The following is a 72,089-nucleotide window of genomic DNA, read 5'->3' as shown; positions in this document are numbered from 1 at the left end:
AAATTGAGTTTGGACTATCTTATGAAAAGATTGAAAAATGTGTTTGACTTGGGATTTCTTTGAAATTGGATAAGTCCATAAAAATTTGTTATAGTCATCAAGCAAATAGATAATAAAAATGACCAGAAGAACTAGTAATAGGAGAAGTCCATAAATCGCTATGGATAATATATCAAAAGGAAAAGTAGTTTGTGACATAGAATCATTAAACGGTAATTTAGAGAGTTTTCCAAGAGGACAGGAAGAACAATAAGAATTACAAGCCTTATTACAATCAATAAATTTTTTACTACTTAAAGATCTAAGAACGGCATCTCCAGGATGTCCTAAGCGCCTATGCTAAAGATCTGGTGAAAGAGCAGTAAAATTGGATTGATTGATGGAAGAGTTTGCTTGACTGTTTGAAAAAATGGGATAGAGGTCACTGGTACTTTCACATTCTATTAGATGATCCCTCGTTTGTAAGTTATACACAAAAAATCTGTAAGGATCAAAAGCAATGGAAACCTTATTATCCGTGGTAAATTTACAGACTGAGATCAAGTTCTTTATCAATTTGAGAGCATGCAAAACATTATTTAGAGTGAAGGGAGGGTATGGGTGATGTAAAGTAGTGCTACCATGACCAATAATCGGAATTAAATCACCACTACCAACAACAATGTTATTATTTTTAATGCTCGAATTGACATAAGAAGAGAGAATACCTTGATTGGCGGTCATATGAGTCGTAGCATCGGTGTCCATGTAGTAGTTGTTATCCGGTTTACCCAAATTAGCAAGCATGTGCATTGCCGCTTCAATGTCGTTGGAGACGGGATGACTGCACTATACGCCTGAGGGTGCTGGCCCAGAATACCAGGTCCACCTGACCTAGAATTGGTGGTGGGAGCAGAAGGCTTGGAAGCCCAAGATGAGGCTGGGTAAGGACACGGTGAACTGGGCCACTGTGTTGTCCACGGGTTCCATGTACCAGGCCAATTATATGGGCTTGCTGAAATGGCCATTGAGGCCCATTCACTGAACAGGACTACTATTGGGCCGGGCTGCCAAAATTGCGAGCAGGCTTATTTGAAATCTTATGCTTTTGCTTGCTGTTCTTAGAGTTGCATTGGTTCGTGAAGCAGAGGACTCCGATGGCTGATTACCACCAGTGGTGGAGACCAAGGCAGTAGCCGGCCGCTTAGAGGAGCCACCTTCCTCAGCCAGACGATTTTTAATTGTTCGCTCGGCTAATTTTAGACGAGATCGGCAGCTTTCAAAGGATGACAGAGGTTCTTGATTTTGGATAAAATCTAGCGTGCCTGCATAAGCCTCGGGAAGGCTGGCTGTCAGTTTGAGAATTAGATGGGTATCGGGAATCGGAGCATCAATATCCGCAAGACAATGGACAAGGGATTTGATTGATTACAATAGCCATCAATTGAAGAGAAATTCTCAAAATCAAGGTCAGCAAGTTCTTGTTCGAGATGAGAAGCCCGGGATGCTTTATTATCCTGGAACATAGACTCGAGGCGAGCCCAAGCACCTTGAGCGATGTCATCCTTAAGCAGGATAGCAGTGAGAAGATCATGAGAAATGGAACCGTATATCCAATTAAGGACCGCGACATCCAGTCGTTTCCAAAAAACCAAGTCTGCCTTCTTAGATTGTTCATATGCAGCGACAACCGTCATCTCCGTAGGAGGAATGAAGTGATATGTAAGGTCGTGAACCCGACATAGCACCTTGAAAAGAGCGGCCCAAGAGTGGTACATTCCGGCGGCCTCCAAAGTGATCGGAATGAGAGACTTCACGTTGGTGATAGCAAAAGCGGGATGATATTTGGGTGATTCGGCCATGGAATGTTGCAGCGGAAGGTTGAAAAGAAATTGGAGGAAGAGGAAGGAGATGGGCCGTGAGAAGAGGAGGAAGGAAAATTAGGATCCAAACCCTACTGATACCATGAAAGAATGTGATCATTGCCTTTGCATTGGTTAGTCTTGCGTATAAATATACATGTACAAGAGTTATCTAAGGAAACTAACTAGCTACAAATAAGGCTAGGATATACATAATTACCAAACTAATTATATACAAAGTCAACAACAGAATATATTTGCAGCATATATTCTAACACTACGAATATATTCACGTTAGATCAAAATCCACAAACACCTTTCATCATTATACACAATTGAAAATTTGATGAAAGGTGATAACATCAGTCCATTTATTGGAATTATTTACAAACTAAGCAAAAGAACAAGTACCCAAATGTTACATGAAATCCACCATAATGAAAGTAGTAACATTATAATAACATGTTAAGACGATTGTTCAAGAGGAGAAGATCGACAAAATTAATGATACAACAATTATAATGTGTGTTAGTTGCAACAATATTATTAACCAGGGCTGTAGAGGAATAATATGTGTTTGGTATGTGGTTTAAGCTCGAGAATATGTATTTAATGAAACCTTTAACTAACAACTTGCGCTTAAAATAATAACGTTGAAGGTACAAACTATGAAAAACCAAATCAGGGCAATCTAGCTTCATCATTTGTAACTAATCAACCTAGTTTATCTCTTGATTATTGTTAATAAGAACAAACTTTGGGAAGCCTTTGAATATATTTAATTTGGGTTTAAAGATAAGGTGGCGGGTACCATGCAAGGTTGTATTTAGTAACAGAAGAGACTAGGCCTCAATTGCCATAGTGTTACAATGGAGATGCCCGCCTCTGGCTATAAAGCGAAGATAAATAATAGGGTGGCTGATGGGTAGGAACCAAATCCGAGGGAAAAATTTTTGTTCAAAAGATTGTGCTATCAAGTAGAATTGAGTATTTTGCCGTCGTTACTCAAAGTACGTATTCACACTTGAAGAATGTTTAAGTATACAATTTAATTCTAGGAATAAATAAGAATGTAACTCTTAAGAATATTATCATTACTTAATCACACTATTAACATATTTACCAAACTCTTAAGAACATTATCATTACTTAATCACACTATTAACATATTTACCAATTTTATATAGTATACTTGCATTAACATGTTTTTATTGATTAAAACTTGTATACGCTAAAATCTATGCAGTTATTAGTCAAAACACCAATCTCTTCTATCATCTATGCAACAACGTATACGTGACGTTTAGTAGTAAGTCAATCTGAACCATCGAATGGTATAAAAGCTTGGTGCAGCAAGCATGGTGGTACTCCATGCAGTACTAATAATTGTATGTACAATGCAGTAAATTTAACCACTAGTTTTACGTTGAAATGTTAAAATTTGTCAACGCATGGGTATTCCAATTTTCATCAAATAATTACCTAGCCAATATTATTTCATGCACTTCTGATCATATCTTATAATTCAGTAATGTGTACATTTTATTTTAGTAGTCACACCTTTGTCCGCGTAAATTTAATGCACCTAATAACTAACTTCATTAACTTTATATCTTCTTTTTTCTTCTATATATACTTTACTCCTTTATTTCATTTTTGTCACACAATATTATTATTCACCACATTTCTTCTACACTACTCTAGGATAATATATAGTTTTTTCCCAATTGAATAACACTTTTGAGTTGTTTTGTCAATTGGGGAAATTTTAGCAATGGAGTTGAAGAAATTGTGGTCATTTTGTTTAGTAATATTTGTGGCAAATTTTATGGGGAGGGTAAATGGAGACCCTCAAGTGCCTTGTTACTTTGTATTTGGAGACTCATTGGTTGATAATGGCAATAACAATAATATTGCTTCTTTGGCTAGGGCTAACTACATGCCCTACGGTATTGATTTTCCTGCTGGACCGACCGGAAGGTTTAGTAACGGAAAAACTACAGTTGACGTTATTGGTAAGCATTTGATTCCCTTATCGAGTTAGATTTTGCTACATCTTTAAATTTACTGAATGTGAGTAAATAAATAACCACTATGTTAATTAAAATTATCCTGTCAAAAATATTGGAGATTCATAAAAGTATCAAAGTTTGAATTATAAAATTAAAATGTATAACCAATTCTAAGCTACTTAATTAGCTTACTTTGTCAATGTCTTTTATGACCTATTGTGGTTAAAATCATGAGGTATTGTTGATCAAGGCATTTGATGACACCAATGTTAAGTGAGATTTTAATAGTCTTAAATGTAATGCACCCTTGAGTTTTTTCTACATTTAAATTAGATCAAGCATGGAAGAATTTATGTACAACTAAATATGTATTATTACACGGTTGTATAATTTCTCAATATAAATTTAGAGTGAGTGATAACTATTAAGTGGGCCTTTCAATTTAACAACTTGTTTTAGCACATGCAAGGGTTCCACAGCCTTAAGGATGCTTGACTAATTAATACTACTCCGTAACATTTTAGGTGTCATTTTCTAACACTTTAATTTATAAATTCATTAGCAAATAATTTTTGAAAAATGATTTATGCCACCGGATTCCTGAGTCCTGATTGAGATATGATTTTACAAGACAAAATAAAAAAAGGGATATACTCCGTATATTTTAAATGATAAAAGTAAACAAATCAAGTAAGCATTAATAATAAACATTAATAATAACAGTGTTTGAGACGTGATTTGTAATAAATTTTTAAACAATATTCCACGGTGAGCTCCATGTCATTTTAGAAAATACGAATATATGATTTAATAAGTAATGTAAAAGTTCAAAATTAAACATTATCATTTGGATTTAAAACATACTCCGTATATACTACGTATTAATTAGTACGATAATGATTCCCTCAAAAAAAAAATGTATGATAATGAATTAATGATGATTATTGATGCAGCTGAGCAATTGGGATTTGATGATTATCCTCAACCATATGCCCAAGCTAATGGTCAGGATGTATTGAGAGGAGTTAATTATGCATCTGCTGCTGCTGGGATTAGAGATGAAACTGGCCAGCAATTGGTAAGTCTCTCATTTGGATTTTTTAGTCGTCATTAGAAGTAGTTTATCATAATTTCGACAAAAACATTAAGTACTAAGAACATATATATACTTCATATCTAGTTATTACGATAATATTACTAGCTTAAATTACACTATTATTAAGTATTTTATTATGTTCGAATAACATTTCTGTATATAATTTACACTTTTACCACATGAAGATTTATTTTTATTAGTTAGCTATTACTCATTGTTTTTCTATTGTTATTTTATTTTGTTGAGAGATTTAGAAGAAAATGAACAAATAAAGAGAGGTGAAGGTACTAGTAAGTTAAGGAGAAACATTATTGATTAGCAAGAAAACTTGTGATCTTATGATATTGCACTTTTATAAAAAGACGCTTATTCCCTTAATGTTAGGGCATATAGAAAATTGTAAACTGTCGGCAATGTAATTGAATATACTTGTCTGTCCAATACTCTTCAAAAGTGGTGGATAATATATAATAACTAATAATTTGAAAATATTGTCATTTAAAAAAATGTCTACAATACTTAATAGGAATTTTCAGTGACTTTTACGGTGGATACATTTTTAATTTAATGTTATATACTAATCAATCACTGAAATCTAGGGCTAACTATATTCAATATTCATATTCACAGAGATTGCTATATCTATCCAGTATCCACTTATCTAGTACTACGTAGACAGTCTATCCACGTGAAGTTCATAATTAAAAAAATTTATACGTGAAACAATTAATTTAATATAATGTGAAACTTTGATTTCTATCCTCAACTCCTATGTATAAATAATTATGGCATAGGAGTAATAATTTTCACTACTCTTGAAAAGTAATTCTTAACGCAATGGTAGATCTAAAAATAAAAATAAAAATATTATGTAGTAATTGACAATGTGCACAAATAAATGTATTGTCCATATGATATTTATAAATGCAAGTTGTACTTATATGAACGTTTCCGTATATTCTGTTCAAATTTAAATGTCACACATCTGTTAAATTATACACCATAAAGTTTTAATAAATGTTTTATGTATATCATATATGATCACTATTTCAAACGACGGATAAGTTTCCGACTAGTAATGTGTACTATGTGGAATGAAAAATTTGCAGGGAGGAAGGATAAGTTTCAGAGGACAAGTAGCAAACTACCAGAACACAGTATCACAAGTAGTACAAATACTAGGAGATGAAGATCAGGCAGCCAGTTATCTGAGCAGATGCATTTACTCAGTGGGACTTGGTAGCAACGATTATCTAAACAACTATTTCATGCCTAATTACTATCAAACTAGCCGCCAATACAACCCTCAACAGTATGCTGATGTTCTTATTCAAGAGTACTCTCAGCATATTAGGGTTAGTAATCTTCTTTTATTTCCCTTTTCTTGCATTCTCCATTTTATTTATTTATTTAATGTTTTAGATAATGCTATTATTAATAATAATTAATTGTTGATGTTTGAAAAATCGGGTTGAAAATGACAACATATATTTTCTCATGTGGGGGTCGTGAGTGGTAGAAGCGCCCTTACATTTATGATCACGTAAAATTCTCCTAATATTTATTTGTATTTTGTGCGGTCTTTGATTTTACAATCAAACTTCTTTAACTCTAAATAAATGAATTGTGAGTAGGGAGAAAAAAATAACTAATAAAAGGAGTAAATTGAATTTTGTTTTATTTTTTGCTAAAGCTTTGAAAAATAAATTTTAAACGATAAGTCTAATTTACTTCATGCACCTTTGTTTGGTTATTTTTAGAGGGTAGGCCTATCAATTATTGGCGTGACTTTTTTCACCAAAAATCATGACGTGACATGATAAATTAAATGCAAATCTTTTTGTTTAGATGGGAAATTAAATGCATGCAAAACTACTAGAATGAATTAGCAAACACAAGCACTACCAAAACAAAAAAGAAAAGGCTAGATAATATGAATGTCACGTGATCCTTACTTATAGTTTTGATTTGATATGAATTATGAACTAACAAATTTCTGATTAAGAATTTATTTGTTTTACAAACTTTATTTATATAATCCTCCCTCTTTGGGGTTTATTAAAAATATACTTTTTTTATATTTGAAAATTAAATTCAAATAAATTAAGTAATTTAACACAAGTCAAGACAAAGTTTAGATGAAATTAATTAGATGGAGATTGTATTGACACACTAATAATTTTCATACACTTAAAAATAATTAAGAAAATACGGAATACTTATAATTTAAGATAAAATTAGTTTTATTAAATAAATTGAGCCTAAAACTAAGCCTGTTCCAAATTTAAATGGGCCCCAATGTATTATGAAGTTTATGTTTTTTATTTGTTTGTGCTGAATAATAAAACCACAAAATGGAGTGAGTTGATCTTATATGCAGTCAATACTATTAAAAATAAAACCAAATAAATGTACCTAACTTTGTCATGACTATCAATACATACCTAAGATTTTTAATATTGCACTTTTTTTTTCCTAAATATAATCGAATTATAATTATTAGGGTATGGATGCAAGTAGATTAGCTAGTTTAGTCTAGTGGTTGAATACTAAAAAATGAAAAATGGAATTTGTTCTACATCATTGCTCTTGTAATTCTCTCTACATCATAATAGAGTGTACCAATTATAAGTTGGAAAAGATGTACATATAAAGTAAATAACTAAGTTATTACTAGGATTGTTTTGAAAATTTAGTTTTTATTTTTTTTATTTTTTTTTGGATGATCATAAAAATTAAAATATGAATTTATTGCAGTCACTATACAACTATGGGGCAAGGAAGTTTGCATTGATAGGAATAGGACAAATTGGGTGCAGCCCAAATGAGTTGGCCCAAAGAAGCCAAGATGGAAGTACATGTGATGAAACTATCAACTCAGCTAATCGGCTCTTCAATAATGGGCTTAGATCTTTGGTCCAACAACTCAACAATGAGCTCTCTGACGCTAGATTGGTTTACATCAATGTTTATGACATGTTCCAAAACTTGATTGACAACCCTTCTGCTTATGGTACGTTTTTTATTTTTATTACCTTCTTTAAATTCTCATTCTCTCTCGTCCCCTTGTCACTTTTTTAGTTGCAATAATGTTTTTTAAATAAGTCATTCTTCTTTAGGAAAAATATAAGTTTATCTCCTTAATAAATTAAATATGTTTATCAAATGACAAAACGGTAATTAAATCAACAATTTTTTTTATTATTTATTTTTTTAAATGGACCCTGCCATAGTTGATTTATTTACAAACTTGTTATGATAACTTGTAAATGCAAGGTAAAAAAGTTACCCCAAAAGAAACGTGTCAACTGAAAAAAAAATTTCTTAAAAAGGAATACGTGTCAACTAAAAAGAAACGGAGGCAGTATAATTTTAAAACAATCCAAAGTGTTATATTTGTATTAGATCAAATTACTTCCATTAATCCATTATAATATGTATTGATCAAGCGTTATTTAATTTTTGTTAATGCAGGGTTTAGAGTAACAAATGCAGGGTGTTGTGGAGTAGGAAGGAACAATGGTCAAATTACATGTTTGCCCTTACAAACACCATGCCCCAACAGAAATGAATATGTATTTTGGGATGCATTTCATCCAGGGGAGGCTGCTAATGTCATTATTGGAAGGAGGTCATACAGGGCACAAACATCATCTGATGCTTACCCCTTTGACATTGAGAGGCTAGCACAAATTTAATTAAATTATATCTACTAATTATAGTTATAATTATAATTAATCAAGCACAATGTGTTGTTATTATCAACAAAATTAAACAATATATTTGTACTTAGAGGAGGCTGAATTATATGTTTGAATTTCCAAATGGCTGAGGAGTACAAGGGTTCCTCGGTTGCTTCATCAAAGAAAAGTTTTCATTTGTGGTTATACTTTTTGTGTTTTTATTTGTTTCGATTTGTTATTTAAATGATCATATAATCTATAAAAATTTGTATTTATTAAGTTTTGTACAATACAAAACTTAATGGTTATAATCATGTAATTTATATCATTGAGCTTAATGTATCATGAAATGAAGGATTTTAAGTAAGTTTACTTTTTGGAGAAATATTATACTTCGTATATCAAGTGCATATTGATACAATCTAGTGTACGAACCTTTCTTTTGTTACAAGGTCTCTATTTTCTCCAAAAGAGAGGTCACCCCGGTTGATCAGTTTGAGCCCTTCACAAAACTTTGTTAATCAATGCAGACGTGGCTTGGGTATTTGTTTCTTTACTTATTTTTTTAATTTTCTTTTTTAAAAAATAAAACAAACCCTTCTGGCGTTCTCCACCATCAAGCCACCACCATCATCACAACCAGTGGCGGACCCAGGAATTTCCGACTGGTGAGTCACAATCGATAATCAAATATGTAAAAAAAAAATTTTACCAAACAACCAAATAATAGTACTAAAAAATACATCCAAATATTCAAACAATACAAAATACAACCAATAGGCAGCATCCTTTTCCACACTATACTCAAGCCAAGTCCAAGTACCAAACCACTTAGCACAAAAGCGACGGTTTTTGCCAAAATAGAAGTTTGAGGAAATACAAAGTCTTTGGGCTGACAAGGCTTTCTTTGAATGTAAATTCTTCTCACTAAATCTCTATCATCTTTATGAAATTCACTCATCTTTCTCCTCTTTCCTGGATCTTGTGGAAGATTAGCAAATTCATGTTCACTTAATCTTTCATCAAAGATTGGGGCATTAGGAGAACATTGGTCTTGTTCATTTTGAGGGGAATTTTAAGTTGAATAATGAGATGGAGATGAATGTTGTTCACTTTCTTGAGGTTGAGATATAGTTTGTTCATTTTGTGTTGGATGTGGAAGAGAAGTTGGAGTAGGATTCTTTTTAGCAAAAAAGCTAGTAATGTTTTGCATTTCATTTGGAATGCGTTTTCTCTTCATTCTGAAATTACAAGACTATAATTAACAGACTAATAACTAACAAGCTAATAAACACCCTAACTACTGTTCTCCGTGTAATAACAGTTTAAACAATTTACAGCAACAATCACAAGAAAAAACTTAAGAATGATTTAAGGTTTATGTAACCACAAGTCAGACACAATGTTTTACAATTCCTGAATCCGCCTAGTCTATACGGAACTTCCAGCCGAATATGCGACTAGCACCACTAACCAGTCCACATTGTAATCTAATTATAAATTTATAATCCTCCTTACACTAATAGTTGTCTTATACAATGTCCGGCATCACATAAAATAATAAGTTCAATTTAACAGTCAAAACACAAATAATGCAAATTCAATGAACATTCATCGTATATACTAATTTTAAGCAACAAGTAATGCAAATTTGATCAGAAATTCACACAAAAAAAAAGAATAAATTGATGATTACCTTGCCAGACGGCAGACGCTAATTGAGGCGAGTAGGCGGAGCAGCAGGGCCAGCAGCAGGGCCAGCACTGGAGGCGACGAGGCGTGAGCCGATGAGCGAAGAGGAAGCGTTAAATACAAATCAACCAAAGTTTAAACCAAAGTTTAATAAAATTAACTAATTAGACTGAATTAAATTGAAGATAAGAAATTAAAAATAAAAATTAGAAATCAACTTACTAGTGAATTAGCAATTGCGTCGAAGCGATTGCGAAGAGGCGAAGAGCAGTGACCACGGAGACGGAGCAGGAAAGCATCAAGCAGACAAGCAACAGAGGCAGAGCAGGCGACTGGAGGGTGGCTGGGTGGAGGCAGTCTGGTGAAGATGAAGCGAAGAGGAAGTCAAGAGGCGAAGAGGGAAGAGCAGCTGAGGAGGCAGTGGGCTAGGGCTTGAGGAAGTGTCGGGACCTGAAGTTAGATTTTTTTTTTATTTTTATTTTTTTTAAAAAAAAAACTTAAAATTTTTTTTGGGCCCTGGTGAGTCATTTGACCCACCAGGCACAAGGCTCAGTCCGCCACTGATCACAACCACTTCAACCACTCAAAAACCATCACAACTACCACCATCGCTCCGTCTTCCTGCCAATCTATTCGTCCTTATCTTCTTTCTCGTCATCCTCTTTTTCTTCCTTCCTTAACAATAATGGCCTCAAGCTTTCAACACCGCTTCACGATGGAACAAAACGACTCCCTAGTAACAAAGAATGTCAAGAATGGCCATATCAATCCTTTAGGAGAAGCATCTTCTTTGTGGTTGAAATTTTAACCACCATAGATACTGATGGCGTTGCTGTGAAGTTATGCTTGAGGTGGGATGGCTACTTGTAATGAAGGAGGAAGAAGGGAGGAAGTCTTGCCTGTAACTTGAATTATTTACAATACTACCCTATATGTAATATGAATAAGACAAAAACACCCCTGATTTCCCAGAGTTGTTTATTAGCCTGATAAACATGTATTTTCTCCTATTTTTGTTGATGTAATCAGAGGTACAAATTCAATATTTTTTTTTATCTATAAAGCTTTGTTTGATATATGAACCTTGGTAAAATAAAAACCTCAATTTAAGAGCAATAATTATCATTTTTGATGTGTAAAAATAAACAGAAGAGTTATCTTAACTTTCACTACATTGACAAGGCAAATGATGTGAAGAAGGCTGGTTTATCACAATCTAAAGATCGTTTTTATATACCATTTTGCCAATATCTAGGTGGTAATGTAACATAAAGTTTTTTTTTTCAAAATGTTTTAATCATTAATAAATATAATCATATAACTAATGTATAAAGATAAACTTTTAGCTAGATCACGACGTAGCGACACTTGGCTTTCCAACTTTTCGTCAATTGTCGCGCCACGTTGGAGCGATTTAAATAGACTTCATAAGATAAAAATAAAATTCATAAGATAAAAAAATAGAATTTTAGGATAAAATTTTAAGTTTAGAATTTTATTTTCGATAAAAGATCAATATTTCAGATAGTCAAATTGAATTATAATTTTATTTAAAAAAATTATTTGATTATAATTCTTAAAAATTATCATATAAGTTTAATTTTTTATGTCATAATATTTTGTTTGGAGCGAAGGAATAAGTTTAAAGTGTAAAAACATCTATTTATAATATATACTAATCGGTTAAAATAATATACTTCACAACTAATAGAATTTTATTACTACATAGACCTATCAGTTAGGGTTGAGTCATGATTCATCTCGGATTGGGTCACTTTAGGTTACGAGTTAAGAAATGTTCAACCCTTGCCCAAAGTTTTGGGTTCGGGTCAACCCAACGGGCTTTGAACATTTATCTTATTTAATTTATTCTTTGTTTATTTTTTAATGTATTAAATCGAACATTTCCACCAATATTAGTATTAGCCATTACATGCCTACTAGATAGCAAATCGTCACAAAAGTACATCAATAAACTAATTTTGTATCAATAGTATATTTTAAAATTTGACATATAGATTAAAAATTTTATCTTTAAATTCAATAAACAACCCGGGCATCGCACGAGCACAAAACTAGTTTTATATAAAGGAATTCGAGCTTCTTACGAGCAATCAAGTCGAGTAATGAGCTACTCGACTCGACTCATTAACATTTCAAGTCAATCTCGAGCTCCAATCAAAATTACTTGAGTCGAGTTTTCACCGAGTTAAAATCGGATAGCTCGCGAGTTGTCTTGTCTCATAAGAACCCTTAGCCCAGAAGAGGGGATGCCAACAATCATGCACGGGTACGCGCTGGGCTGCCGTCTCCCGTACCCAAAACGTATCGAAGACGGGTACGCGACGGGGACGGCTAGGATACGTCCCCAATCCGTCCCCATCAAAAGTGGTACGGCACGTCATTTAGGGGACAACTAGGGTCTTGATCGGAAACGTTTCGGGTACGGGAAATCCCAAATTCTGCCGTACCCAAGAAGCCCAGCCCAATTGTTTTAAATAAAAAACCCAAATTAGAACAAAACTTACCTTAGAGTCGATTTCCCCCAATTCTCACAAACCCTAAAATTTCAAACTCCTTCTTCCCTGTGCGATTTGATTGACGGTGGCGACCGGGGACTCACCTGGAGGCTACGACAGTCGACGATTGGTTCAAGGCGGCGTCGAAGACCCACCTTCTTCTTCGCCGGAGACCCACCTGCGAGGCTACAGTAAGTGTTTCTTTCATTCTTTTTCTGACTCTCTTCTTTCTTTCTTTCTTAATCTCTTCTTTCTTTCTTCTGTAAGTGTTTTGTTTTCTTTTTTAATTGTTTTTATGTGTTGTTGATATTATAGTGAAATGTAGTGACATTAATTGAGAATGTCAGTAGGTGATTATTTATTTATTTTATTTTATTACATTGTGCAGTACTGTAGTTGAATGGAGTCTCAAAATGTTGGTAGTCGTACGGGTAGTGGGTCTGTTAATACAAAATCAACTGACAATGCAGCTTCGTTGTGGAATTATGTTACAAAATTAGACAAAAAGGGGGCTTTGGGTGGAACATGGAGATTTCAATGTAATTTTTGTAATGAAATCAAATCATGAAGCTATTCTAGAGTTCGAACTCATTTACTTCAGATTAAAAATCAAGGCATTGCAATTTGTAAGAAAGTAACACAAGCTGATAAAATTGAAATGCAAAGAATAGATGATTTAGCCTCTAAGAAAAGAAAGCCAGCAGTATCACCTATTGCTAGAGCATTTGGTGTTGAAGCTAGGGACAAATTAAGTCAAGAAATTGCAAGAATGTTTTACACAAGAGGCTTACCATTTAATCTTGCTCGAATTCCACACTATATTCGGTCCTACACTTTTGCTGCTACCCATAATTTAGCTAGTTTTAAACCCTAAACTATGAACAATTGAGAACAACTTACCTTATGAATGAGATAAATAATGTTGAAAGGCAACTTTTGCCACTTAAAGCAACTTGGAAAGAAAAAGGTGTGACAATTGTATGTGATGGGTGGAGTGATCCAACAAGAAAGCCTCTCATTAACTTCATGGCTACTTCCGGAAGTGGTCCTATGTTTCTAAAAGCTGTGAAATGCTTTGGTGAAGTGAAGGATAAATATTTCATTGCTAATCTGATGAAAGAAGTCAGTCACAAAGTGGGTCACCAAAATGTTGTACAATTGATCTTACAAAGAAGACGACCCGGGGAAGGCAGCCAAGTTGAAGGAAGTAATTTTGTTGGATATGTAGTGGGATTAAACGTGGGCAACGGGTCGTGCCGTGCCGCCGCGGGCCGTGCCTAGCCGTGCTGCGGTTGGGGTCGTGTCATGCCGGCTCCGGGGCGGGCCTTTCCGTGTCTAATTTTGGCACACCCCAGCCCACGGCACAACACAGCCCGCGTGCCTGGCGAGCCGTGTCGTGCCGGGTCGCGGGCCAAACCGTGCCACTTTGATTTTTTTTATTTTTTATTTTTTTATTTATTTTTTAAATAATAAATGTAAATAAAAAAACGATATATATATTTTTAGTACAACTTAATTTTATATAAATAATGTGATTAATTTATGTTTATGTTAATGTTCATGTTAATATATTTTGTTTAGAACAACTTTATTTTAATTAAGGTTATATAAATTATCTATCTAATTATGTTTAAGTTTATATAAACAAATAAAAACAATTTTACTAATTTAGCAAAAAACAACAATGGATATAATAAAAAAAAAATTACGAGTGCGATAATCCGAAAACACAAAAAATTGAAGAATAACTTATTTTATTATATGCCGGGAGCCAGTACGATAAATCGATAATACAAATAATTAATGATAATTAAAAATCGTACAATATTTGGTGAATAACTTCATTTATTATACGGAATAAGAAGTTCGGTATTACAAAAATTGTACAATAATGTATAATAATGAGTAAATATGGGTCACGTGTCGTGCCGGGCCGTGCTCGGCCGTGCCACGTGCCGTGCCGACGGGTCGTGCCGGCGTGCTAGCCCACGTTCCAACCACCTTGCCGCCCGTCGTGCCGTGTGCCGTGCCAAAACTGGGTTTTTTGTTCACGACACGACCCACGGCCCACAGGTGGGTCGCCATGTCGTGCCGCGCCGGTGGTGGTACCATGCCGGCATCATGCCGGGCCCGTGCCGCCCGCGTGCAGGCACGACCCGTGCCCACCTTTAAGTGGGATACAATAGATTATGTCATTGATTTCACAAATCCTATCTATGACATGTTTAGATATTGTGACACCGATAAACCATGTCTCCACTTAGTATATGAGATGTGGGATTCTATGATTGAGAAGGTGAAGATTACAATTTTCAAGTATGACGAGTTACCACGTACGGGTACTAGTAAGTTTTTTTGATGTGGTATATGAAATCTTATTTGCTCGGTGGACAAAGAGCAACACTCCTCTTCACTGTCTAGCCCACTCTTTGATTCCAAGGTATATGTTCTCACACTTAACTATTTGAGTAACTACTAAATTTTTGTGATGTAAATATTTCCTATAACTTCCTTTCTTTTTGTTGAAGATTTTACAGCGATGAATGGCTAGTTAAGGATTCTTCTAGAGTTGCTCCTCATAGTGATGGCGAAATATCTCGTGAAAGAATGAGGTGCTTTCGTAGGTTATTTCCTCTCGGTGATGATATTAGCAAAGCAATGGATGAATACGCACTATTTTCTATGAAAATTGGGCCTTTTGAGGATCTAACCATTATGTCAAAGATGGCCACTATGGAACCTAAGAGTTGGTGGGCAAATTTTGGTGCAGAAACTCCTCTCCTTCAAACTTTAGCTTTTAAGTTACTTGGGCAGTCCTCTTCTTGTTGTGAGCGGAATTGGAGTACATACAACTTCATTCACTCACTTTGAAGGAACAAATTAAATCCTAGTCGTGCATGAGATTTGGTTTACATTCACTACAATCTTCGTCTTATATCAAGGAATAGTGCACAATATGAGGAAGAGTTTGCGGACCTCTCTCTTGATGAGCCGGATCAGGAAAGAAATTTGATCGCGGAAGATTAAATTTATCGCTTATATTTATGTTTTTAAGAATTTCAGCACTTTACGACATTAAATTCCGTAGTATTTCTTCTAAGTTGTGTTGTATGGATTTTTTTTTTAATGGATTTATATTTTGCTGAATTTTTTTTTGCCGTACCCGTTTTTTGAAAAAAAAAAAATTGCCGTATCACGTCCCTGTATCCGTACCCGTTTTTGTCCCCGTATCCGTATTAGTGCAACCTAGGCTGCTAGAACCTTCACACATGCTGCTAGCTTAGCAACAGTAGCAGCGTTAGCAGGCACACTGCCATGGGCAACAACAACACTGCTGGCAGTAGCCCCAGCAAGGTGGTTGTGATTGCGGATTGCCAGCCATCCGTATCCAAGGCAGCAACATCACCATAAATATTATCCCCGTCGTAGACCTCCAAAACCGTCTCCAAGTCATCAAAAATATATGATCAATCCCCACATTATCCTAAAAAATTTAGATAATCCCACATTACTTTCGGAGGCCATATTTAAATTTGGATCACTAGAAAACATAAATTCATTCTAAAATATCTCACCCGTTTCAAGATCGTATAATTTCCAACCCTTTTTGCGGGATAGCCTACAAAACACACTTATCACTTCTTGGTGTAAATTTATCACCCATTGCTTTTTGGTTATGAGCAAATGTGAACCAAAACACGTAATTCATCAAAACTAGGTTCTTTACCGAATAAAACCTCATATGATGTCTTATTGTGCAACAAACGTGATGGAGTATGATTAATCAAGTAAATTGCCCCAAGAACGCACTCACCCCAATAACCAATAGGTAAAAGCACGCCCCATATTCAAGATATGATAATGCTTTTGTTGAACACAACCATTTTGTTAGGGTGTGACACATGAAGTTTGAAATAGGAAAATTTGTCAAATTTTTTTTAAATGCCTTATTTTGCAAGAAAAAACCTTTTTAAAGGGTCTTTGTTAAAAAACCCTCACGATCATTTTTTTTTGTTAGATGAAACCTCTCCCCTCTTTTTGCGGTATTGACTCAAGGATTCAGGTGTTGACTTCTTATTTTCTCTACATGCACCCAAGTCTTTTTTATATTTGCATTCCTTTCTTTCTTTTCCATCCGAAGTTAATGCCATGTATTCTCTCTCTCTTCTTTCTCTTCTCTCCCTCTATGAATGCTCATCACTTCAATCACATCACTTGGATTTCTCTTTCCCTCTCACCTCTGCTCACGCCATTAATATTTCAACAATAACTTAGGTAGTGTTTTGATACTCGCATTTCATTTGAAATCGTTGATTTCAATTTTAGAATTTCAATTTTCTAAAATTTCAATTCTAGGCATTTAAAATGTTTTTTTTTTGAAAAAATTTCCTTTGAAATATAATTCCATGTTCGTTAAAGTATAGAAGCATGCACTTGAATTATGTGCCAGTGTGTCACGATCCGGGATTTCGGGCCCCAAAACATGCAGCACGTTCTAGCCTTTTGGCGGCAAGAACGGTAGCCATGTACGAAAGAGGGGCTTGTGAGCACAAAGCAACACAATTGGGCAATTAAATCTTGGAAGCACTCACATCTATTTGGGCGACGGAGTGCGAGTGGTTGGGCCTTGTGACGGCTGATACTTCAAGGCGGGCATAATTGGATTCGAACCACGAGTTCTTAGTGCGATGTGTAGGGAAGGCTTAAGATTTTATTCAACCATTTACCCTCTAAAGAGCCTTTAATTTTATTACAAGGAGAATCCCTAGTGAACACTACATTAATAGTAACACAATGATGAGATCTAAAGCCTAGAAAGCATAAACTAAAATCTAGTAAAGAATTAAAGGATCATCTAAATACATCAAAAGGAGTCGGATTGTAACATATTGTCACTCCTCACCAATTTTACAGACACCTCAAATTAACGTTCAATCATAGCAAAAAAAGGAAGGAAATGAAGAACGAACTTTAGTTTTGGAATGAGCAAATAAACCCAAGTACCTTTTTAATAATCATAAACCAAAGTCAAAAAATAATGTGCACCAGAAGTAGAAGGAATTTTATACAATCCCCATAAATCACAATGGATTAATTCAAAAATACGACTAGCTTTACTATCACTGTTAGGAAAACTATCCCTAGATTGTTTAGCTTGAGGGCATACATGACAAGCTTTATTTAATTATTACTAGCAAAACTATTACAAACATTAGGTACTAACTTGACCACTCTATCCAATGGATGCCCAAATCTTCTAAGCCATAGCTCAAAATCAGACACTTTAGGAACATGAACCGCACATACTGTTGTAAAGTCATTTCTTCCATTCACCGGCTCCAATTAGGCTTTCTAAACGTTGGTCCTATATAGCACATAAATCATCAGTGCATTGGACAAAATAGTAAGAATTACCAATCATTTAAGATACTGATATTAAATTGCGTTGTAACTTAGGAACAAATAACACATGTTCCAAAATTTAGTTGTCAGGCATACGAACACGACCCTCTTTCAAGGCCACAACTTGATCAACATTGGAAAGACACACGGGAAATGATGTGATCGAACAAATGTCCACCAAATAAGATTCGTAGTCGGTCACATGATAAGATGCTCCCGTATTGATAATCCAAGATGAAGACAAAGATTCACCTTGAAAAAGATCATGTATATGAAGATTAACCATATAAAATAATGCTTGAACATCCTCAGGTTTTAGGTCGGCCAAAGAAAGATTATAACCATAGCCATGAATAGGCTCACTCACAGCATTGGCTTGGACAGCTCCTGCTTTGCTTGCACCTTGAGCAGTCGATGAAGCCGCACCTTGAGTAGGCTTTGGAGGGCGTGAGGAACTAACCAGTAGTAGTACCCCCTACCTCCCCTTCATTAAAGTTCAAACCACCAACAAGGATACCCATGAAGCTCAAAGCATCCTTCATTATCATGTCCTGTTTTCTTGCAATGCGAACAATGTAATTTCGATTTATATGGATGGTCCATGGCTCCCTTCTACCAAGTAGTGTTCACGGAAAAAGGATGAGCATCCCACACCGCGTCTTTCTTAGCCTTGCCTATAGCAATCCCACACGACTCTTCCTCATGGAGCAAAGCCTAATAGGCGTGGTTAAGGACAGATGGTGGCTATTGTGACAATAAATTCGTGCGCAAAATAGCGTATAAGTCATCATCAAATTAAAACCAATATAAAATGGTGTATCACTTCTTCTTCTCTGTCCGCGGCATATTTTGCTGCAACATTACATGTGCACAACCCACATTCACAACCATGTGGTGGTTTAAGTCGCGTGAGGTTGTCAAACAAGCCCATGAGTTTGGTATAATAGTCTTCGACAGACATGTCTTTGGTTTGTTTACCATTAGTAATATGAGCTCGCAAAAATTGCAACCTAGAGCCATTAAATATGCAATATTGCTTCTCCAAATAATCTTAGAGCTTCTTGCCTCCTCAAAGTAAGGAATTTTTGCAGAAACCTTCGAGTCCATAGATCATAAAATCCAAGAAACAAGCATGGATTTAACGGTTTCCTAATCAAGCATTTTCTTTTTCTCGGTCGGCTTTGTGATAGTTCTATCCGCAAACACAAAATTTCTACAAGATCGTAGAGACAAAGTAATTACATATCTTGGACCACGATAGATAATTATCACCCTTTAAGACTAGGTGAGTAATCAAATTACCAGGTTGATCACCTGCACCCAGGTAGAACGGAGAAGAATGATTCAATCTTCCCATCCTTAGCCATTCTAGAAGGCAGTAATTGGTAAGAGATCAGAGAAATAAAAAAAATTAAATCGTTTTTAGGGTTTAGGCTTGCATACCATATCAGGAATTTAATTTCCTTGCATTGTAGTCACGGTTTATATACAACTTAATGACAACACTATAAGGTCTAAGCATACATTGGCTTATTAGACACATTAGCTACATAATTAGGCCTAACAATTCGGTTTTGCAAATGATTTTCTAAATTAATTCATTTCTACTTGTGTTGTTAAAAGGATTGATAATCAAATTCATCTAGTGTATATCTTTAAATGAAAACCCTACTTGGTAAATGAATGTCTTCATGTCTTCTATAAGTAAGAGACTTCATATTCTAAGTAAAGTGTGAGTTTTTACCTGAAAACCTTAGGAGCAATTAAGAGTAAGTTTGCTAAACTTAGAGCTTTATCATAATAGTTTCGGGTTTCATGTGTAGCTTTCTAATCACATATAAGAGTTTAACTTTTGTGTTATTTTGGGATTTGTGTGTGAGTTTATGTTTGATACAAAGTGAGTAATAAGCTTTTTGTGTGAATCTGGGAGAGTAGTACTCTGGAAGTGTTGAGTGGAATTAAGTTAGGAACTTAATTAGGTTGGGCAGTGTAGACTCCCATTTGTGTCTCCCTAAAACCAAACCCAGCGATGAGTATCTTTCACGTCGAATCATAATCGAATGAAGTGAAAGTGTGGAAAGTTTAGTATTGCGGAAAGTTTTAATTTCTTTTCTCTTCTCTCTGTTTTTGAAAACCTATTTAAAGAAAACAGCCGATTCAGTTTGGTTGGTCCATGATATGGGTCCAATAGTAGTGTAGTTGGACGGGGCTTGAAAAGAGCTTTCCAACGATATATTATAAGCCCAATTCCAATGAATATTGAGGAAGTTATGGCCGAATTACTGAACTGGGCTTGGTTTGAGCCTTATATGCGGCCCAATGATCTAGAGGAGGGCCTAACTTAGATTTATCATTCCTAATGCAATTAGGAATGGTTTAGTCTTCTAGATTCTTCTAGAAGGTTCTTTTCATTCCTAATTCGATTAGCATTGATAAATTGACTTTTGTTGACTTTTTTTAGAGTTTTTATCAGAATAAAAGAACGTTTTTGAGGAAAATACGATTTTATCCTCATGTACGGAAATTTCTATCTGATTTTAAGAAAACGCGTCAAAAACTTAGTCAGCGCCAAACGCCAGCATTAGCACCTGACGCTAAGCTTGGCGCCTAGGGCTAGCCTTAGCGCCTGGCGCTAACCTCGTTTTACGCGTCAGAACTCTGTTTTGGTTTTTTTTATCTTTTTGGCTGATTTTCTCTATAAAATAGTCTTCTAAAAACTCCGTTTTCATTCACCAATTCTCTCTCTCACCAACTCTCATCAAGAATTTCTTGATTCTCTCTCTCTTTCTAAACCAACTCTTTTACAAACAAAATTCCTCATACATTAGCACTAGACACACCTAGCCATATTCGAAGTTGTCTTCGCCCTAGACGTGAAAGGTTTAATTTCTGAGGGTTTTGGTCTCAAATCTCTCTTTCAATTATTTAATCTAATTGTTTTGTTTATTATTTTCCTTGAAGTTACTAACGCGTGTATTTTGTTATTAGAAAGAGATACGAGGCATCCAAGTAAGTGCTTTAATTGTTTTATTGATTTTATGATATAGAAATCATGCTTATATTGTTTTATTGATTCCTAGTATCATGTTTAGGATGTTCCTAGTATCATGTTAGGATGCTTTCTTTAGTATGATATTTAGGGTGATTTGCTTATATCAATCATGATTCCTGCGATGCCTTTTATTTTCTTTCCTAATATCATGTTAGTATCATGTTAGGGATAAAGCTTTGATTTTTATTGTTTAGTGACATGTTAGAGTTTGTTATTAATCTTATTAGTATCATGCCTAGGATCTTGCTATTATGATTTAACATTATCATAATTATTATTTTGATTATGATTATTTTATGATGATTATTATTATTATGTTGCTTGATATATATTTATTTTATTGCTTGATCACGCCTTTTATGCATGTTTAAAGGGAATTGGTATTTGTTATCACGCTTAATAAGATAATTGATAATCTTGTTAGGGTTAAATATGATTATAATTCAAGTGATCGCCAATAATAGATTTATTTGTGCATTAAATTCAACCAACATAGATAAATAGGTTTAGGGTTAATCCTATTGATTGCATGTTAGTCAGAAAGCGCACATGAATACGATCAGAATAAAGTAGAGGCCTATTATTAGGGCAGGTTCAATCTCTTTTAGGTTGGATTTGTACCTTCATCCTTGAACTACCAGTCATGGTTCAAGACCTATTGAAGTTGAGGATCTCTTGAATCGTTAAGGGTTTGACTATAGTATGTTATAACTTGTTGGCGACTCTTTTGCTTTAGCTTCCTTCCCTTTTGATTTGTACCTTCTACCTCATGAACGGTTTACAAGTTCCTAAAAAAACTTGTTGGCGACTCTTTTGCTTTAGCTTCCTTCCCTTTGGACGCCACCGTACTTTGGTGTATGATCACAGTGGGGTTCAAGCTAGGGATAACACTTGAAATATTCCCTACAGATAGGATTGAGTCCTATCGTGTAGCAAGCTAAATTAAGGTTGAAACTTCTGAGAAAGGTTTGACTATAGTATGTTATAACTAGACCTGACAATCTTGACCTAGACTTGATGACTTGACCCATAACCAAAAAACATAGACCCGATATTGACCCAATACCCAAAATTTACCCAACCCGACCCAAAAGTAGAGTTGACTTGATCCCAAATTGACCCGATCCGAAATTGACCCGAAGTGTTTGACTCGAACAAACCCGATACCCGAAATTGACCCGAAAAGACTCGATAACCGAAATGTCCCAAACTGAAATTACTTTATTTATAATTGAACTAAAATTGTTTAGTACCGAAAGTAACTCAAATTCATATTCAACCGCAGCTAAGCTCATAAATTGATTTGATAATCCTTGTTATAACAATAACAAAATATAAAATTATTGATTTGAGCTTAATTCACAAATGCAACAACCTAAACATGAACTGACTTGATTTTGACCTGACACGTATATAACCTGAACATACTTGTTCCAAAAATGATCTGACCTAAAATAACCCGACCCAAAATTGACTTGATCCGAACTCGACCCAAATCCTAACCCGTATCATACCCGAAACCCGATATGACATTACCTGAGCCATACTCAACCCGAATGTTAACTAAACCGACTCGAAATTGACCCAACCCATACCCGACCCGATCGACCCATTTGTTAGGTCTAGTTGTAACAAGTATAACAAGTAATTTTTGGGGTTTTTTTTTTTGAAAGAAGTACTAAAGGGTGCTAAATTTGCTTAATTAAAGGCATACGACATCTACAATTGACAATTAATAATAAGGAAAAAGAATTTAACAAAATCAAACAAGAATTAATCGAAGAAGGGCTTAGAATCCAAATACATAAATATAACAATTCAGCACATTCTTGATTCGTTGTTTCGTACAAGTTTTTGAGTAGTTCCGTCGTCGATTCTTAATTTTGTGCAAAAGTAAACTCTTGTGCTGATTTTGTAACTCAAATCCGAGATATAATCAATCATAGCCCCGCACAAAAAGAGACCAAATTAAACACAAATAAAACTTTGTCTTTCGAAAGAGTTTGAAAACCCTTGTCTTTCGTAGGAGATCCAAAAAACCTTGTCTTTCGAAAGAGATAAACCTTTTCTTTCAAAGGAGATAAAACCTTTCTTTCGAGGAGACATTATTGTAACCTAAGAAACAAAAACCTTAATAGAAAATAAATATTGGGGCTTTCCATCAGTGAAATGCGATAAAAGCCCCTTCAAAATTGACAATGGAGGCTAGAGTTTAGGATAGAGAGAGAGAGGAACACATTTTTTGGCTTATTGTAGTGAAGTGTTTATGTATTTAAATTAAAATCCCTTTTGGTTGAGGTTTTACTTCAAGTTAGGCTTTGGAAGCTAAGATATCCTTGTGAATATCAAGTATTCACTTAAGAACTTCGTACAATTCACCCCCTCTTGTAGTAATTTGTCTCAACTAAAAAAATTTGTACTATTTGTAATTTTTGAGTTTTTAAAAGTGATATGTAAAGCATGTAATTTAAAAAATACAACCCGTAAATCCTATTCAATTAATAAAGTAAATCCCATTAATTTAACATCGCAAAGGAAATAGCAATATGAATCCGAGTAGTAAACAAGAATCAGTTAGAATATACAGTTAGATAATATATTAGTTAGATATTGATATATATTATATGTTAGATAATATTTGTCGCATATTAGGATAATTTTGTATATATTTTTTTATATCTCGTATCCTTATCATAATAGGATTATGACCCTTGTAAACTGCTATATATTATAATCTATGGTACACACTCCAAGCTCAAGGAGTTTTCCGAAATCTAACATGGTATCACAGCCTAGGTTATCGATCTAGCTTCCGCAATTTTATTTTTTTTTAATTCTTTGTTTTCTCTTTGTTCTCTGCCTACCAATTCCCGCGCATCCCATAGCCCACTGCAATCTGTTGTAGTCTTTTCTTCGACTGTTTACTAGCCAATTCTTGCAATGGGTAAGGACGGAGATGGTGACCAGCCCCCTAATTCCGAGAATCATCCTGCCCCAGGTGTAAACAACATTAAGAATGCTATCCCGCTGATTCTTGATCGAGAGAAGGTCCAATATTCTAATTGGGTAGAACTTTTTGAGTGTCATGCTCATGCCTTCAATGTTCTTGACCACATTGATCCTAAAACTCCCAAACCGACGGACATCTCTGAAGCTATCTGGAACCAGCTCGATTCGGTAGTGAAAAGTTAGATTTATGGCACGATTTCTGCAAACTTACTTGAAACAATTTTGACTAAAGGAGCCACAACTCAACAAATTTGGGATAAACTCAAATTGATTTTCCAAGACAACCAAAACACTAGAGCCGTGTATCTTGAAAATCAATTTGATGCTTTGCATCTCTCAAATTTCTCCGACATCTCCTCTTATTGTTGTTAGTTAAAGACTCTCAAGGATCAATTAGCTAACGTCGATCAACCAGTGTCGGAACAAAAACTGGTTATTTGTCTTGTCTGGGGTCTTGTTAACAGAGACAACACCGTTGCTGCTATGATCCAGCAGACCGAACCTCTTCCACCTTTCGAGACAGCTCGGTCTCGCTTGCTCTTTGAAGAAACCCGATGATCCAATGAATCAACTCCAGCCGCACAATCATTCCTAGCCCAGCAAGGAGAGTCTTCCTTGGATCCAATCCAACCTACACAGTCAGGCCAAGATCGTGGCAGCGGCGGAGATGGGCGGAAATTTGGTCGTGGTACGACCTCCGGCAGAAGAGGCAAAAGCGGACAGGGTCGTGGTAGGGGGTGTGGCCAAACTTCAGGCAAGCCTAATGCTGCTCAACATCAACAGCAAACTCCATCACAAGGCCCCCTCCACAAATTTAGTGGGCCGGCCCACCTGGTCAATTGCCTTATGGTTATTCTTGGGCTCTTATGTGGACTCCACAACCTAACTGGGTCATGCCTCCTTACCCATATCCTCAAGTTCAGACTAGAGGACAACGATTTTCACAAGCACCGACACAACAACAACAACAAAGTTTCATGGAAGCCCAACCGACCCATGGTCAACTCATGTCTCCAACAGAGCTCGAGAATTCTTTTACAACCATGACTTTGGCAAATCCGGATGACGGATGGTATATGGATTCGGGTGCTTCGTCTCACATGACAAACAACTCTGGTATTCTCTCACCCTTGTTTAATTTAAGCACTAATAATCATATTTTAGTTGGTAATGGTCATCGTATTCCAATCACTGGTTATGGTCACACTACCCTTCCCGAAAATAAATTAGCCCTTCGAGATGTTCTCCTTGCCCCACAAATTATTAAGAATCTTATTTCAGTTAGAAAATTTACCTCTGACAATTTGGTTTCTACATAATTTGACCCTTATGGTTTTTCTGTGAAGTACCTTCGCACCGGGAAAATAATCACGAGATGTAATAGCTTCGGGGACCTTTATCCAGTTGCCACCTCCCTCATCGCCGTTTCTCCTTCCACTTGGCATGATCGACTAGGACACCTTGGAGCACCTTCTTTAAATTTTCTTAAGAATAGTAATTTTATTGATTGTAATAAGGAGCATGTCTCCACCGATTGCAATTCTTGTCAACTTGGGAAACATACTAGACTTCCTTTTTAATCTTCTAATAGCAATACAAATTGTGTTTTTGACATTATTCATGCTGATTTGTGGACATCACCAATATAATTCGTAGTACTTGAGGTCACAAATATTATTTAGTTCTTCTCGATGATTTTACTCATTATGTGTGGACCATTCCCCTTGTTTATAAATCTCAAGCCTTTTAAAAATTCTTAGATTTTATACAATATGTGTACACTCAGTTTGAAAGACCTGTAAAATCCTTTCAAAGTGACCATGGTCGCGAATTTGACAATGACCCCTTTAAACAATTTTGTATTAATAATGGCATTTTCTTTCGATTCTCTTGTCCTCATACTTCATCCCAAAACGGGAAGCCGAGAGAATGATTCGCACTCTAAATAATGTCAAACGTACTATGCTATTTCATGCCTCCCTACCACCATCATATTGGAATTATGCTCTTGAGACGACCACCTATATCCTTAATATTTTGCCCACAAAAGTTCTAAAAAACATAACTCTGGCTCAAGCTTTATTTGGAGTCATACCTTCCTACACTCACATTCGTGATTTTGGTTGTCTTTGTTACCCAAATCTTTCCTCCACTATTCCTAATAAATTAGCTTCTAGGTCCGCTCCTTGCATTTTTGTGGGTTATCCACCAAATCACTGTGGCTATAGGTGCTTAGATCTTTACACTCAAAAAATTATTCTTTCTAGACATGTCACCTTTGATGAGTCAATTTTTTCCATACCAAAACTTGGAAAATTTTAGTCTAAAAAGTTAAGATTTTTTGGGTGAAAGTGAGTCATCCCCTTTACTCACTCATGCTCTCCTTCTCCACCTATCACCATCTACTCACAAAAACCCATATCCTGCCAGCCCAACCCAGCAACCTACAGGCCCATCTCCACCAACATCGCCTTCTCATACGGCCCAACAGCTTCCCCACTCTCCTACACACGCGGCCCAGCAGCTGCCCAATTCTCCACCAACTTCACCTGGGCAGCGCACTCCACAGCCAACCCGTGGCAACACTGCCAGACCCGCAACCCCCCTGCCACCCTCGCCATCTACTTACTCACCACCTCCTATGCGGGGCATCCCTCCCATACGGCCTACTCAACCACCTCCCCCATCGCCACCTATAACCCGTAGTCAAAGAGGTATATATAAGCCTAACCCGAAATATTGTAACCTCACTGTTCCTTTTTTGGGTCCCTATCCTCACAAATAACCTCTTCCAAAATCATATAAACAGGCCTTAAATGACAAAAATTGGAATGCGGCGATGAATGATGAGTATAGTGCTTTAATTAAAATAGGGACATGGGAGTTGGTGCCTAGGCCTACGGGGGTGAATATTATTAATTGCATGTGGCTTTTTAAGCATCAATACAAGTCTAATGGTGACCTTGAAAGGCATAAAGCTCGTCTTGTATGTGATGGCAGGTCGCTAGAAATAGGTGTGGATTGTGATGAGATCTTCAGTCCACTAGTTAAACCAGCCACTATTCGCACTGTTCTCAGTTTAGCTTTGGCGAAAAAGTGGTCGATACATCAATTAGATGTCAAAAATGTCTTTTTACATAGTGATTTGCAGGAAACTGTTTATATGCATCAACCTCCATGTTTTGTTGATCGGAGAGCTCCTTCTCATGTTTGTCGGCTTCGCAAGGCTCTCTATGGTTTGAAACAAGCTCCCAGAGTTTGGTACCAATGCTTTGCGAATTTTCTCATCAAATTGGGTTTTTTCATCGCTAAGAGTGACAATTCTCTATTTACTTTCCAGCAAGGTGATGATATGACATATTTACTTCTATAAGTTGATGATATAATTTTGGCTACCTCATCTGACAGGTTGCGTACAGGAATCATCTCTTAGTTGCAAACTGAGTTTCCTATGTCTAACTTGGGGCCTTTGAGTTATTTTTTGGGTATTGCAATAACCCGAAAACCTTCTTATTTGCTACTTTCCCAGGAAAAGTATGCACAGGAGATTCTAGAGCATGCAGGTATGGGCTCTTGTAAACCTGCAGCCACTCCAGTTGACACTAAGTCCAAACTTAGTGCAGATGCAGGACCACCATTTTGGGATCCTACTTTGTATTGCAATTTAGCAGGTGCTCTTCAGTATCTCACCTTACTATGCGGTACAACAGGTGTGTCTTTTCATGCATGATCCCCGGGAACCTTACTATGAGGCATTGAAACGCATTTTGTGTTATGTTCAGGGTACCATTGATCACGGTTTACATTTTTATCTTACTGTTTCTCATCGCTTGATTACTTACACTGACGCTGATTGGGGAGGTTGTCCCGATACCCGACGTTCCACTTCAGGCTATTGTTGTTCCCTTGGGGACAACCTCGTATCTTGGTCATCTAAGCGTCAACATACTTTGTCTAAGTCAAGTGCAGAAGCAGAATATCGAGGCGTCGCAAATGTTGTCTCTGAGGCGTATTGGCTTCGTAACCTTTTACTTGAGCTACATTGTCCTCTACGGCAGGCTACTATAGTTAATTGTGATAATGTCATTACTATCTACCTTTCTGGCAACCCAGGTATCATCAACGCACCAAACACGTAGAGTTGGATATTCATTTTGTTCGAGATTAGGTTGCGTTGGGGCAAGTACAGGTTCTCCATGTTCCTTCACGATATCAGTTTGCAGACATTTTCACAAAAGGCCTAACACGAGAATTATTTCTGGAATTCAGGTCCAGTCTTAGCGTTCGACCTCCTCCCACTATGACTGCGGGGGTGTGATAGATATTATTTGTCGCAGATTAGGATAATTTTGTATATATTTTGTTATATCTCGTATCCTTATCATATTAGGATTACGATCCTTGTAAACCGCCATATATTATAATCAATGGTACACACTCCAAGCTCAAGGAGTTTTCCCACAATCTAACAGATATTATAATAATGTTGAGCTTATTTAACAATGGCTTGATTTACATTTAATTTTTTATTGGAAAACTTACTAACTATGCAATATTTATCTAAAGCAATGCAAATATAGAAAGAGGAGGATATACCATTAAAAAAATTAAGCCCTTTAAACGTATGGTTATGCATGGCTTTTGTATATATAAGCCATCATCATATTAACAATAATATTACTAGCCTCTAATGGTTTGAATGCTTCTATATCCACTCATCTATACAATAAATATAAGCCATCCGATCAATAAGCACATTTTTTTGCTTAAAACAAAATTTCATATCCTAATTATATTTTACTCCACTTTTTCATCATTAATATATTTCATTACTTGATTCTCTCCATTGCATTCGCCATCCTAGAGATGTGGAGATTTTCATCATTCATTGTTCTCATATTGATTTCTATTACAAAGTTAGGGGCTCATGCTCATCCTCTAGTACCATGCTTCTTCATCTTTGGTGACTCGTTATCGGATCCCGGCAACAACAATCGTCTAAAGACAAAGGCCAAAGCCAACTATCGTCCATATGGCATTGATATCCCGGGTAGAAAACCTACCGGAAGGTTTTCCAATGGACTTACCGCCGTCGATGTAATTGGTTTGTGTTTCCTATAATTTAGAATTATTTTGGGATCATTGAAAAGATTGAGATAACTATATAAGTAAATTTTATTTTCTTAACTATAGATTTTTTCCTCTTGAAATCTGACTTAAGTTGAAAAATAAAGTTATTTATTAATTTATTTTTTTAAAAAAAGAATTTGAAAACTAAAGTTACGGATAAGAAATTTTTCACTACAATAATGCATATTTTATAGCATATGCTTAAGGTTCATGCTTCATGCATACTGTATCAAAAACAATATATATGGAAATACATTGATTCATATTAATGAAAATATGAAATAGATAAATCAATGCTAATCTGCTGGTAGGTGTAAGTCCTTAGATAACAGGGTGGAGTAACAAAATCAATAAACTTTTCAATTTGGAAATAATGTTACATGTTAGAGTGATTTTAAATAAAGTAAGAATGGTAACAAATTAAAGAGCGGATAAAATAAATAAATAAAGGGTAATGCTATATGTTGCAGCTCGAAGGGCTGCATATAAGCATTTAATTATCTTTTCTTTTTAAGTATTAAGTTGGAAATTTATGGACAATTCACGAGTAAATCGGTATAATAAATGTTTATTTATTGTTAATTCTTTTCACCAGCCCTAAGGGCTGCATATATCTTTTTCCATAAATAAAACCATAAAATATATAAGAGGTCTTTTTATTTTTCTTCTTTTTTTTCGCAAAAACTATTAATAGTATTATTATTTTTATTTTTATTTTGGGGTTAAATTCGCGATTATAAGTTTTGGTGTGAAATTATGTTAATGCAAATTTGTGCATGAAATGCTATATGTGATTCTAGTAGCATTCATATATAATTTGTGCATGAAATACTATATATATATATATATATATATATATATATATATATATATATATATATATATATATATATAAGGCTTGTCATGTGTAATACTTTCTCCGTTCCAAAGCACATTTAATAGGTTAAATATCTAGAATGGTGTAAATATAAAAATTATAAAAAAAAATAATATTGTAAAAACATTTTATGTGACGAATCTAATAAGATTTCACATGACTATATTTTGCTTAATGTATACATCATATTATATGGTCAAACAAGAGTAATGAACAGTTCAAGTGTCCAATTATTGCAATATTATTGGGATAAAGGAGCTAATAATTTAGGTTGATGGCATCTATGATTGTTTGCATGCATTATAATATAAATATTTTAGCTTTTACACAAATGCATTTGATGAAATAACAAAATGAGAATGAGTATGAAAACAATATAGCCAAACATAAATCAACAAAAACATAAAGTGATCAGACCCTAACATAATTTAAATCCAAAATCACGTACTAAGTCAAACCTAACACAATTGACTTATCTTGATTAGTCAAGCCACTTCTCACGCTTCATATAAAAATATACTATGTAACAAGAATTTTTCTTTTTTTTTTACCACCTAAGCACTGATTTTGGATGTTTAATTTCTAAGCTTCTTTGGATTTATTCTCTAATGTTTTTCTTATTTGGCATAAAAAAAATTATAAATCCTACTTTGGCTCGTTTTGGTTTGGTTAACATACATCATTGTATTGCTTTTAGGTGAAACCACTCAATTTTTAAATTTCAAATGATTAGCAAATATTCACATTTTATAATCAATAATAACTTATTTTAAAACTCAAAGGATGAATTCTAATCCAATCAAATGATTGAGCAACTATTGCTATAAGTTGAAGAATATTAAATTGATCGAATTGCACTATTATACCAAAAGGAAAAAAAAAAAAAAATTGTAATTCTTATTACTTTCTAAATACAAATACAGTGTTACAAGAACTACATTTTATTTTGATGGTTTATTAATCACGAACAAAAAATATAAAATTTGCAATTTAATCATCCCTATAATATAAGCATCCATTTACTATTTTTTTTTTTTTGTTTTAATGAATATACCACAATTACATACATAGTATATAAAGTTCTGCATTTGTCAAAAAAAAAAAAAAGTATATAAAGTTCTTGCTATATAGCTATTTTTAATTATACTTTGTATATTGTAATAAAATGAGTGAGCTAGATTAAATATACCATTTAACCTCCTTGTACATATTTAATTTCTTGCAGCCGAGCAATTAGGATTCCATCGTCGCATTCCACCATTTAGCTCAACAAAGGGTCATGATATACTCAAGGGTGTTAATTATGCATCTGGTGCGGCTGGTATACGTCCGGAAACTAGTCAACATTTGGTACTTTCTAATTATTTCCCTTAGCTTCCTTGTAAAAATAACATATATGCATTGTGTCACAGACTTATGGATATCATCTAGTTTAGTTAGTACTATAATCTCTTTTACATATAGAGAAGTGATCAATATTAAATGTTACAAATTCTACATATACTTTTACTGATTGGATAAAAAAAGGCAGTGTGATAAAGAGTTGAGGTCAATTATGACTACACCTTGACCTTTTTTTTTTTTTTTTTTTTTTTTTGTATTTCTAGCTCTAGCTTATAGTGAAAACGTTTTATTATTTATGTTTTATTTTTCCTGATATTAACATGTAATGAAAATTTAGATGATGTGTTGGTGTAAAAATGCAACAATTAAGGGCCTGTTCATTTCAGCTTATTTTCAGTCCAGTTCAATTCAGATTCAATCAGTTCAGTTCAGTTCATTTCAACTCCATTAGTTCAATTCAGTTCAATTTTGTTCGATTCAGTTCAGTTCCTAATTTTCTTCTCTCCTAAAATATTCAGTTCAGTCATTTCAACTCCAATTAGTTCAAATCAGTTAAATTTTGTTCGGTTCAGTTCAGTTCCTAATTTCCTTCTCTCATAAAATATTCAGTTCAATTCAGTTTAGTTCAACTCCAATCATTTTAATTCAGTTCAGCTCAATTCAGTAAATGTGAACATACCCTAAGTAAATGATACTATTCTACTATAACTTATACTAAGGGTATATCCTTAAAAACTGCCGACCATTGAATTGAAGGCCTTGCTAGTGCACGAGCAATTTATAATCACCAACACAAATTACAATTAGGAAACTTTTTAGGGGAACATACGATTTTTTAAATTATGAGGAGGAAAGCTAACTCCATGATTATCCCAACCGAGCTAATCTAGGCTGCTAAGCCTAGAGTGCTAAGAACTAAAGGCCGATTAAGTGAAAGTATATTGTAAATGTAAATGCCGAGAAAGTGAAGTATATGTAAATGTAAATGTAAATGTTTGATTTGATGTCCTTGAATTTTGTTGCTTCGTTCCTTTTGTAGAGGTCTTAGGCGATACGTACCCGATCACGAATTGCTAGTGTTCCTTATGACTATTATCTCTTCTTTGGCGCTTCTCCTCTCTATATGAATCCATTTGATTAGGCTTCTTTCATTCTTAATTCGTTGATTTCGTTGTTCTAGGCCTCCTTGATTTCTATCTTTATTTTAAGCAAATGGGTCGTTGGGCTTATATATTGATCCATTATTCTAGTCCACATTCCCTCGGAATTTGGGTCTAGACCCTAAAAGTGAACAAAGTAATGAGCAGTCTACTATGATGTTAGTAGCAGTGTACTATGATGTTAGTATTTTATTTATTTTTTAGAGTGAGGGATAGCTCATGTAGATAGAACTTGTCTTTCGATTTTAGGAGATTATGTGATCGATTATCACCATGCCCTTGTAGCTCTCATCGTTAAACAAAAGATGACTATATATATATATATATATATATATATATATATGGTAGAAAGAGTTCTTTTTTTCTAATAGTTACAATTTTCCTTGGTTAGGGTGACATAGTTAGCTTCGACAAGCAACTTAGAAATCATCAAAAGCTCATCTCAAGATTGAATACCAAGTTAAATGGATCAACCCAAGCCCAAGCTCATTTAAAAAAATGCTTGTACACAACCATCATAGGCAGCAATGACTACATCAACAACTACTTCATGCCAGAACATTACTCAACTGGTCGAAATTACACCTATGATAGTTATGCTAATTCCCTCATTAGTTTATACAGACGAAATCTACAGGTACGTAATTGTTATACTTATTACATAAATTAATTTCGTGTTACTATAGATAATTAAAGATGTATTGGCCAAAGGTATATATTAATCTACACTCTTTAAAAGTGAAAATCAACAAAAAAAAAAAAAAAAAGTGTCAAAACGATAGATGGCATTGTTTGTTAACAGAAGGAGCATAAGTTTGAATTGCTACAAAAAGTAACACTGAACAATTACCACCTATTATTCTTTCCAATTTAGCAATTACCACATGTTATTATTTTTTTTAAAAATTACCACCTACTTTTTATAAAACATAAAAAAAATTCTCACCTACTTGCTTCCCAACTACCTTATGACGTCATGTGGGCCCCATTTTTTATCTTCCCTCCCTTTTCTCATTTCTCACTCGATTTTCATCTCCCTGACTCATTTTTTGAACGAAAAAATAAATTGGGGCCCAGCTAAGTGGTTATTTTTGAGCAAAAAAATAAATTGAGCTAAAAAATGAGTCAAAGGAGATGAAAATCGAGTGAGAAATGAGAAAAGGGAGGGAAAAGAAGAGGGAAGGTAAATAGTAAGGCCCACATAACGTTATAAGGTAGTTGTGAGACAACTAGGTGAGAATTTTTGATGTTTTATAAAAAAGTAGGTGGTAATACTAAAAAAATAAAAATAAAAAAAAATAATAGTAGGTGGTAATTGTTAAAATAAAAAGAATAGTAGGTAATAATCGTCAAAATTTCTAATATTTTAGTTTATGTTTCGATTTATTGAAGTGGTTGTATTATTCTTTTATTAACTAATATTATTTTTGATCTTGAAGATTTTGTATAAAAATGGAGCAAGGAAAGTTGTGGTGTTCGGGCTAGGACTCGTGGGGTGCACCTTGGGTCAAGTAATCAAAAATCGGCCACATAGTCTTTGTGTTGATGATGTCAACATTGCTGTTTTATTGATGAATGACAAACTAAAGGCGCTTGTAGCCGAGCTCAACCGCAAAAACCGCGATGCTAAATTTACATACATAAATCTTCAAGGAATGGTCATCGGTCCACATAATGGTTTGTTTCTAACTAAACTCAATTGTAGCAAAATATTCTATTGGCCTGGTCATGCTTAAGTTATTCTTGAAAAGTTTGTCATTTTGTCAAAATCAACCTTTTAAAATTGATCGATTTTTTTTAAGAAGCCACTTAAATAAACAAATTCTAAGACTAGACTTGAGTTTATACTTGATTTTTTTAGGAAAGACCGACTAAAGCCAAATTCCCACCTTTAACTCACAATTTTCAGCAACCAACATTTTCTGACGACCATGTTTGCTTCACCACTGTTACTATTCTTCTCATTTTAGTAATAACCACCTACATTTTATAAAAAAAAATTAGTAATAACCACCTACAATTTAATAAATTATGTACCTAATTATGTGTTTTATTTGAATGATTTGGATTTGTTATTAAGAAGCCGAAGAACAAAGGGTAGATAAACAAAAAAAATTGAAAAAATTCGTGAATGGGGCCTACAGTAAGAATAGTTGGTGGTTATTTTCAAAAAAATTCTCACGGTTATTTTAGTTGCAACAAAAGGGTATTTCTTATGAGACAAGGTAGCATTTCTTGTTTCTAGCTTTAATAATACCTTCGACATCATTATTACCTTTTGTGATATTTTTAATGAAAGAAGCAGTAAACAATACATCTATATCAAGTCTCACAAATAATTTTATAGCTTATATTATTATTGACATTTTCTATGTCCAATTTGTAGGAATCACGGTGTTAAATCGCCCATGTTGCCAATTAAGGGAAGATTTTCAGTGCAAAGCATCTTCAACAATATGCAGCAATAGGAATACATATTATTTTTGGGATGGGTATCATCCTACTGAAGCTGTGCATAAAATTGTAGGTTCAAGAGCTTTCAAGTCCAAAAACCCTAATGAAGCTTACCCCTATGACATCCTAACCCTAGTTAAACAAAAGCTTTAATTAAAGAGGGTTTTGTAGTTAGCTAGTGTTGTTAGCTTCTCTTGTGATATTTTTTTTTTTTTTTTTTTTTTGGACAATTAGATAGATGTTAGTTGCTTGAATCATTCCCAATAATCATTTGAAGATTCATCGAGCAATTTTTGTAACTCGCAAAATTTTTTTCCTATGAACTATATCATAAATATAGGAAACAATTTTTCAAATAATGCTCTTTATAGCTGTTCTTACTTTGTTATTGATCAATATAGAGTTTCGAGATGACAAGTATAATCCGTTCAAAAAATTGATGACAAGTATAATCAGGGGCAGATCTATTAAGGTGCACAGTGAATCATGTGACTCACCAGCAAAAAAAATAAAAAAAAAAAAAAAAAAACTAAGAGACCCCGTATTACAGATAGGCAGTCTCTTTGTTGAATCTGTTTGGATTAGCCCACTGTCAGTTATTTAAATATCAAAGAGACCGCCTATTAAAATATCAGATAGGTGGTATCTTTGTTGCTGCTATTGCCACCATGTCATTAGAGACTTGTTGTCTAGATAACAGGTGTCTTTTTGTCAGCATTGAACTAGAATAATTTTTTTGCGCTGCTTTCATATTTCATTAAAGAGACCTGTTATATTTAATAACATGTCTCTTAAGTTATCTAACTTTTTTTTTTTTTAATAATTCTTGTTTTTAAGTAAAAAATCATAAAGTTTGTTTAATGTAATACTTTTACAGTATGTGTTTTTATATCCTATTTTTGGCTTGAAATCATTTTGGTGAAATATAATTTTTTTATATATTTTTTGGATTGAAACAAGTGATCAATTATTGATAGTGACTCATAAGTTCGAAAATCCTGAATCCGCCACTGAGTATAATAAATCTCTAGCAATATCATATATCATGTAGCGTGTATTAAAAAACCAAAATTAAGATGTCCTCAACTTCTATCTTCTAATTTGCAAAACAATAATATTTTTACATGTTGTTAGATTTCGGGAAAACTCCTCAAATTGGAGTGTGTACCATTGATCACTTTATATTATGTTACAAGCCTAACTCTAATCACGTTAGGAATCTAATAAGATAATTCACTACTACAAAATGCGTATTTTAGCGACGCTGTGAGCTCGACACAGTGTAGGGGGCGTCAGCTCTTGATATAGTACGCGTGTATCCTCGACGCTTATTTAAGTCAAAATTTATTTTCGACAGGTAAAAGCGTCGAGATATACCCACCTGCACGGCACGTGACAAATTTCTTTTGGCTCGCATCATGGCATTACATTATAGGATAATAAAACCGTCGCTCTACATACCCTAACTCTCATAGTTTCATCAGTTTTAATTTTTTCATCTTTCTCCGTACCCAGTTCTCCAAAAACACTAAGAGATTCATGGAATTAGGATTTGGATCTGTATTTTCAGCGTGGTTCTTATAAATTGGGAAGCAGAATTTGCTTTTCTCTCATTCCTATGCTAGTTAGTAATTATTCAAAGGTACTTTTTATCATTTTTTTAATTTCTTGTTAAAATTGAGTATTTTAGATCTAGAGTTTTAATTTTCAGAAATGTTACGATTTAATGATGATAGAGGGTTAACTCATGAAGAACAGAGATTTAAGGGTTTTGTTTATGCTTCTCTAGTAGAAACCCCACTGTGAGAGAGAGGTATTGAGATAAACGAGTTTAATTTGTTGCAAATTTAACTAATGTACTTATTCTGAAATTTCAGAGTAGCAATGGGGTTCAGATTCAATCCTTAGTGCTTGAGCTAGGTTATTTTCCTCCCTTTACAGATTTGGTCTTCACTTTTTGAGTTATGCCTGTCCTTATTATGCCGTATTATTTTGCTAGATACAACGTTGCTTTAGAGGTCAATGAATTTATCCAGGTTAGAATTTCTAGCTTCTTTTTTTTTTTTCTTCTGTTATTTTGCTTTTTATAATTGTTGTGGTTTAATTTTTGATGTCAAATTGGCCATTTTGTTTCAATTTTTGCTTAATTTCTGATCTGATTGAGTAAATAAGTGGGGTTTTGTGTTTTTATTTTTTTTGTACGATTTGCTATGAATTTTTTTTGGAGTAATTGGTTGGTTTCTTAATTGCAAAGTTCTTATTGTTTAAACAGAATGGGGAATTTGGCTATTTTCTTGAATTTATGGTTGTTACTTTAACTTTTTATTTTATTCTCTTCTTTAGGAAGTAATTACATACCAGTATTACGGGAGTAGTACTTAGTATCTTACTCGTCCCAAAAAATTAAATAATTGGAGTTACTTAGATGGATTGGTGTGAGTATTAGTGTGTGACTAAACCATTTTAAACCTTATTTTTTGTTATTTTGGGAAGCTTAAGTATGTACTGATATTTCCAAATAAAATACAATGCAAGCTAGATTAAATATTAAACCCCTTTTAACATCTAAAAGACTGAAAGTTATTTATAAGAAATCAAACCTGTCTTTTGGGTAGGAACATTTTTTCTAGAGTGACAAGAGAAGCCTCCTAGTTATATTGGATTACTTTTTGTGGGAGATCATATCTGTTATGTGGTTGTGTCGGTGTTTTAGGTTTTTCAACAATTAGATTTTTTTTTTTAGATTTGTCGTAGTACTAATTTTAGTTGCCTTGAGCTACAGTTTTGTTTGTCTTAAAATGATATACCTGCAGTTGATATTAGCCCATAATCCCTTCGTGAAAGATATAGATCTTGAAAAGTTATCCAATCTAGGCTCAAGAATTTCTAAATTTGTAATTGTGTGCTAGAAGTTGTGCCTTTTGGAAATTTCAGTGGTCTGCTGCCATGGTTCTATCGCAGCGGGGATGTTTATTGCTCTCTTAAAGCCTATGCGGGTTTATTGCTTTGAGTTCGGTGTTTTTGATTAAATGAATACTTGGGATTTAGTTAAACATGAAGTGGCTAAATTTAAGTTGGGTGGGCTTCCTAAGATGATAAGTAGGTGCTTTGCCCGCGTTAAGGTCTTTATTATGTCTCATGCCACACGAGCAACAATTGTTTTTGGAATCTAGATCATCTGTGTGTCCTTTCTCTTTCTTGTTTCTTTCTTTCATAATATAGGACCTGAGATGCAACTATAAAAACTACGAAGCAGGTTTCTCAAACTTGCATTGTTTTATAATCGATGGAACTCTTGATTTCCTACATCAGTATGTATTTGGCAGCATGAAGTACTTTAGTGTTGTGGACTAAGAATTTCAGTACTCTTCAGCAATGAAACCAGAGGTAACTAGTGTTAGAAACCTTGTTATGCAGCTGGTTACATTTTTTATTACAAATCTGTAGTCTGTCTTTTAAATCTAATATAATTTGTCTTGTTGGGACTATAATCCACTAACTAGAAACATGTTTTATTCAACCAACAAAAATATATGGCAAATTTTAACTTCCAGCTCTAACATGCTTGTTATTGATGCAGGATGTTATGACTATTATATGTGTCAAGTCTACAAATTAATCAAGTCATTCCATGAAGACGTTAAATTAGCTCCAATTCAATAGAGAGAAGTTGCGTGTTTTTCGAAATAGTTGTAGTATTGCAACTATGCATTTTTATTTAATGTTAGCAGTTTAAGAAATCGAATGTCTTGTAAATGAATATTAGTTTAATAATGTTAGAATATAATCATAGTTTTTTGCATTATTTTACATATGTATACATATAATAATTTGTACTCTTGTTTAATTATGAATAAATTCAATTTATGGGTGAACTTTTTCTTGTGATTTTTTTTAATACTACGATATGGAGTATCTTTGCAAGTAATATAAATATTTTCCACATTGGATATTTTTATAGAGAATATGGACTTGAAAAGGTGTTACCCAATTTTAAATTATGGACACAAAAAAGCGTCGGTAGAATATCGTACATTTAAAGTATGAAATCAGAGACTTAAAAAAGCGTCACCAAATATGCGATTATAGACACAAAAAAGCGTCGAGAAATTTGAGAAAGTGCACGACACAATGCAAATATCGACGCTTTGTATACGAATTTGGACAATAAAAGCGTCGATATTTGCGACGCTTTTTGCGTAGAGGAATTTTCTCGACTAACTAATTTTCGACGCTTTTTAGAAGCGTCGAGAAAATAATTTTCAACGCTTTTTGGTGTCGAAAATATGCCTAAAAAGCGTCTAAAAACCACGGAAATTCTAGTAGTGACTATACAAAATATATACAAATATATCCGACAAATATTATCTAGAAATAATATCTATCACACCCCCACAATCGAAGCGGGAGGAGGTCTAGCTCCCTTGATAAGCCCTTAGTGAAGATGTCTGCAAACTGATATCGTGATGGAACATGAAGAGCTCGAACCTCACCCAACGCAAACTTTTCCCGAACAAAGTGGATGTCCATTTCCACATGTTTGGTGCATTGGTGATGAACCGGGTTACTAGAAAGATAGATTGTGCTGACATTATCACAATAAACGATAGTAGCCTGCCGGAGGGGACAATGAAGCTCTATTAATAAATTACGAAGCCAACACGCTTTAGAAACCACGTTCGCAATGCCTCGATACTCCGCCTCTGCACTTTGTTTAGATAAAGTAGGCTGACGCTTTGCTGACCAGGAAATGAGGTTGTCCCCGAGAAAAAACAATAACCCGATGTGGAACGACGGGTGTCGGGACAACCTCCCCAGTCAGCGTCAGTATAAGTAATCAAGCGAGTAGGAGCAGAAGGATATAAATGTAAATTGTGATCAATAGTACCCTAAATATAACGCAGAATGCGTTTTAACGCATCAAAATGCGGCTCTCTGGGATCGTGCATAAATAAACACACCTGTTGTACCGCATAAGCAATATCTGGACGAGTAAAAGTAAGATACTTAAGTGCACCTGCAAGGCTACGATACAGAGTATGATCCCGGAATGGAGAACCCGAATTAGCACTGAGTTTAGACTTAGTGTTGACTGGAGTGGCGACATGTTTACAAGAACTCATACCTACACACTCTAAGATTTCCTGAGCATATTTCTGTTGAGACAATAACATATAAGACGGTGTGCGAGTAACCGCAATTCCAAAAAGTAACTCAGTGGCCCTAGGTCTGACATAGGAAATTCTGTCAGCAAGCTAGAAATAATTCCCATGCGCAACCTGTCAGAAGAAATGACTAGAATAATATCATCAACATAAAGCAATAAATATGCCAAATCGTTCCCTTACCGAAAAGTGAAAAGAGAAGTGTCACTCTTAGCAATGACGAACCCCAACTTGATCAAATAATACGCAAAACGTTGGTACCAAGCCCGTGGGGCTTGTTTCAAACCATATAGAGCCTTGCGAAGGCGGTAGACATAGTCAGACTTTCTCCTATCATAGAAACCCGGAGAGGGTGATGCATATAAAATGTTTCCTGTAAGTCACCATGCAGAAAAGCATTTTTAACATCTAACTGATGTATGGACCACTTTTTAGCCATAGCTAAACTGAGTACTGTGCGAATAGTTGTCGGTTTGACGACCGGACTAAATGTCTCATCACAATCAACTCCAACTTCCTGCGACCTGCCATCACATACAAGACGAGATTTGTGCCTTTCAAGGTCACCATTAGACTTGTATTTATGCTTAAAAAGCCACATACAATTAACAATATTCACCCCTGAAGGCCGAGGTACCAAATCCCAAGTCTCTGTTTTAATTAAAGCACTATATTCATCAAACATCACGGCTTCCAATTATGGTATTGTAAGGCTTGTTTGTGATTTTTGGGTAATGGGGATTTATGCTCAAAGGTCAAGTGTGCATATTTAGGATTTGGTTTTGTAATGCCGTGGCATGACCTGGTTTGCATTTGGGGTGAAGAGAGTATTTGTGGTCTGGAAATGAGAGATTGGCGGGCTGTAGGAGTGGTAGGACCTGGGCTAAGGGTAGTCTGGGCTGAGATGGGAGTGCACATCCTAGCTGAAGGGGAGCCCGTGAGAGAAGGCGGGGTCTGGGGTGATCCGCCAGGTGCTGGTTGGGCCGTTGGTGACCCCGCGCCTGTTGGGATTGGGCTGCTAGGAGCTAGTTGGGCCGCTGGGTTACCAGCGCCCAATGGTGGGGCCTGGAGATGGAGTAGCGTGGGATTGGGCTTGTGGGGATGACTTGGGCTGCTGCAAAAAGAAGTGGGTGAGCAGTAGTGGAGAGGTGTCATCGTAGCCTAAAAAATCATAATCCTTTAAGGAAAAATTCTCCAAGTTTTTGTAGGGAAAACAAGACTCATTGAAGGTGACGTGTCTAGAAATAATAACTTTGCGAGTTTTAAGATCAAGACATTTGTAACCTCGGTGATTAAAGGGGTACCCTAGGAAAAGACAAGGAGTGGATCTAGGAGCAAGTTTATTAGGAGATGTGGCCGAGAGATTTGGAAAACATAGACAACCAAAAACCCGTAGGTGATCATAGGATGGGTTTCTACAAAACAATGCTTGGGCCGGGGTCATATGGTGAATAGATTTAGTTGGCAAAATATTGAGAAGGTAAATTGCCGTCTCAAGAGCATGTGACCAATATGACGGGGGTAAAGAAGCATGGAATAATAGAGTGCGTTTGACATTATTAATGGTTCGAATCATACGCTTAGCTTTCCCATTTTGAGAAGAGGTGTGAGGATAAGAAAATCTAAACACCAAACCATTATCTAGGCAAACTTTTTGAAAAGGTCGTTGTCAAATTCGCGACCGTGGTCATTTTGGAAAGATTTGATGGGACGCTTAAATTGAGTTTGCACATATTGACGGAAGTGTATGAAACTTTGGAAAGCTAGAGATTTGTAAGCAAGAGGGATAGCCCACACATAATGAGTAAAATCATCAAGAAGAACCAAATAATATTTATGACCATTAATGCTCCGAATAGGAGAAGTCCACAAATTAGCATAAATAATGTCAAAAGCAGAAGAAGTATTATTATTCGAATCGTAAAAAGGAAGTCTAACATGTTTTCCTATTTGACATGAATTGCAAAAAGAGGGGTCGTGCTCCTTATTACAAGAAATAAAATTATTTCTCCTAAGAAATTTTAAAGAAGAGTCCCCGGGATATCCTAGACGATCATGCCAAGGGGTGATAGCGGTGAGAGATGTGGCTAGACAAGTGCTTGGAGTGTTTGTGGTGACTGGATAAAGCTCCCCGGCACTATTGCATCTCGTTATTACCCTCCCCGTTCAAAGATCCTTCATAGAAAAACCATTAGGGTCAAATTCAATAGACACAGAATTATCAGAAGTAAATTTACGCATAGAAATAAGGTTTTTGATAATTTGAGGTGCAAGAAGGACATTGTTGAGCCTAAGGGAATTATTTGGAAGGGTTGTGTGATCATAACCAATAATTGGAATGCGATGACCATTACCTACTAAAATATGATTATTAGTGCTTAAATTAAAAAGGGGAAGGAGTGTACCGACATTATTCGTCATAAGAGAGGTTGCACCCGAGTCCATGTACCATCCATTTTCCGAAGTTGAAAGACTCATTGATGAGTATGCACTGCCTAATTCCGTTGGCGTCATCGGCGGGCCATAGTTAACTGGCCCCATGGAGTAGGCCTGCATAGGGGGCGGCTTAGGACAGGCCTGGGCTGATATGGCCTTGCTGTGGGAAAGGGCGCTGGAGGTACAGCCCAAGCTTGCTGGTTCTGCCAAGCCTGCTGAGCATTGGGCCACTACTGCTGGGCCCAAGGCTGCCCAATAAGATAATTATACAAATATATCCTGACAAATATTATCTAAAAATAATATCTATCACATGTAAACTCATGGAACTTAGGATCGGAGGCATATTACGAAAAATATATTTCAAAGATTTTAAAATATTTAGTACAAACAACTTTAAGGGGATTAACACAAATAAAGAGTACTAGTAGCAGAGTATTGGATAATCAATAGAAAAATATATGTAAATTTTACAAAATTAAAATATTTTATGTAGCTTCACTAACTAAATATTGGTTACAACTAGCAAAAAAAGAAAACAAATTATAATCAAGTGATAAAACTAACTACCCTTCCTTACAATGTGTGACTGTGTGTTGTCACTAGTAGAAAAAACGTATTTGGCACCGGTTCAAACCCGGCCTAAGGCACCGGTTTGAACCCGTGCCTATGTGGGGGGTGCCAAATACCCCCTTTTTGGCACCGGTTCAAAACCGGTGCCATAAATCGGTTTTGGCACCGGTTAACCGGTGCCTTAACTAATTCCGCGAAATAAATTTTTTTGGTGGAAGCTCTTTTAGGCACCGGTTAACCGGTGCCTTTTTGGTATTATTATTATTTTTTTTAACTTTTTTCTTGCAATAATAATAAAAATAATATACAAACAAGTTAACAAAGATCAGAAATACGAACCAAACAAAATGGTAAAATACGGAGTCTTGATCGAAATTGTTATAACATCAAAACAATTGTAAATCACATTATATTCAAGTAAATTGTTATTGTACAATACAAAAAAAAAAAATTAAAAAGTTACAATAAATTATAATGAAATTCTAACTCGGAAATTGAAATTGTAAAACAATAAAATAAAATAAAATAAAAAACAAAAAAATTACAACATCAAAACAATATTCCAAAAAAAAAGTCTTGAATCCTTGAATTGTAGCATGAATTAACACCTGCATCAATAATAACCCAGAAATTATTAAAACTAAAAAAAAAAAAAAAAAAAAACAAGAAATATAGAAAACCCAGAAAACTCATGCATGCAAAAGAAAGAGAAAGAGAAAATCAATATAGAAAACCCTGAAAACCGCACAAACATTGAATTAACCCCAAACTTTCGAAAATCAATTAACCCCAAAACTTTCGAAAATCAATTAATCCAGAAACTTTCGAAAATCAATTAACCCAGAACAACAATTAACCCAAAACTTTCAAAAATCAATTAATCCCAGAAATTTTGAAAAATCAATTAAGTGCAAATTTACAACAATCAAACCCAAAAAAATTAAGACAATGAATTATAATTACACCAATAAATTTTGAACAATATTACAACAATCAAACCCAAAAAAATTAAGGCATATAAGAATCCTTACCAATTAAACCAAGAAACATGCACTAACCTCAAATTTGACCAGAAAATAAGTTGTATTAGTGGCGGCGGTGGTTAGTGGCGTCGGTGGTGGTGGGCAGAAGACAGAAGAGAGGTGGGAGATCTAGAAAGAAGAGGACATAGAAGGGAGAGAGGACAGAGAAGAGAGGTCGGAAAGAGAAGGAGGGGAGGAGAGGAACGCCGACGATCTAGCTTAGATCAGAGGAGGAAGAAGATAAGGGGATCGTGATTAGAGGAGAGAGAAGGAGAAGTGTCGTGGGAATGAGGAGAGAGAAGGAGGTAGCTAGGTTAGGTTATATTAGGGTGTATTTATATAAAGGAAAGGCCGAGTTTTTTTTTTTTTGGAGCAACGGTTCAGTGGCACCGGTTCAAACCGGTGGCCATTTTATTTTTGGCACCGGTTTGAGCTGAACCGGTGCCATTGTTCTCAGTCTAATTCCCCGCCCAATTGTTGGCCGGTTTTTGGCACCGGTTTGGCCTGAACCGGTGCCAATTGGGGGTTGCCTTTTTGTATTTGTCTACTAGTGTGTTGTCATACACACAGATAAATATTGAAAATATTTGTATTGAGGATACATTTTGGGAAATAATAGGATATATTTTGTTTTTGACAAATTAGGTTACGGTCTTGTGAGAAGACGTTCCTAATTTTCCCTGTATTTTACTTTTTCAAAAAAAAAGGATATATTTTGTGACCATATTTTATGGCTAGAATATATTTTAATTAGCTTTTGTTAGTTTCCTAATTCTATCTTCTTCTTCTTTTTTTTTTTTTTTTTTTTTTTTTTTTTTTTTTTTTGTGTGTGTTTAGAGAGCCACAAGGGCGGGGAATGAGAATCGATTCTAAGATCTCTTGGAATCGGGAGGGGAGCTCTAACCACTTGAGCTATCCCTCACTCTCAGTTTCCTAATTCTATCTAATTAGGGTAAACTTGTATTATATATTTTCCATGGCATCAATAATGAGAATCAAGCTATTATGTTAATTCAATTTAGCAAACTGTTATCGTATTCAATTCTATCCCCCTTCTCTTCCTTGAGTACTAGTTGCACTTTCAACATCACTGTCCAACCATTGTTCCTTGTCAAAGATAGCCTTGATTCATTCCACATGATAAGCTACTACTCCCTCCGTCCGGAAGTCCCACAATATATTTTCTATTTTCCTATTTTGGAGACCCAAAATGTTGTTAATGTTTCCATATTTTTTATAATAATATATAAAGATCATTATACCCCAATTTTTTTTAACTTCATTCCTATTACTTTCTAAATTACCCATGAATCTTGCACATGCCTTGTATTTTTTGCAATTTTTCTCACTAACTTTTGTCTATTGAAAACTTGTCTAAAAGGTACTTACTACCTCCGTTTTATAAAATCTACAACAAAGGGCCTTGCACCGTTCCCAAGGCAAAATTTCTTAAGCAAAGATTAGTAAATAAAAGGGCATGTGATTAATTGGATGAGAGAAAATAACCGCACCACAACCACCCAAAACACAACCAGCGCACCACCACCAGACCACTGCACCAAACCACCAACACCACCAGACCACCAACACCACAACCAGACCACCAACACCACCAGACCACCAACACACGAAGCCCCACCTCACCACCACCAATCACCTCGCACAACCACCCAAAACTCATCCAACCAACTCGCACCTCCACCAACAACCCACCCAACCACCAACGAACCAAGACCCCAACTCACCACCAAAGAACCAAAACCCCCACTTACCACCACCAACAAACCCACCCAACCAAATTGCAGACCCCCAAATTGCAACCTAATCGCAGACCCCCAAATCGCAACCAATCGCAGACCTCAAAATCGCAACCTAATCGCATACCCCCAAATCGCACGACACCCAAATCACAGACCTCCAAATCGTCGTGATTTGGCAGAGTGACGTGAAAGGTCGGGGTGAACGATGACAACTTTGAACGGGGAAATAGAGGCAGCGGTTTCGTGGTGGTGGTGGTTTTATGGTTGTGAGTGATGAGAGGGAATTGATCTGAGTGGTGGTGTCGTGCAGCTAGTGGTGGTGTCGTGCTGTTGGTGGTGGTTCATAGGGAGGAGAGAGAAAAAATGGTGATGTTGGTGGTGGATGTGGTTGTGAGGGTGGAGAGAGAATGTGGGTTAGGGTTTTAATTAAGAATAAATTAATTTGGGTTAAAGAGTTAATATGTTATTTATTGTAGTTAAGTAAAATTTAGTAAGGGTATGGTGGTAATTTTACACAATAAAATTTACTAAAAGGGGAAACTTTTGGTTTGTTGCACATAATGTGTATTTTCCGTTTTAGGAAATTGTTGCAGATTTTATGAAACAGAGGTAATATATGTTTACCTTTTTGTGAAAAAAGGCCTTATACGATCAAAGTGGTGAAAAATGTCCTTATAAGTTACTTTTGTTGTGAGGAGGGACCTTGACATCGGAATATGACCGTTGACTGTACTTTTCCAGTATTGACCATCATGTAATATGTGCATGATGTTTTAAAAATGTCTTTTCCTTCTTTTTTTTTCTCTTGATTTTAAGGAAAGAGAAGGGATTTCGAGAGAAAATTTGGGGATAATAAGAGAGAAAATGTGAAGCGTGGAAAAAAAAATGAACGAAATGGCCTTTTGAAAACATCACGTGCCACGTACGCGAGTGATGGTCAACACCGAAAAAGTAAAGTCAATACCTCAATGGCCATATTCCGATGTAAAGGTCCCTCCTCACAACAAAAGTGACTTATAAGGCCTTTTTTCACCACTTTGAATATATAAGGTCCTTCTTCACAAAAAAGTGAACATATAAGTACCTTTCTAACAAATTTATCTTTGTCTAATTGTACTTTTCACTATTTTAATGTATTGTATCTTTTTTTCCTCGCATTTTTTAAATACCATGAAAAACTGTTAGAGATATGAGATATCAGAAAATATATGTGTGATATATTTTCCGTAGATATCATTTAAGAGAATAATATATTTAATTAGGATATTTATGTTAAGATATTATTTTGAGAATATATCTTTAGGGTTTATGGTTAGACGTATATCTTTTAGGAAGATTGTTTCCTATCTTATGAACTTAGGTTTTGTATAAATACTCAACCTATTGATGAATAATAATCAAGCAATACAAAAATCATTCCATTCTCTCTTCTCCCTATTTTGTCATGGTATCAAGAGCAGGTTAAATCTTGGGACCGCTCACAAAAATTTTCCCCCCTGCCGGTGGGTTAGAAAATTATACTCACCGGCGGGATTCATAAATTTTACCGAAAAAATTCCGCTGTGCAAATTTATTTTTTTGTGAGTTGATTCGAGCATGATTTTTCTCTTTTGGATATTAGTTTGGTTTTACTCTAAAAGACCAATAAGATAATTGAGTATGGTTTACTCTGAAAGACCAATAAAAGATTTGAGTGTGGTTTACTATGAAAAACCAAGATTTGAGTGTGGTTTACTCTGAAAAACCAAAATTTGAGTGTGGTTTACTCTGAAAAACCAATAAAAGATTTGAGTGTGGTTTACTCTGAAAAACCAATAAAAGATTTGAGGGTGGTTTACTCTTGAAAAACCAATATTTAATTGGAGGTCGGTTTTGCTCTAGAAAAACCAAAAAATGTTATATTTGCAGGTTCGAAAAGAATGACGTTCCTGTTTGATTAATGACTGATGAGTTCGAAAAGATGAACGTTCTCATCGTTGAAAAAGAAGAAACAAAAATTGAAGGAGGTATCACAAGATAGAGTGTGCATCTCGACTTCAACAAAGTGAAGAATTTTCAATCGCAACGTTCGTGCTACTGCCGTTACGATTGCGGGGAGGGTGTTATAGATATGAGATATCAGAAAATATATGTGTGATATATTTTCCGTAGATATCATTTAAGAGAATAATATATTTAATTAGGATATTTATGTTAAGATATTATTTTGAGAATATATCTTTAGGGTTTACGGTTAGACGTATATCTTTTAGGATGATTGTTTCCTATCTTATGAACTTAGGTTTTGTATAAATACTCAACCTATTGATGAATAATAATCAAGCAATACAAAAGTCATTCCATTCTCTCTTCTCCCTAATTTGTCAAAAACACAAACATGAACTATATAATGGGATGAAGGGAGTATTTATTTACTTACTAGAAGGTAATTCATGCACAAATTTAATTTGCTCGGTTAAGTTATATTTCCATGATTGCTTGCTCTCGTGACATGCTGATATGTATTAATCAAGATATTTAATTACCATGCCAAGACACCCTAGTTTATGTATATTGATAGTAAGCATAGACTTTTCATCAAGGATCCTATACCCATCATTGACTCATTCAGGCTTTATATATGTCCTTGAATCATGTGTTAATTAACTTTTTCAATCTGGCTATTGTGTTAGCTAGATAAGATGTCATCATCGTTGTTCTAACTTTAGCATTTTTACCTTCTCCTAGCCTACATAATCTCACTGTTGTTGTTAGCAAAGCATTTGGTCAACATTTGCTTCAAAAAAAAAAAAAAAAAAAGCATTTGGTCAACATCTATTTAAAAAGACATGTTAGAAAAGAAGGTAACAATTACCTTCCAGTATTGTTAGAATTGAATTAGCCTAATTTAGTTCATTCTTTTTTTCTTTTTTTTTTCTTTTTTTTTTTTTGTGGGGGGGGGGGGGGAGTGGAGCCCACACAGCCCATCTTAGGAGGAAACTATGGGTGGGAATGCCCAGGGATGTGCTCGATCCCGGGTCGAGGCCATGGAGTAGGAATGGCAACGGATCGGATTCGGGTCGGATGGAGCTTCACCCGCATCCACCCGAATTTACCATCCACTCTACCCGATCCACCCGTCACCCGCAAAACTCATCACCCGCATCCGATCCATCCGTCATCCACGGGTGAAACAGGTGGATAGGATGCTTAACGGGTGATAATTACAATGTTTAAAAAAAATCATAATTATCAAATACTATAGCACTAATAATCACAATTCAAAATCATAATTACAACGGTTAAAAAAATCATAATTACAACAATAATTAGAATTCAAAATCATGAACAAAATATATTTCTTCATATAATCCTAACATTATTCTTTAGCCAACAAAACATACATCCTAAGTTCCTAACCTTTTCCCTTTTTTGAATTTAAAATAGGATAAAGAAAACTCAGAAATTTGAACAAAGACAGGGTTTATTAAAAAATTATCTTAAGTAAAACAAATTAGAGGGAGGTTATGAGGAGTGGCGCCACTTGCCAGTGAGGAGTGTCCCAAACTCGCCGATGAGGACGGAGGAATGTGGAGGTATATGGTTTTAATGGAGTATCAGTGAGGACAGAGTGAGTTTCAGTGGAGTTTCATAGAGGAGAGATTGTGAGGGACTGAATGAGAGTGAGTTTTAGTAAGAGGGATGGAGAGGGTGGCGTTAAGACACAGTGAGCATTTGGGATTTTGGGTTAGGGTTTTAAAAATTAGGGGGAACCTTTATATTTTTTTAAAATAAAAATTGATAATCTTAAAAATAATCTGAAATATATAAACATTGTATATATTATAGAATATAAGATTTTAAAATTTCTGAAAAAAATTTATTTATATATATATTTGGGTGGATTTGGGTGATAAATGGATGACGGATCGGGTGACGGATGAAACGGAGCCCCACCCGAATCCGTTCAGTCACCCGCTTCATCCGTCACCCGCCGTTCATCCGTTTAACGCGGATTTTCGTCCATTATTGATATCGGGTTGATCGGATTTACAGATATCCATTTAGAATTGCCATCCCTAAATGTGAGTGTAGCTCCACTGAGCTATTCACTCACTGCACGTTCATTCCTAATGTAGCATTGAAGTTTTCAACCAATTTTTTTGACAATGGATATGATGGCCTTATATATATATACTCCATGTTGATTGAGGTCCAACCTTGGTAAGGAAGTGGAAATGAAGGAAATTTATGCATTTGTAAATACATAATATTGATTAAAATATTTTAAAAACACATGGTAGAGAGAGAAAAGAGGAGAGATAGGAAGAGAGAGGTCTGTAGGTGGACCCCACCTATTTTTTGATCGGATTGTATCACGTGATGGGGGACTACATGTTGATTGTTCCACTGAAAGTTTATATGGTACAATTGAATCCTCAGTTGTACTATTTATGCATAAATTTTGTACAACTGAATGCATATATAATACCATTATGTGTATATATAGTATCACTATATATTAAGTGATGTTGTCGTAAAAAAAAAATAGGTTATATATATATACCATTTGATCATCCAATGATACCAGAATATGCATTCGTTTGTACATATGTATAATAACATGAATACCCCTTGTTATGCATTATTTTTACATGCCTAACATTCCTCCCTTTAAAATCCCTCCAACCTTTGTAAGCGAGATAAGTGAACTTTGTGTGAATCAAATGTCTTATCTCGCTGTTTCATTGTTTTCAAATGTCTAATTGTTTGTCTTTTGGCTTAATAACAACTTTGGGCTTCCAATCATATCAATATCGGTCATCCAACTACCAAACATAAGGTGCAAACGTTTTAACTCTGCCTATTTTGTTCAATTTCAGCAATTTTTTATTTTTATTATTTATTATTATTATTATTATTTTTTTTTTGGGTTGGTCTTAATTTTGATTAATAATTGTTAGATTATGGCAAACTCCTCAAATTGGTATTGATACCATTAATCAGTATACATAGAGGATCCCCTGTTTCATTGTTTTCAAATGTCTAATTGTTTGTCTTTTGGCTTAATAACAACTTTGGGCTTCCAATCATATCAATATCGGTCATCCAACTATAAATTCTCAATTATCATATTTTTATAACATATCGACCATTATATACATCATTTCATATCTAATAAAAAATCTTTCATGATCCTTTTTTTTGATCAAAATTTGTCAGCTATATTTTAAGATTTTTTTTAAAAAAAAAACACTAATTATAATGATATTGGTTGTTAAAATTACCGTGCATGACACAGGAAATAACCTATTATAAATTCATAAATTTTAAATGAATGAATTCAAAAGTAATTTGGTTGATTTACGTGGAATATAATTTAATTAGCTCTATACTAGGTTATTTCCTGTGTCATGCACGGTAATTTTAACAACCAATATCATTATAATTAGTGTTTTTTTTTTAAAAAAAAAAATCTTAAAATATAGCTGACAAATTTTGATCAAAATAAAGGATCATGAAAGATTTTTTATTAGATATGAAATGATGTATATAATGGTCGATATGTTATAAAAATATGATAATTGTGAAATATTATTTTAAGATTGAAATAAATGTATGAAAAATAAATTTTATTGGTTAGAGTAAGACAAATTTGTATTATTAGTTCATAGGAAGATTTGTAAAATAGATTATTTTGGATAATTTTTATTCTATAAGAAGCATTAGAATAAAGAAAGAAAAATATTGAGAATGTGGAAGAAATAATAATAATAATAATAATAATAATAATAATAATAATAATAATTTACTATAGTTAAGTTTCACATTATAGTGGTTTGTTATTTTAATAGTTTTGCATATGTTTGGAGCTATTTTCATTCTCATTTGTAATATATTAATATTTTGGCATTTTAAAAGTTTTGAATATTTGTAGAATGTTTTGCAAATTATTTTAAGAAATTTTTTATAGCTTTAAATATTTGTCTTAGTTAATTTTTATTTTTTTATTTTAAGTAATTATATAGTATACAATTAGCGAATTATTTTTGTATAAGATTTGTTCGTTTAATAGAAATTATCTTGTAAAAAAAAAAGGACATACCATGAGATGACATGTGTCATTGTTGGTGTGTCTTTTAGTATATAAGTTATTAATTGATTAATGATTATTGATGATTGATTGATTTCGTGTCTATGGTTTTTCTTGATAAGATTCATTTTGAATTTTAATTAGAAAGGTAGGGGATGAATAGTTAAGGGAAATTATAAAGGGGCATTTTAATATTTTGTTAAGTTTCCCTTTCCAATATTTTTTTTAACCAATTAACGTGAATAAGGTCATTTGGAAGATATATAAGTTAGCAAGGATTATTTTGTTAAAAAAGAAGAAAAAAAAAGCGGAACCATTCCAATCATTCAACATATTAAAATTTAGGGAGCTTCTATTGAAAAAAAAAAGTTTTAAATAAAAATTATTTTGTATTTAAGACGGTGAAAAAACGTGTAATATGTTTGATATATTGTGTGGTCGGCTGACACACACCAAAATGATGATTAGGCAACTCTTTACTAATCAAGTAATCTTTTATCAAGTAATCCTTGCTGAGTATCCTATAACCAAGCAAGCAATCCTTGACCAATTAACCCCGGCCACACCCATGTCGTATTATTTACAACTACAAGTACATATTTGTTATACCTTATACCATAAACTTCTTAAAAATTGAGAGTGAGGGATAGCTCAAGTGGTTAGAGTTTCCCTCCCGATTTCAGAAAATCCTGCGATCGATTCTCACCCCCACCTTTGTGGCCCTCTAAACACCAAAAAAAAATATAATAATAATAAATAAATAAACTTCTTAAAAATTTGTGAAGAGTATATTAAATAAAACCTCCAAGTCTCCAACCAATATAATAATATAATATACCTACCAAATTTATTGTTTTGGCCCCATATTTGATTTTTTTTTTTTTAATTTTTTTTTTTGACGGAATAGTTTTGCTTTTCTTGAATAGAACTTTAACACCTAATTATTGCTCCTTTCCCTCCAGTTAATTGCCTCCTTCTCCATCCTCCCTTCTCATCCATTGAAATCTACTCACTCAATTCATCAAACACAACTCGACAACTCGCGCTCAACACGTGAAAGGACGAATGATCAAGAATGGTACATATAATTGACAAAGGAAACAAAGAGGATCCCCTGTTTCATTGTTTTCAAATGTCTAATTGTTTGTCTTTTGGCTTAATAACAACTTTGGGCTTCCAATCATATCAATATCGGTCATCCAACTACCAAACATAAGGTGCAAACGTTTTAACTCTGCCTATTTTGTTCAATTTCAGCAATTTTTTATTTTTATTATTTATTATTATTATTATTATTTTTTTTTTGGGTTGGTCTTAATTTTGATTAATAATTGTTAGATTATGGCAAACTCCTCAAATTGGTATTATACCATTAATCAGTATACATAGAGTTTTACAAGACTAACCCTAATCATGTTAGGGAACCTCATGCGATAAAAATACAAACTATACTCAAAGTCTATATCTATAACAAATATTATCTTAAATATAATATTATATCACACCCCCGCATTCATAGCGGGGTGGAGGTCATGCGTTAAGACCGGATCTTAAATCCAAAAATAAGTCTCGTGGAAGGCCTTTGTGAAAATGTCGGCAAATTGAAACCTGGTAGGAACATGTAGACACCGAACATGACCCAGCCCAACCTTCTCTCAAACAAAATGAATATCCATCTCCACATGCTTGGTACATTGGTGTTGAACCGGGACACATAGCTAGATAGCACTGATATTATCACAATAAACAATAGTAGCCCGATGAAGAGGACAATGAAGCTCAAGTAACAGATTACAAAGCCAACAAGCCTCAAAAACAACATTAGCCACACTTCGATATTCTGCTTCCATACTCAGCTCGGTTGGGGTAAAGTAGGTTAACCAAGAAACGGGTTGACCCCCAGAAAGCAATAGTAACCCGACTTTAAACGACGAGTATCGAGACAACCTCCTCAGTGAGTGTTAATATAAGTAATTAAACGAGTCAGAGCAGACGGATATAAATATAATTCATGATTAATGGTACTCTGAATTTACGCAGAATGCGATTTAACGCATCATAATGCAAGATTCTTGGAATAATACATGAAAAGACTTACTTGCTATACCGCATAAGCAATATCTGACTTAGTGAAAGTGAGATACTAAAGAACCCCTGCTAAACTGCGGTATAGAGTAGGATCTTGGAATGATGGTCTCGAATTTGCACTAGTTTTAGACTTAGTATCGATAGGAGTTGTTGCGGGTATGCAAGAGGCCATACCTGCATGCTCTAGGATCTCTTGCGCATATTTCTATTGGGACAAAGGTAAAAATGAGATTTACAAGTCACTACAATGCCTAAAAAAGTAAAAAGTATCTCAAAGGCTCCAAGTCGATCTGACATAATATAAACTCAATTTATAACTCAAAAATGATTCATGCTCGCAACTTGTCATTAGAAGTGACTAATATAATGTCATCAACATAGAGAAGCAAATATGTCATATCATTACCTTGTCGAAAATTAAAAGGGATTGTCACTCTTAACAATGACAAACCCCATTTTTATAAAAAATTCCCAAATCATTAGTACCAAGCTCGCATACCTTGTTTTAAACCATATGAGTCTTGCGAAGCCGACAAAAATATATAATTGGGTGTTTTGTCGATCAACAAAGCCCGGAGGTTGACGCATATAAATAGTTTCCTGTAAGCCTGTAAGTCACCATGTAAGAAGACATTTTAGACATCTAATTGATGAATAGACCACTTCCTAGCCATAACTAAATTAAGAAAAATGCGAATAGTAGTCAGTTTAACTACCAGACACTAATAGTCTCATCACAATATACACCTTCCTGTGACCTACCATCACAAAGAAGCCGAGCTTTGTGCCTTTCTAGGTCACTATTAGACTTGTATATATTTGTGTTTAAACAACTACATATAATTAATAATATTCACTCCCGTAGGCTTATGCACCAAATTTCAAGTCCCTGTTTTAAATAATGCACTATATTCATCATTTATTGTCGTATTACAATTTTGATCATTTAAGCTTTGTTTGCAAGTTTTGGGTAGCGGTGATTTATGTGGAGCTGACATGGCATAATGCGCATATTTGGCATTGTGCTTGAATATGCCGTAGAGAGAGCGGGTTTGCATTGGAGGTGAGTTAAGAGTAAAGGGTAAAGGTGAAGGGTCAACTCGTTAGTGTGATCCAAGTGATCGAAGAATGGGTTGTGGTAGTTGCAAACCTTGCTGGGCCAGGAGAAAAAACCCTCTTATTGGATCGTTGGAGAACCAACATGCGCTGGGCCAGTGGCAATCAGTGGTGTTTGGGTTACTGAGTTGCTCTCTAGGCTACGAGCATGATGTGTTGGGCCTAGCGAGGGGGGAGATGCCATGCTAGAGATGTTAGGCTGTTAAGACTAAGTAAAGCTGGGGCCAAAATGCTGTTTGGGTGCATGTGTGGGCTTGTGTTTGACGCATGAAAGTCTAACTGGCTAATACAAGAGGGGGGGTGAATTGTATTTGAGGTGAAATCTAAAAACTTTTGCGGAATTTAACTAAATGAAATAATGACGAGAGAAGATATAGGCTTTTCTAAATTTCCACTATGTAATCAAACTCTTTACAAGTGAAGATTCAAACCCGTTAACAAGTTCCACAAATTAGGAACTTGTTCCCAACTCTCACAGAAGCCTTCAGCAGCGAAGCTTCCTTGACCTCACCTTACACAAACTCACAATCCCAAACCCCAAAGTGCTTCAATACAATCTGTAATTACAAATACCTATTACACTCAAGAATATATGAAGGAAAATAACTCTCTTTATGTTAGTAGGTTGCTACTGGAATTCTTATGCTCAAGAGTTATGTTTTGCTGAGATAGTTTGCATGAGTATTTATAGAGAAGGCTTAGTCATTAACCTCCACTATAATCACGTCCACATGCCAACACCCCACTAACAACTTGTGGAGTTATCTTGACAGATGGTGATCACGAAGGAGGTTTCTTAGCCTTATCTCACTAATCCACTATCTGAACAACTTGATAAACATTAGCTTTGATAAAACCGTATAATCAGAGATTTTCACAACAAAGAAAACTGTTTGTTAACTCTATCAAAAGTTTGTTTAAAAAGATTTTATTTTAAAAAGGATTTTATTTGAAAAGATAAATTAATTATTTATATTAAAACAACTAGATAATTATCTTAGATAATTATCTTTATTCGAAATTAGATGACTAGATAAAACTTTTATAAATTATCTTTTTCCTTAAGAAATTATCTTTTAAAACTAACTTTTATTCTAGTAGTCTTTTTAATAACATAAGTCATTGAGTTCCTTTCCGACTTTATATTATTGAGTGCTCACAATTAAAACTAGAACGTGAGATTTTCATGAGGCTTTTTAGAGAATGCTACTCCGCATCCAAGTTCCTACTCCGGAACGAACTTTGCTTGAACCCTTTATTCACCAAAGACTCAAAACATTCATTAGTCGAGTTTGTCAATTTGTCCATCAAAACCAAAAGGCTCAACAAATTCCCCCTTTTTGATGATGACAAACATTGACAAACTTAGGTAAATAAAATCATCAGGCATGCAACAAAAATTTAAAGCAAGACATGAAAACAAAAAAAAAACAAACAGAGTAATTAAAGAACTTAGAAAAATACTAAAAAGTATTTATTTTAAAAAGACTGAGGAAAAGAAAAATTAACAAAGACTTTAAAAACTTAGATTACTAGGACTGAACTTAGCAAAAGTTTGTACCTTCGATGTGTGAGTTCCTTGGTAAACACCTTAGCCGCCATGAAGTTTGTCTTTTCCCCCTTTTGGCATTATCAAAAGATTGAAAAAAAACATTTTGCTATACTCCCACTAGACTACGTAGGGAATAGTGAGCTCAAATAATGCAAGGAAAAAATAAGTTAGGTACTAAATTATCAGCAAACACACACAATCATATGAAAAATACAAGCCAAGTTCCCATAGACGAAAATCAAAAGCAGGAGAGAGTAGCAAGAGTTAAGAATTACAAACTGAAATCCAAATGAAACAAGCAAAAACAAAAGAAATTAAAAGTGACAAGTTCGAAATTGCAATTATGGGGAATAGGTAGGTTCATCAGCTGGGTTTATTGGGTCATTAGAAGCTTCCTCCACTTCTTCAAAAGCCACCCTGTTAATCGTCTCCAATATCTCCTGAGTGCTGTGCAGTATGTTCTTCTCAGCAGCCTCAACCTTGTTCTCCATCCCAGTAAAACTAGTTGCCTGAGTGTCTGCCACAGCCTGCACTTGGCGTTGAAGAGAAGTCAGCTGCTTTTCCATTTCCTCCAGATTTGTGCTCAATATCTTTATCAGCTGCTCCATATCTGCTTTTACCTGTTGAATATAAAAAATAGAAGCATTTGTTCCAGAGAAGGCAGCAAAGCCTGTAGGCTGTGATGTAGGAAAAGCTGGGGAGGGAGAGGGAGAAGTCTGTTTTGGAGGTGAAACAGGAGTGGAAGAGGGTTGAGCTTGTTTTGGGGGGGATTCATGAACATAAGATGGCTCGGAAGCAAAAAGAACTTGTGTAGGGGTAAAATCAGGGTCAGAGTGATATGAAGAACTAATGTCTTCAACAATCACAGGCTTTAGAGTAGAAAAAGTAGGTTTGACAATTTTCCTCTTACTCCTCCTGAGTTCCCCTTTAAAAGGGAGGTCAAGACTCTCACTTTCTGAACTAGATTCCCCCTCACTCTGAGTCTCCTCTTCTTTCTCAGATTCTGCCTCCTGTGGTTCCCCCTCAGAAATTTCTTCCTCCTCTTTGTCTTCCTCTCCTTTTTCTTTACTTTCTTCTTTTTCAGATTCAGTTTCCTCCTCTTCTGACTCACTTGTATCTCCCTCTACAACCTGTGTTTTCCCTTTTCCACTATTTTTCTCCTCTCCTCCTCTAGTCAAGAAAGTAATAATCCCACTCTCAAGTTTAAGGCTCAGGCGAAGCAAAGATTGCTCCGAAAGAATGTTCTCAGGTTTAATATAAGTGGGTGACTCACTTTCAACATCAATCCCAAAAGACTTAAACAACACAGTAAGGAGAGATCCATATGGAATAGTAGTTTTAGCAGCATAGAAAACCAAATGTTCAATCATTAGTTTTGGAAAGTTTATTTTTATTTTCCGAGCAAGACAAAAGTTGATGGTTGCATCTAGTAAGGATACTGTGCTTCGTTTTTGCAAACGAGGAACAATACCTCTCCATGTGAAATTGAACAGTAATTTGTGAAGAGGATGGAGTATTTTATGATGTGATGTCTTGCTTTTCGGGTTTCCACCTATAAATTTGATTATTCTATTCTCATCATAATGCCCAATTTGCACAATTTGTTTGTGTTTTAGGTACGAACTATAGCCAGAGGTGGGGACTTGAAACAAGTTCCCTAAATATGCAACATCAAAATGAATGTGAGTATCTTTGACTGTAGCCGTGCATACACCATTGTTGTGTTTGAAAGTATTTTTAAATTCAAACAGAAGCTTAGGGTAAATTGGATAGTGAGAACAATTTTGGAACAAATGCACCCATTCTTGATAATCAATTAAGGAGATGAATTCGGAGAACTTACTTGCCGTACACCAGTCATAATTGATGTGATAGCCGTGAGTGTAGTTCCAAGATGGAAACTTTTGAGAGCTTCGCCTCTTTCTGTCACCTCCTTTCACGGTTGTAGCCTTTCTCTTTGTCGGAGCTTGAGGGTGAACGACGGCAAGTGGGACTGGTTCAGGGGAGCCGCCAGCAGAGGAAGGTTTAGGAGGAGGTATTCGGGTTTTTGGTGGTTTCGGTGTTGAGTTTAGGTTGGTTTTCATGGTTATGAAGGTGAGTTGAAAGGAAGGAGGAGATGAATAGTATGAATAGGAAGGAGAGAGAGTGAGGCCGGTTTTTATGAGGGTGTATGGAGAAGTTAATTTGATGTGATTGATGAGGGTGGAGTGTTAAAGAAAAAGAGTTTAATTGGGAAGGGTGAGAAAAAGTGACGGTTTATATGGTGAGGTAGTAGAGTAGTTTTAGAGGTAGTAGGATTTTAATAGGGTGGATTAATTGCAATATTCAAACTTAACACAATAAAAGATAAACTTTTAAAAGATAAGAAATATACGGAAAGTAAGGAGTAGTGAATATACTAGCTCCTTATCTTACGAAAAAAATCTTTTTGTATTTTTGAATTATATGAGGAATAGAAAAAGAATTGAACAAAAAAAAATAAGGAAGGAAAAAGATAAGAATAAAAAATAAGGAAAAAAAAAGATAATAACAAGAAGGAAAACAGATAAAAAAAAAATTTAAAAAGATAGATAAGTGCAAATTGATCGTAAATTATTATGATAATTTACGTGATCATGATACAGAGAATAAAGAATGATGAAAAGGGAACTTGAAACAACATAGCTCAATATTTTTAACATATTAAAAGTATGTATAAGTGACTTTTCAATACTTCACAAATCTTTCCCCTGGGTAATTTCAGCTGTGTTATGCACACAAGATTGAGCATAGCATTGTTAGTTACATCCGATTTTACCTTAGGGGTTCCAAACAAAAATCATTTTAGCCCTAACATCCCCAATTCCACACGCATCTTTTCAAATTTGTCTCTTCTTAAAGGCTTAGTTAATATATCAGCAATTTGACATTCAGTAGAAATAAAATCTAGCTTAATTAAGCCCTTTTCAACATTATCTTTCAAAAAGTGATGCCTTACATGTATATGCTTAACTTTAGAGTGTTGTACTGGATCTTTAGAGATGCAAATGGCACTTGTGTTATCACAATGAATAGGAACGCACTCTAAAATAATGCCATAGTCACGCAACTGTTGTTTTATCCATAGCAATTGAGAGCAACATGCAGCAGCAGCCACATATTCTGCTTCGGCAGTGGATAGAGCAACAGTGTTTTGTTTCTTGGAACTCCAAGAAACCATGCAAGAGCCTAAGAATTGGACCATACCTGACGTGCTTTTACGATTTACTAAATCTCTTGCATAGTCAGCATCAACATATCCTCTTAGGTCAAATGAGTCACTTTTTGGATAGAACAGACACAAGTCTTCCGTCCCTTTTAAGTATCGTAGAATCCTTTTGACGGCTGTTAGATGCGATTCCTTTGGATCTGATTGAAATCTTGCACAAAGACCTACACTAAACGAAATTTCAGGTCTGCTAGTAGTTAAATATAACAAGGAACCAATCATACCTCTGTATTTTGTTTGGTCCACACGAGTTCCCTTGGGGTCTTGGTCCAACCTTGTGGTTGTTCCCATGGGAGTGTGGTTTATCTTTGTGCTTTCCATACTGTATTTTTTCAATAACTCCTTCACATATTTCTGCTGATGGATCATTATTCCTTCGTTAGTTTGCTTAATTTGGAGCCCAAGGAAGAAGTTGAGTTCCCCCATCATGCTCATCTCAAACTCACTGCTCATTAAATCGGCAAAGTACTTGCACAAGGATTCATTAGTTGCACCGAAAATAATATCATCAACATAAATTTGTACAATTAATAAATGAGTTCCTTTTGATTTTAAGAACAAAGTTTTATCAACTTTTCCTCTTTTGAAATCATTTTGTAAAAGGAATTTAGAAAGTCTTTCATACCAGGCTCTTGGAGCTTGTTTTAATCCATACAGTGCTTTATCAAGCTTAAAAACATGGTTAGGAAAGTTTGGATCCTCAAATCCAGGTGGTTGTTCAACATAGACGTCTTCCTTTAAAAAACCATTTTAAAAAGCACATTTGACGTCCATTTGATAAAGTTTAAAACCCATAAATGCAGCAAATGCAATTAAAATACGAATTGCTTCTAATCTAGCTACATGAGAGAAAGTCTCCTCAAAATCGATACCTTCCTGCTGATTGTAGCCTTTAACAACCAATCTTGCCTTGTTCCTTACAATTGTGCCATGTTCATCTAGCTTATTTCTGTATACCCATTTGAGACCAATAACCTTTTGATTCTTTGGTTTAGGTTCAAGGTGCCACACTTTGTTTCTTTCGAATTCATTTAATTCCTCTTGCATGGCAACAATCCAATCAGCATCTTCCAAGGCTTCTTTGTGATTTCGAGGTTCCAGTGTTGATAGGAAGGCGTTGAATGCACAAAATTTTCTCAGTTGGGATCTCGTCTGAGTTCCCTTGCTTAGGTCACTTATAATTTTATCCAGGGGGTGTGACCTTTGATGTTTTCATGGCTTTGGTTGGAATGATTGAGCTGGTATAAAAGTGTCATTTTGAGTTGCTCTTTCTTCCATTTCTTCATGGTGTTCTGCTTCTGCATTTGCTTCGCCTTCTGTGTTTTCTGTTTCTTCTGTATTTTGAGCAGAGGCTTCAGTATTATTTGGAACTTCCGTAGGTTCCTTATCAGTATTTTCAGTAATTCGAACAGGCTGCTTTCTGGGAATTAATTCTTCATCTTGGTCTGTTGAACGAGTGAGACCTATTTCAAAATCTCCATCTTCATATTCCTGTATACAATCATAATTATTAGTTTCATCAAAAATCACATGTATACTTTCTTCTACACACATAGTCCTCTTATTGTAAACTCTATAAGCTTTACTATTAGATGCATATCCTAAAAAGACTGCTTCATCACTCCTTTCATCAAATTTTCCAAGATTTCTTTTATCATTATTGTGAACAAAGCATTTGCATCCAAAGGCTCTTAAATGAGCAATATTAGGTTTTCTCCCTTTTAACAGTTCATAAGGTGTCTTGTCCAACATTGGTCTGAGCATGGCTGTGATGACGGCTTCTGCCCAAAAATTCCTTGGAAGTCCACTTGCTATTAGCATTGTTCTTGCCATGTCTTCCAATGTTCGGTTCTTCCTTTCAACCACACCATTTTGTTGTGGTGTTCTTGGCGCTGAGAAATTGTGACTTATTCCCTGTTCCCTGCAAAATTCATCAAACTTGGAAATTTTGAATTCCGTACCATGGTCAGTTCTCATATGAATAAGTTTATTACCTATTGATTTTTGTGTCTTTTTCAAGAAAGTCATAAACATATCAAAAGTTTCATCTTTACTATGTAAGAATATGACCCATGTAAATCTAGAATAATCATCCACAAGAACTAAGACATATCTTTTTCCACTTCTACTTTGAATTCTAACGGGGCCACACAAATCCATATGAATGAGTTCCAATGGTTTTGTGGTGCTTACCATTTTCTTTGATTTAAACGATGATCGAACATGCTTTCCTTTGATGCAGGCTTCACAAATTTTGTCATTTAGGAACTTGATAGAAGGTAATCCGATTACCAAGTCCTTTGACCTTAATTTGTCAAGCAATGAAAGACTAGCATGTCCAAAACGTTTATGCCATAGAAGTGGATCATCCTCAATAACACTTAAGCAAGATAGATTGTATTTTGGAACATTGTTAAGGTCCACGGTATACGTGTTCCCTTTACGAGTTCCTTCCAAAACGATTTTTCCAGTGTTATTGTTGATGATTTTGCATTTTTCAGAAGAAAAGCTTACAGAGTTTCCTTTATCACAAAACTGAGAAATACTGAGTAGATTATGCTTCAAACCCTCGACTAAAAATACATTGTCAATTGCATGGGAACTTGACCTTCCTACTTTGCCAACAGCAACAATGTTTCCTTTCTTATTGTCTCCAAAGGTCACTGTTCCCCCTGTATAGGCCGTCAGTGAGAGAAATCTGGATTCATCTCCTGTCATGTGCTTAGAACAACCGCTATCGAGGTACCACTGGTTGTTCCCCCTCACTGCGACCTGCAAAAGAAATTAAGGGTTAGTAGCAGGAACCCTTTCATTCATGGGTTCCTGTGTTGACACATTTGAATCAGATTTCTTCTGCCAAACATAGTTCACATTCTTATTGTACTGTTTTGCTTTCTTAGTATATTCTTCACTACGATGTTCTTGTTTACCACAAAATGAACAAACAGTCTCACTAGGCAAATCCACATACTTCTTTTTCTTTCCAGTAGACTTCTTCTTATGGACATAGCCTAGACCTTCTGTTCTTTTTGTCTGAGCTTCCTTTACCCACTTGGGAACACCCGTGCTTGCTGTATTTTTCCTTTTTCTTGCAATTTCTAGGTCCTTTTCTAGTTTCTCATTTTTATCATTAGTATCCTTTATCTCTTTCTTAACATGCTCTAGTTCATTATTAAACATGATTAAAGGAACTTCAGTAGACCTGCAAGAATCAATGTTAGTACACAACATTTTATATTGAGTCAATTCAATATTCAGCATGATATTCTCACTCTTGACTCTTTCAAGGGATTCTTTTAGCATAATATTTTTATCTAACAATTCAAAGAATCTGCCTTGAACATCATTTCTTAAGCTATTCAGATACTTAACATGATCTCTACAAATTCAAGTTGCCTTTTCGGCTTGCCTTAGTTTTGCACATAATTCTTTATATTCATCTAAGGTTTCTAACAATAAAGAGATTAACTTATCCTTTGAGAGAGATTTCAAATAACTAGGTTGAATGACTACCTCATCATCATGCTTTGCCATTAGACAGAGATTGGCTACTTCATCGTTTGTGTGTTCCTGTTCCTCTTCTTCGGAACTTGATTCTCCCCACGTGGAAATCATTGCTTTCCTAAAATTTATTTTAGAAAAGTTAGGTTTGGAGTTTCTGTTTTGATCAGCTTCTTTTCCCTTGCCTTTCTCAGATTCCCATAATGGACACTCTTTGATGAAGTGGTTGGTGCTTCCACATTTGTGACAAGAAGACTTGGCTTTGGATTCCTGATTTCTTTTACTGTATCCTTTCTTCTTGTCTAAAAACTTGTTATTACGATAGAATTTTTTCAGCCTTCTCACCAACATTGCAGCTTCTTCTTCATCAATGTCAGACTTCTCTTCGGATTCTTCATTAGCTTTTAGTGCTAGCCCTTGACTTTTGACAGTCTCCTGAGTCCGGTTGTTCAACTGGATCTCGTGGGTAATGAAGGAACTCGCAAGCTGTTCTAGATTGAACTTGGTGAAGTCTTTTGATTCCTGCACAGCTGCAACCTTTGCTCTCCATCTGTCATTGTCTGGAAGACTTCTGAAGACCTTTCTGACCTGCTCATCTATAGGAATTATCTTACCAAGACACGTTAGTTCGTTAATAATACTTTTAAATCGAGTAAACATGTCTTTAATGGATTCTTTGTTTCCCATTTAAAAGCGCTCATACTGAGACAAAAGAATGTCTATTTTGGAACGTTTAACATCTGACGTTCCTTCTGTGTAACTTCCAGAAGATCCCAAATTTCCTTTGCGAACTTGCACCCTTTGACACGAGTATGTTCATCGGGTCCAAGTCCCCAAATTAAAAACTTTTTGGCAGTAGCATTCATTTCTAGTTTTTCGAAATCAGTTTTTTCATATTCATCCATAGGTTTAGGGATTACCTCATTGTTAGCATTCATTTTCGTAATTTCGTAATCTCCTACTTGTATAATCCGCCATACCTGATAGTTCTCTGCTTGGATAAAGATTTCCATCTTATCCTTCCAATAAGGATAATATTTGCCGTTGAAGTATGGAGGCCTTTGAATGGATGTACTCCCGAATTCCTTTTCCTCTGTGTAAGCCATTTTCCCAGGAACTTACTAAACAGGGTTGCCTGGGTACTCTGAGTTCCCGCTCTGATACCAACTGAAAGTCTAACTGGCTAATACAAGAGGGGGGTGAATTGTATTTGAGGTGAAATCTAAAAACTTTTGCGGAATTTAACTAAATGAAATAATGACGAGAGAAGATATAGGCTTTTCTAAATTTCCACTATGTAATCAAACTCTTTACAAGTGAAGATTCAAACCCGTTAACAAGTTCCACAAATTAGGAACTTGTTCCCAACTCTCACAGAAGCCTTCAGCAGCGAAGCTTCCTTGACCTCACCTTACACAAACTCACAATCCCAAACCCCAAAGTGCTTCAATACAATCTGTAATTACAAATACCTATTACACTCAAGAATATATGAAGGAAAATAACTCTCTTTATGTTAGTAGGTTGCTACTGGAATTCTTATGCTCAAGAGTTATGTTTTGCTGAGATAGTTTGCATGAGTATTTATAGAGAAGGCTTAGTCATTAACCTCCACTATAATCACGTCCACATGCCAACACCCCACTAACAACTTGTGGAGTTATCTTGACAGATGGTGATCACGAAGGAGGTTTCCTAGCCTTATCTCACTAATCCACTATCTGAACAACTTGATAAACATTAGCTTTGATAAAACCGTATAATCAGAGATTTTCACAACAAAGAAAACTGTTTGTTAACTCTATCAAAAGTTTGTTTAAAAAGATTTTATTTTAAAAAGGATTTTATTTGAAAAGATAAATTAATTATTTATATTAAAACAACTAGATAATTATCTTAGATAATTATCTTTATTCGAAATTAGATGACTAGATAAAACTTTTATAAATTATCTTTTTCCTTAAGAAATTATCTTTTAAAACTAACTTTTATTCTAGTAGTCTTTTTAATAACATAAGTCATTGAGTTCCTTTCCGACTTTATATTATTGAGTGCTCACAATTAAAACTAGAACGTGAGATCTGCATGAGGCTTTTTAGAGAATGCTACTCCGCATCCAAGTTCCTACTCCAGAACGAACTTTGCTTGAACCCTTTATTCACTAAAGACTCAAAACATTCATTAGTCGAGTTTGTCAATTTGTCCATCAAAACCAAAAGGCTCAACAAAGCATAGTGGCGTGGGTCAATGTAGGTGAAGCGTCCCTTTTGCCCAAATATTATTACTCTTCAAGCTATATTGACCCAGAATTTGATGAGGAAATGAGGTCTCATTGAAGGTGACATGATGAGGCAATATGACTTTATTTGTGTAAAGGTTAAGGAACCTATATCTACAATGATTGGTGGGTATGTAGCCCAAAAATAAGAAAGGGGTAGATCTAGGAGCAAGTTTATGAGGAGTTGTAGAAGATATATTTGGGAAATAGAGATAACCAAAGACACGAAAATGGGCATACGAAGAAATCATTTTTCTTTTAGCTTTTCCATTTTTTCACATAAAAAAGTTTAAATGGTTCATTGTCAAATTCATGTCCATGGTTACTTTAGAAAGATTTGATGGGACGCTTAAAAAAAGTTTGTACATATTGGCAAAAATCTTACAAGGTTTGAAAAGCTTGAGACTTATAACTAAGAGGAATGGTCCATACATAATGAGTATAATATAATGATCAGGAAGAACTAAATAATATTTGTTGCCATTAATATTACTAATCGGCGATGTCCAATGATCAGCATGAATTATGTCAAAAGCATATGAAGTATTACTATTTGAATAATAAAAAGGTAGTCTAGTATGTTTCTTAATCAAACAAGAATTAAAAAAAATTGTGTTGTTGCCATTAATACTACTAATCGGTGATGTCCAATGATCAACATGAATTATGTCAAAAGCACGTGAAGTATTGCTATTTGAATAATAAAAAGGTAGTCTAGTATGTTTCTTAATCTGACAAGAATTATAAAAAAAAAAATTGAGTTATGCTCTTTATTACAATCCATGAAATTTCTACTACTATGAAAAATTTAATGAAAACGCTCCTAGATGTCCCAGACAATTATGTCAAATGGAAGGAAATACGGCCGTAAGAGAAATGGCTGAGTATGAAGATGGATTTGTGGTGGTGATTGGATAAAGATCCCTCAAAGTATTGTACCTCGTTATTATTTTCCATGTGTGAAATGTTTCACAAAAAATAGTCAAAATGATCGAACTCAATAGAAAACCGAATTGTCAGAAGTATATTAACGAACATAAATTAGGTTTTATTATTTGTGGGGCTGATAAGACATTTCAGAAGTTCAATTTGGTTAAGGGGAGGGTGGTATGACCATAACAAGAAATTAGAATACTATGACCATTGCTTACTAAAATATGATTCACAATGCTTAAATTAAAAATGGGGAAGAGATTACCTTAGTCATTTGTCATGTGAGAGGATGCCTGGACTCGATTCCATGTACCTTCCATCATCTGAGTTAGTCAACATCATAGTAGAGAAAGCAATTTTGATATCTGTAAGGGTTACGAAAGAACCGTATCCACTTGGAGTCGCCATGTAGGCTTGTTGATGGGCTCGATTGATAGAATTCTATTGTGGTTTTCCAAAATAGAAGATTGCTTCCCTTAGTAGGGATGAGGAAAAGGTCGAGCTACCTACCGCTAACCAGTAGCTCATTGTGGTGGAGGTTAGGAAAACCCATATTATTGGCGTGGGCCAGCCTACTAAGGGGTTGTGTTATTGTTATTGGGTGCACTTTGTTGTTGTGGTTGGGCAAGCTTGTTAGACTTGGATGGGGTTTGACCTCTTCCATGCCCATGACCACAGCCGGCCTTGTCTCCCTTGCCGGTGCCTCTATCAACACCTCGTCTTCGCGACCTGGTACTTGCTACTGCTGTTTAGATCTGGTTGAAGGAGCTAAATCCATTTGGGTTACAAACAATTGAGATAATGATGGCTTATCGTTTGAGCACCTGGTTTCTTCAAGAAGAAGGTGAGAACGAGATATCTCAAAACTAGGTAGTGGTTTGGTCTGTGCAAAGATTCCAGCGACGTTATCGTACTCCATGTTACGAAGGTCAGCTATGGGCCGCATCACGAGCATCTGCTCGAAGACTGGATGATCAACGCTGGCAAGTTGATATTTGAGGCGCTTTAAATGTTTATAGTAGATTGATACATCCGAAAAACATGTAAAATGAAGGTTAGTGAATTGTTTTTAATGGTAGAGGGCTTGAGTCATCTTGTTAACTTGAAAGATTGCCTTGAGTTTATCCCACACTTGTTGCCATATCTCCTTTGGAGAGAACCATTTGGAGAAGATCGGTAGAAATAGTGCCATAAATCCATTATTGCTTGACAACATTGTCAAGGTGCTGCCATAAGGAGTTCGAAATTCTGGTAGGTTAAGGCATTTTGGAACTTATATGGTCAAGAAAGTTGTAAGTGTAATACCCCTCATGATTGCTTAAAAAGGATTTCATATACTACTCATATCAACAAGATGCATCTTCCTTTTAGGGAGCTTATATGCTAAGTTACTCCGTAGTTAAGCGTGCTTGGATGGGAGTAGTCTTGGGATAGGTGATCTCCTGGGATGTTTTCCTGAGGTGCACATGATTGAGGACAAAAATGCGCCGAAAGGACTCGTGTTGGTCTTTGGGGACAATTTTTGGTCCTTGATACACATTTTGTCACAAGAGGCCCCTTCCTAATTTGTTTGGGATCGGGGTGTTATAGTAAGCATAAACCTCAAATAATTCCTCTTACTTAGAGTATTATACGATCTGATGATCAAGAATCAACGGAATGTAGTTTTGATATTGCTCACCTAGAGAGCGGGGGAAATTGCATGTGGAGATGGTGGCGGTGGTTGGTTGTCACTGTCTTCTGTCGTAGTGATAGAACACCATTGCTAACAAACAAACGAGAGAGATTTGTGCATTGTATAGAAAAGAGGTGAGCACTGATCTCAAGAAAAAATGAAATAAAATAACGAAAGAGATTAAAACTCAAATTGTTGTATCCATGTAAGAATTCTGGAATACTCCTCAAAGTGGAGAGTGTATCATTGATAAATATATACATTTTTTGCAAGACTAGTCGTAATCATAATGTTAGGAAACTTAGTACGATAAGAGTACTAACTATTCACGAAGTCTATCTAAATATGCGACAAACATTATCCTAGAAAATACTTCCTCCGTTCCCAAAACGTCGACCCTTTTGGGTTAATTTTGCAGTTATTAAAAAACTTAAATATAATGAAATAAAAACATATTGAAAAGATAAATTGATAAATTGATCTCAAAGTCTCTCCCTTCTCATTCATCATTCATCCAATATTTATACACATATCTTAGAAACCTAATCAACGTAGGAATCTAATTCATATCTATCTTATCTTAGTAAATATTATCCTACCTAAAGATATCATAATATAAACACAAATATATCAAATATATTCCCTAAGATATTCTTCCTTATCTTAACATCCCCCTCAAGTTGGAGCATGGAGGTCACGAATGCCCAACTTGGAAAGTAGAGTCTCGAACTGAGCCTTCCCCAAGGCTTTGGTAAAAATGTCTGCTAGCTGCTCCTTCGTAGGTACATACGAAGGTGAAATCAGTCCCTCCTGAATTGCATCTCTTACAAAATGCAAATCAATTTCAATATGTTTTGTTCTTTCATGAAATACTGGATTTTTAGCAATGTACAAAGCTGACTGGCTATCACAAAATAATTTCATACCCTGCGGATGTTGTACACCCAAAGTTCGTAGTAGTTGTTTCAACCACTTTAGTTCACACGTCGTAGCCGCCATTGACCTGTATTCCGCATCTGCAGACGATGTAGCAACTGTGGGTTGTTTCTTTGTCCGCCATGATATTGGGGAGAAACCAAGTAACACAAACCAACCCGTCAAAGACCTCCTAGATAAAGGACAACTAGCCCAATCAGAATCACACCAACCTTCAAGTTGCAATCCACAATCCGAGCGAAGAAGTATTCCTTGCCCTGGATGTTTCTTCAAATAACGCACCACTCTAAGTGCGGCCTCCCAATGTGCTTCCTTCGGATTCTGCATAAACTGAGATAAAATATGAACATAATATGCTAGATCCGGCCTAGTTACACATAAATAAATAAGACGACCAACAAGCCGTCTATATTTCTCCACATCCTCCAATACTCTGCCTTCCGCAAGAGCCAATTTATGATTTCATTCCATCGGGAAATCTGTAGGCTTACCTCCCAACAAACCAGTTTCAGAAATAATGTCTAATGTATATTTCCGTTGACAAATATAAATTCCCTGCTTACTTCTCGCAACCTCAAGTCCTAGGAAGTATTTTAATACTCCCAAGTCCTTCATCTTAAAACAATCTCCTAAGTATGCCTTAAATTTTGATAAGGCTTCTTTATTGTTCCCTGCAACAATCAAGTCATCAACATATATCAACACATTCAACTGCAATTTTCCTTTGGTGAATGTGAACAAAGAATAATCTGAGTAGGATTGCTTAAATCCGTACTTCTTCAGAGCTGCAGTTAATTTTGCAAACCAACATCTGGGAGCCTGTTTCAAACCATACAATGATTTTTTCATCCTGCACACATAATCAGAGTTATTTTTATTGAAACCTGGAGGAATTTTCATGTAAATTTCCTCCTCCAAGTCTCCATGTAAAAAGGCATTGTGCACATCCATCTGACGTACTTCCCAATTCTTCACTGCTGCTATTGCTAGGAATGTTCGAACTGTTGTCATCTTTGCAACTAGCGCAAATGTCTCATTGTAATCAAGACCTTCCACCTGATGATTGCCTAGTATCACCAATCGTGCTTTCAATCTTAACAAGTTCCCATGCTCATCACGTTTCTCTGTATACACCCACTTACTTCCCAAGGCTTCCTTCCCTGGTGGAAGTTTCTGAAGTACCCAAGTGCCTTGCTCTTCTAGAGCTCTTATCTCTGCAGCCATCGCATCTCGCCAACCTGCATGTTTCATTGCCTCTTTGAAAGATTTAGGCTCGTTCCCTGCTGTTATAGCTGCAATATAATTTTTATGTTTCTCAGAAAAACGTGAGCAATCAACAAAATATGTGAGAGGATAAGGAGTACCTGAGGAAGATAATATAGGAGTCGATGTACTTGATGATGGACTGTATTTCCGTATTGTGTGAGTGACACAATCTCGATATTTAGTGCTTGGTATATTTGGTCGTTTACCTTTCCCCAAGTCCTCAACACTCCCCTCCCCACGATGCTGCACGGGCTCGGCACGCCCCTCATGACACTGCCGCTGCTGCCCGTCACTCCCACGCTCCCTGCTAGCGTCCTCTGGTGTTGCTGCGGGCTGGTCAGCGTTGTCCTGGGGCTGTGCGGCATCTCCAGCACCCTCTGGCCGGTGCTGGGCTACGGGTTGTTGGTGCTGCACCACGGGCTCCTCATGTGCTGCACCCCACCCCTCGTCATAACTACAAACATCCTCTAGTGCCCCAAACTGTAAGTTCTCATGTACCCCCGATTTTTCCTTTACCAAATCTTCAATATATGGGAAAGTACTCTAAAAAAATCTCACATCACGGGACACAAATATCTCCCCGTTTTCCAAATCTAGAACTCTCCAACCCTTTTTACCAAATGGATATCCCAAAAAACACACCGTCGACTACGACTTGCAAATTTATCTCCCTTGGTCTTTTGATTGTGAGCATAACACAAACAACCAAATACTTTAATATATTCATACGTCGGTGGTTTATTGAATAATATTTCAAAAGGGGTTTTGTTATCAAGTAAAGGAGTTGGAGTTCTATTAATTAAATGACATGCCGCTAAAACACACTCACCCCAAAATTTTAATGGCAAATTCCCTTGAAATCTTAAAGCCCGGGCTACATTCAATATATGTTGATGTTTTCTCTCTACTCTCCCATTTTGTTGCGGGGTTCCCACACAAGAAGTTTCGAAAATCATGCCATTATGATGAAAATAATCCTTCAAGTTATTAAATTCTGTGCCATTATCACTCCTAACAATTTTAATAACATGATCAAATTGTCTTTTCACCATTGCAACAAAATTCAAAAACATTAATTCGACCTCTGTTTTATTTTTCAATAAATAAATCCATACACCTCTAGAAAAATTATCAACTATTGTTAAAAAATAACGGGCACCACATGAGGCTGGTATTTTATACGAACCCCATAAATC

At 35.2% G+C, this 72,089-nt stretch overlaps 3 protein-coding genes and 1 long non-coding RNA gene across 5 annotated transcripts; all 4 read left to right on the top strand.

The window, feature by feature from the left end:
- The first annotated feature begins 3,505 nt into the window (after positions 1-3,505).
- On the top strand, positions 3,506-8,836 carry LOC110690725 (GDSL esterase/lipase At5g45670-like). Its single transcript, XM_021867606.1, has 5 exons — positions 3,506-3,856; positions 4,807-4,931; positions 6,059-6,304; positions 7,707-7,962; positions 8,424-8,836. Exons 1-5 carry the CDS (start codon positions 3,616-3,618, stop codon positions 8,645-8,647), a joined length of 1,092 nt encoding a protein of 363 aa, XP_021723298.1. The 5' UTR covers positions 3,506-3,615; the 3' UTR covers positions 8,648-8,836.
- A 3,729-nt stretch (positions 8,837-12,565) lies between these two features.
- Positions 12,566-16,104, top strand: LOC110690756. Of its 2 annotated transcripts, none has more exons than XR_002505158.1 (2): positions 12,566-13,034; positions 15,372-16,104. XR_002505158.1 is itself a non-coding variant. In XM_021867651.1 (2 exons), exons 1-2 carry the CDS (start codon positions 15,162-15,164, stop codon positions 15,712-15,714), a joined length of 465 nt encoding a protein of 154 aa, XP_021723343.1. In that variant the 5' UTR covers positions 14,598-15,161; the 3' UTR covers positions 15,715-16,104. The 2 variants fall into 2 exon arrangements, 1 of the variants encoding a protein (XP_021723343.1); XM_021867651.1 differs by lacking the exon at positions 12,566-13,034 and adding an exon at positions 14,598-15,283.
- Positions 16,105-28,915: 12,811 nt separating this feature from the next.
- On the top strand, positions 28,916-35,896 carry LOC110690740 (GDSL esterase/lipase At5g45670-like). Its single transcript, XM_021867631.1, has 5 exons — positions 28,916-29,411; positions 31,540-31,664; positions 33,210-33,455; positions 34,258-34,495; positions 35,205-35,896. Exons 1-5 carry the CDS (start codon positions 29,174-29,176, stop codon positions 35,423-35,425), a joined length of 1,068 nt encoding a protein of 355 aa, XP_021723323.1. The 5' UTR covers positions 28,916-29,173; the 3' UTR covers positions 35,426-35,896.
- An 835-nt stretch (positions 35,897-36,731) lies between these two features.
- LOC110690765 lies at positions 36,732-39,077 on the top strand. Its single transcript, XR_002505160.1, has 5 exons — positions 36,732-36,914; positions 37,150-37,192; positions 37,272-37,308; positions 38,529-38,659; positions 38,853-39,077. It is a non-coding gene; the product is annotated as an uncharacterized LOC110690765 (long non-coding RNA).
- Positions 39,078-72,089: the final 33,012 nt, after the last annotated feature.

The sequence above is a fragment of the Chenopodium quinoa genome, unplaced genomic scaffold, assembly GCF_001683475.1.
Source record: "Chenopodium quinoa cultivar QQ74 unplaced genomic scaffold, ASM168347v1, whole genome shotgun sequence".
Classification (NCBI taxonomy): domain Eukaryota; kingdom Viridiplantae; phylum Streptophyta; class Magnoliopsida; order Caryophyllales; family Amaranthaceae; genus Chenopodium; species Chenopodium quinoa.
This window is presented reverse-complemented; position numbering and strand designations above follow the sequence as displayed.

What these genes read in the sequence shown, in the direction of transcription:
- LOC110690725 (XM_021867606.1), top strand. Translation starts at nt 3,616, where the DNA reads ATGGAGTTGAAGAAATTGTGGTCATTTTGTTTAGTAATATTTGTGGCA. An exon ending in AGTACTCTCAGCATATTAGG is followed by an intron (nt 6,305 to 7,706) that starts GTTAGTAATCTT and finishes AATTTATTGCAG; the next exon opens with TCACTATACAACTATGGGGC. An exon ending in TGACAACCCTTCTGCTTATG is followed by an intron (nt 7,963 to 8,423) that starts GTACGTTTTTTA and finishes TTGTTAATGCAG; the next exon opens with GGTTTAGAGTAACAAATGCA.
- LOC110690756 (XM_021867651.1), top strand. Translation starts at nt 15,162, where the DNA reads ATGACGAGTTACCACGTACGGGTACTAGTAAGTTTTTTTGATGTGGTA. An exon ending in GCCCACTCTTTGATTCCAAG is followed by an intron (nt 15,284 to 15,371) that starts GTATATGTTCTC and finishes TTTTTGTTGAAG; the next exon opens with ATTTTACAGCGATGAATGGC.
- LOC110690740 (XM_021867631.1), top strand. Translation starts at nt 29,174, where the DNA reads ATGTGGAGATTTTCATCATTCATTGTTCTCATATTGATTTCTATTACA. An exon ending in TACCGCCGTCGATGTAATTG is followed by an intron (nt 29,412 to 31,539) that starts GTTTGTGTTTCC and finishes AATTTCTTGCAG; the next exon opens with CCGAGCAATTAGGATTCCAT. An exon ending in TATACAGACGAAATCTACAG is followed by an intron (nt 33,456 to 34,257) that starts GTACGTAATTGT and finishes TTGATCTTGAAG; the next exon opens with ATTTTGTATAAAAATGGAGC.